Source organism: Miscanthus floridulus, chromosome 17, assembly GCF_019320115.1.
Source record: "Miscanthus floridulus cultivar M001 chromosome 17, ASM1932011v1, whole genome shotgun sequence".
In the NCBI taxonomy this organism is placed as follows: domain Eukaryota; kingdom Viridiplantae; phylum Streptophyta; class Magnoliopsida; order Poales; family Poaceae; genus Miscanthus; species Miscanthus floridulus.
The window spans coordinates 69,243,842-69,315,930 of NC_089596.1; the positions used below are offsets into that span (position 1 = coordinate 69,243,842).

The 72,089-nt window shown below is 44.0% G+C and overlaps 3 protein-coding genes and 2 long non-coding RNA genes across 5 annotated transcripts; 2 read left to right on the forward strand and 3 right to left on the reverse strand.

Annotated features, from left to right (window-relative positions):
- Positions 1–6,395: 6,395 nt before the first annotated feature.
- On the forward strand, positions 6,396–8,352 carry LOC136518599 (uncharacterized). Its single transcript, XR_010774565.1, has 3 exons — positions 6,396–6,552; positions 7,754–7,797; positions 7,984–8,352. It is a non-coding gene; the product is annotated as an uncharacterized lncRNA (long non-coding RNA).
- A 1,371-nt stretch (positions 8,353–9,723) lies between these two features.
- LOC136518600 (uncharacterized) lies at positions 9,724–11,685 on the forward strand. The gene is made up of 3 exons (XR_010774566.1): positions 9,724–9,880; positions 11,421–11,459; positions 11,533–11,685. It is a non-coding gene; the product is annotated as an uncharacterized lncRNA (long non-coding RNA).
- Positions 11,686–20,371: 8,686 nt separating this feature from the next.
- LOC136515756 (subtilisin-like protease 3) lies at positions 20,372–22,250 on the reverse strand. Its single transcript, XM_066509260.1, has one exon. The coding sequence runs from the start codon at positions 22,248–22,250 to the stop codon at positions 20,454–20,456; it is 1,797 nt and encodes a 598-aa protein (XP_066365357.1). The 3' UTR covers positions 20,372–20,453.
- A 1,117-nt stretch (positions 22,251–23,367) lies between these two features.
- Positions 23,368–26,748, reverse strand: LOC136514863 (PHD finger protein ALFIN-LIKE 3-like). The gene is made up of 5 exons (XM_066508569.1): positions 26,377–26,748; positions 25,657–25,689; positions 25,342–25,567; positions 23,919–24,015; positions 23,368–23,829 (listed from the first exon to the last, which is right to left on the reverse strand). Exons 1-5 carry the CDS (start codon positions 26,663–26,665, stop codon positions 23,746–23,748), a joined length of 729 nt encoding a protein of 242 aa, XP_066364666.1. The 5' UTR covers positions 26,666–26,748; the 3' UTR covers positions 23,368–23,745.
- Positions 26,749–27,760: 1,012 nt separating this feature from the next.
- Positions 27,761–29,454, reverse strand: LOC136515758 (PHD finger protein ALFIN-LIKE 6-like). The gene is made up of 4 exons (XM_066509261.1): positions 29,380–29,454; positions 28,307–28,378; positions 28,020–28,219; positions 27,761–27,821 (listed from the first exon to the last, which is right to left on the reverse strand). Exons 1-4 carry the CDS (start codon positions 29,452–29,454, stop codon positions 27,761–27,763), a joined length of 408 nt encoding a protein of 135 aa, XP_066365358.1.
- Between the last annotated feature and the right edge of the window lie 42,635 nt (positions 29,455–72,089).

Here is a 72,089-nt window from a genome sequence, read left to right on the forward strand (position 1 = left end):
TCTCTCTTTGCTTGGAAAATATCTTTATTGAATGACTTATCGGCTATTCTCTTATGGGTTTCAAGGACTTCAAATTGTTGACCTTCAATATAAAAATGAGTGTCCAGAAGCGGCACATCAAGTCAGTCATCAGGAAGATCAGATTAATAATGATTATCCGAATATATGAAGATCCGTTATTTTACATTGGCTTACTATTCATGGATGCATGGGATGATTAATGAAATAATGAAGATAAAGACCAATCACTTTTCTTGAAATAGAATCGGTTGTTAGTTCATGGCTTTACTCTTCAAGCTAATGAAGTCTGCAGACAATCAGCAATAGCGTAAAGCCAGCGAGATATCGTTTTCTGGTACAGCGGTGGAATTTCAAAAATAATCAGGTGAAATCGATGTAGATCAGCATAGCCGATGACCATTGCTGGTTCGGCTGGAGCCAATGGGATTGTCGGGGTTAGAATCCGCTTTCTTCCATGGGTTATTATCAGTTGTTCGACCAAGCATATTTTTCAATAGGAAGAAAATGTCATCATGGGAGGTTGCGACAAAGATACGAAAGAAGTTGGCAACCCAACGGCCGATAAGAGACCATCGACTATTTTATTATTGACTCCAAAACCATAAAGAGATGAGTCAACCAGGAAATTGGAATATACGGCATTGATGATCTGGTAATTAAAAAGAATATAAAGTTGTTGAGACATCGACCTATGGAACAGTCGATGCAGTCAGCTATTCAGGAAATAAATTACACTAGTGGGAATACAGAAGTGGCCACCTAAAGACCCTCCGAAGAGGAAACGACTTTTGGCTCAGTTTCATCGGTTACTGTTGATAAAACGATTGAACCAGGCCTTAAGGCATCAAGCCGATGGGAAAATCACAAGGATACTCATCGGCTCAAAAGGATAATCAAAGTGTCAGGCCGATGAGGCTTTTCATGGTTCTTTGCTTTCACATCTGGCAGAGAGCAGCAAACAGGCGAGACAAGAGTAATAAATATTATAATAATATTCGGCCGACAGAGAGTAGAATCGACTACTGGCTTTAAAGTTCAAGGCCTTACATACGAGAGGTTTCGACCGTGATAGCCGATTTCAGGAAGCACGCAAAGAGAAATATCAGACGAAGGAACTGGTCATGTTTTGGTTTCTCGATATTGATATTGCATCGACTAACCCGAGTACATGTACAATACGTAATTCTGCATGCAAGGATTTTCATGGGATGGAGGAAAAAATAAAAAATATGCTTCCATATATTGTGATTTTCAGAGCTATAATCCTAATTCCGAAACAAAAGCCGATTATAAAGCATATTACATCGGCTAAAGATATCGGATTATTTGTCATGATATGTCAGATACAAGGCAAGATCAAGGTGAAAGAGTCCCATACAAGGCGAAAGCAACCACCGCTGATGACTTCTTCTCCAGCATCCTGGCAAAGCCTGACGTCACCAACAACACGATCAGCTTGTCACAGGAACCAACGCCGAAAAGATCCTAGAGAGATGAACACACTTGGCGTCTCGATCTCCTGCATCGACTACGTATCGGGGGGGCCTGAACCCGCCATGCACGCACCCACGCGCCGCCGAGTTCATCTTTGTCCTCCACGGCACGCTCGGTGTCGGCTTTGTCATTATCACCAATAAGCTCATCTCCAAAATCATCGCCCAGGGTGACGCTTTTGCTTTCCCGTGGGGCCTCATGCAGTTTCAAAAGGACATGGGTTCCGAACCCGCCGCTGTCATCTCTATCTTCAACAGCTAGCTTCCCGGCACACAGTCCATCCCCATGATGTTCTTCGAGGCTACCCGTAAGCTGCCCAACGGCATGCTCACCAAGGCATTCCAAATCTCCGACAAGGAAATAGACAAGATCAAGGCCAAGCTCGCCCCAAGAAGGACCGCCGGTTATAATAAAGGCCACCTGTACAAAGGAAGATGTGAATTGCCGGAACCATCGGCAAAGCCTAAACAGCCTGAAGAAATTCACACCAGAAGAAGAGGCACATACGTTCACCTCCATTGACTATTCGTTCGCATCCATCGGCTCAAAGACCAAATATACAGAAATACACCTGGCTGGATGATAATGGTATACCAGATTGCACAGCACCATATATCCAAGTATGTGGTGTATGACTGCTTGTATACGTGCTTTATTGGTTGAAAGATGGATTTGGTGACGTTCGTCGAGGATACGGTCTACAAGCAGCCACATAATGCGAACACAGGGACGGACTTGTGACGACACCTGTCCGATGTCAGTATAAGATTTTAAATGATGAGTTAATACGTTAGGTTATATCTTGGATTCTTTCATCGGCTATTGTTTCTTGGTACGATAAATAGCTGATGGTAATAAACAAAGGATAGCCGATGGCCTGTGGAATATTTTAATCCTCTACTGCCGGGGAAGCAATGCCAATAGCCGATGAAGCTAGCCCTTTATATGGTCATCAGACTCTATTAGCTGAAGGAAGCGAGATATATGAGGAGATCTTTGAGAAGTAGCTTATTATTTTTTAAGCCAGAAGAGCATTATGCACCAGCATCTTGTGAAGAGTGGAATCGGCAGTTAAAAAAGGAATTGGCCCTATATAATATTATATGTTTAAAAGCACGGCAATGGAGAATGAGTTACTGTCATGTATACGTATCAGTTCCGATGTACACACAGGCAGAAGCAACCGGATTTGATTAGGATTTTTATACCGTGTTCCCTTTTATAGAAGAGACCAGGCATCTGGCTTAAAGGCCCATGCTTCCAGAAGGCCGAGTTCTGGTAAGCATCCACCGGGACAAGGTTGTTCGGCTCGGTCACTTCATCATTATCATCGAGGATGTCATCATCGTTCGGGAGGTCAGATCATCGGGACGAAGATAAATGGTGGCTGTTGGTGCCTTGCGTCCCGGATGCCAGCCTTACTGAAAAAGCGCATAAGGACCTTCAGCAGAGGCGCGACTTCGCCAACAAGATCCACAAAGGCCGCTATCGCCATCAGCAGCAATGTCCATGATGACATAGAGATGCCCGAGTCATTCACAGCCATGCTCCCCAAGAGTGGACAGACAAGCTTGGGAACTCGGTGTATCGCATCACACAAGTAGTTCTCGCTGGAAATCCTGCTTGGCATGCTCAGCATCTCATCGGAGTACGACGTGTCAGCGATGGCCAACCGGGTGGAGGCTGCCATATGCGTGCGGCGACGCAAAGCTAGCAGCAGCCACAACAAGCTGCCGTAGAGCAAGGTCAAGGGGCTCGCGGCCAACGACGACAACGAGAACGTAATGCTGGCAAACAGGGCCAAGAGCCTTTTCCTCTACATCAACTATATTTTCTTGTGGAGGTGGTGAACCCAAAGTAAACAAACTTTGAATTTCTCCATCGGCTCCTGGCTCATCGGCTCTCAGTTTTCTTCTCAATGTGGGGCATAGCCGATGGAGAGCCAAGCATAATATTTGAGTTTGCTAGAAGTTAGCCGAAGATTTTCTTGATGTCGTTATGAAGTTGCACACCTTAACGAATAAGCCCAACCAATTCTTCAGTTGATTTGTTGACGTGCTCAAGAAGTTGGGCGGGCAATGCCTCACTCTCATCAATGGTTTTCTTGATGCTCCGAGCTTGAAGCCGATTCTCGTCCCTTTGATAAATAAGATCTGGTAAGGATATATCGACTGTCCGCTCATAGGCATCAAATGATTTCAAGTTGATGGCCTTCAATGTACGAGGCTAGAATTAGCACAGCCACAAGGTCTGGAGCAAGCCAATCCCTTATCTGCAGGAATATGGATCTAATCGGTTTAGCATCTTCTACCACGATTGGACGAAAAGTTCAGACTTGCTCAGCTCAGAATGTAAAGCATGAAGTTGTCAATCTGCAAGTCTTGGATTGTCGCTCTACATATAATTAATGGCCGACAAGCAAGGAAGGAGCCAATGTCTATAAAATTTCAAGCAGAGGCACTCATTGGTTCAGAGTAAAGGAGCATACATGCAGATATGAGGTACATGCCTTTCTATGGTTGGTTCGTATATTCTTTATTCCTCGCTTTTCCTACTACTTGTGAACAAACTGTCATAGAAAAAGTATGCTATCTAAGTAGTTGAGGAATGAGATATGGTATGATGAAAGGTGCTTCTTTTGCAAAGCACTTGAGAAATTTTATTACAAAAATTTAAAATCAATAGCTTGTCTCCTCGATGATGTTGAATTTCCAACTAAGGCCATATGTTATTATTAAAAACCTTCCACATAAGCTGCTTGTTTTGTGTTGAGTTTTATCAAGACTCGTTGACCCTTGTTGAGAGATTTATCATGATCCCAAGATTAAGATCACGTATACGCTACATATGTGTGTTGTTTCTACACTGTAAGTACGCAAAAAACATATTTTTTATCCACCTCAAAATGTTCTGCTCCTACACTAGGAGAAGACAAAAATATGTTTGCTAGGTTTTATCAGAATAAATGCTCCAGGTTCATGATAATATTTCTCTCAAAAGTTGTTGTAAAAAGAGACATGGGTTATGCAAAAATATAAAAAGATGGATACAAAAGAAGTCCAAAGTAAATAAATAAAAAAAGGAAAAGAAAAAGATGAGAAAAGATAGCCCATGTTCTCGCAAAAATATTCCATAAGAGAGAAATATATTTTAAAGAGCATAGTAGAATTAGGTTAGCCACCAAATATTCCACACATGCACATCTTAATCTAAGAGTATGACATTTCTCTCCTGGGATCCGAGATTTGACCTTACAATATATGCTAGGTAAGTACGCTGCATATTTTTATCCCTACCTGATCTCCACATAGGCTTCTTTAGAAGTAGGATAAAGAGAGACAAAGCAATGCTTTGATAAGGAATTATTCACATCGAGCGATCTGAAAGAATCATTTGGGGAGCAAAGCTATGTTTTACTTTGAAAATCTTTCAAAAACCCAAGTTTCTTTAGCAGAAGAAGCGAGGATGATTGGATTCTAATCCGTTCCATTCCTCAACCACCCAAGATGGTGTGGTAGATACTTTAAAGTTCACATGTGTAGGTGAGGCTTGGAATAAGGTAATATTGTTGCCAATGAATTCCTCGACTCCTTGGAAGAAGACTATTGGCTAGAATACCTGAGCTTTTATGCAGCATATTTTCGTACTGCCGGTTAACTTGTGTTGCTATGATCGAGTTTGTTGCCAGCTGATAGTTCATATTTGTGCGATCGATTTGGCATGGTGTTCTTCGGCTAGTCACATATACAGATACTTAATGGTCAATAGCAAGGAAGAGGCTGATGTTCATGATTATTGCCTTTAGATAGCCGATTGTAATTATAGACTCGGGGGGGGGGGGGAACTCCTAATCGGCTAAAGCAAATGAACAAGGATGCAGAGAAAGATCAATTTTGGAGTTATCAAGATCAAGAAAAAGATGGAGCCGATGCAGCTTTCAGTGATTACGATCAGTTGTCATCAACTCAGGGAAAGAAGACCATCGGATCGAAATAGTTCGAAGCATAAAAATTCATACTCCGAACTAGGGGGACCTGTGTTTACACCAAAATTTGGTAAACTTACTCTGAAAAGGAAGAGATCCAATGATGTCGAAAACGAGAAAGTCTCCTAGTTAAAGATATTTAGAAGCCGGCTAGAAAAAATCATTGGCAAGGAACGACACGAGATGCATCACGTACATGCAAGCCAGAAAATATTATTTAATATATTTTGGGAGAAGCCTGATGTCCAAGATCTCTTCACGTGAAAATAAGGGAAGAGCAAGGAAAGCCGAAAGATCAAGGAAAGTGCACGCGTCATGACCTAAAAGAATTATTAGATAATATGCTCATGCCCGGCTGATTATTATATTCGGCCATGTTTTATTCCAAGTTCCAGCATCACGAAGTTGCCATGGATAATTATTTTGGATTAAATGATTAGAGTCCAGGTGCAGCCGGCGTAAATAAAAAAGAATAGAAAGAGAAGAGGATTAAAGGAGAGCATAGTCGATTAATCTGGCATCAGGTGCATGCATGCAGCTTCTGGTGGCTTCGGACTCTTATTGTTTCCCATAAACAGAGAAGCATGAGGTGTACGTACGGGAAAATATCCCTAGGCAAATGCATACGGAAAGGAAAAGAAACTATGAAAGAAGCGCATGTGCTGGTGGATAGAGGAGTTAACGGCAAAGTCAAATCCACCTAGAAGGACACGTTGCAACAGAAAGCTTTAGAGGAATGCTATATGTCACGCGTGTGTTTCTGTCGTCAGCAGCACACGAATTTTGTGGCCGCTCGATCAAGAAGCGACGGCTGGTCGCTCGCACTTGCCATGTGACGCTGTTTTAATGGGCCCACCTGAACGGTACTGTTTTGAATCGGGAGTCGCGCTTTCCCCATTTCCGCATCACGTTTCTCCTCCGGCAGCTCTCCTGGTCGGAGAAGGCGATTCGAGTGGCGACGTCGCTGCTCCGCCCCTCCCCGTCTTTGTCCGTCATTTCGCCCTCACCAATCGGTTGGTCGCTCGTCGTCTACCATTGCTAGAGCTCTGGAGGTACCTGGTTTGGTGCTTGCTCCCCTTGTTTCTGCGCTTGTTTGTGATTTTGGTGGGGGATTTTTGCAAGAGGGCAGCGGGGATCGATGGGGGCAGGAGATCGGAGGACCAGCACGGACACCGCCGCCGCGGCACCCACGTCCGCGTCGGCGACGTCTGTGCGGGCCATGGGTGCCGTCTCTTCTTCGCGTCCGCGGGAGAGGTTGAGCGAACGGGTGCCAGTGCCAGCGGTGTTGAATCCTGGCTCCGCCACTGTCTCTGACTCTGGATTTGGTTTGTGGCTGTGGATATGCATGTTCTGCTAGATTAACCTCTTGCGCTCCCTCTGCTCTCTGATTGGGAATCTTGTACTATGATGCAGCCTGCAGCCGACCATTTTCTTCCTCCTTGGGCTTTATTAGGTTGTGCTAACCACATAGATCTGGCAGCATAATGCAGGACTGCAAAGCACTCACTTCTCAGCTTTGCTCCCTCTTTTTCTTTTTCAATAGTGGTGATGGTGATGGTGTAGTCTGAACATTAGAGTTCAGTCAATATTGTTTCTTCATCAAACAAGCAAACTGCATGGTGTGTCAGCTCTCTAGCTTTATTATCTCGAGTAGTACTCACTAGTACTAGTAGTAGTGATTTATAATTTACTCACTCTGTACAATTCTAAAGTTGAGGTCTAGGTCACTGGTATGGCCAACCCATAGCCATTGCCACTGACATAATTCTGTGTGCACATAATTGCTAGATTTGTTCTTACTGATTCTTAGTGCTTGTTTCCTTTTATGAACAATTTGTCACACACTTTTTTTATAGCAATTCCTCCTAGTTGCTTGTTTGTTATTTATAGACCCATGATCGAGGAATCAAGCTCTGCTCAGCTTAGCAACACAATTGCCTCAACTTTTCTTAGCTTCGCAATTACAACTCCCTATGGCCAGCTCAATAAGCTTTGTGCAATTCCAAGGTGCTCAACTTAAATGGATTTGCACCTCCACTAGGGATAGTTACCATTATTCGAGGCCAATTCAATATACTGTATAATACTTAGGTTAACAATTGCATGTTCTGTTTTGCTGAAACTAGTACCCAAATGACAAGTCCTTTTATCCTTTATCAGGTTGTTTGAGACATGTACTTTGGTTGCTAATTGTTACTTTATGAACTCATATTTAGTCAGTAAACTAACTGTTTCACATGTTTTGCCGCACAGCTATATTCCAACACACCTTCTGATTTTGACTTCAAACTTGAAAGGTAAACTAGTCGAAAGCCAATTTTTGTTCCTTTTTAATATTATCATTTTAATTTTTCCATGTTTCTGTAGGTTCCTTTTCTTTCACATTATTGTCCAATTGTTATGTATAGAGATCAGTTACTTCTCAGTACTCTGTCCATGCTGATAAATTTGTGCCATTTTTTTGTGATGTTGACACATTACAGGAACAGCTGAGGGAGAAGGTCTCCTCTACTATACTCATGTTAGGTCATCGCCATGAGCTTTGTCATCTCCTTATCTAGTGATCCTTTGTATGCTGCTGCATTGTTCATTTTACCATTACCAAAGTGCGATGAATATTTTAAAAATGCACAGTTACAAGAAATGCACTCTCTCTGTGTGTATTTCCTTGTCGGTTGTTGTATTGGGATTGGTCGACCAAGTGACTCGACTAAATCAAGTAAAGTCGTCACCAGTTCGAGTTTGTCTCTATAACAAAACAAATGGTGGTTGACTTGACTGAATAATACAGTATGGGAGAGTATGAGCCTCTCTTTCTAGGAGTAAGCCTATTTCTGATGCTCACTTGTTTGTTGTTTTGTAGCTCGTATCATTTTCTTGATTGTGCATCAGTTCTACTTAGACATGGTACCTGTTGTGTGCAGTCAGCAAAATGCAGCAAATCAGTTTTGCTTGATTGACAACTGCAGAGTAGAGAATACACTAGTCCTGGTATGACACTGATAACATTCCAGCTCACTGCTCTAGTAGAACAAAGTATTTGCACATTTCAAAACTTGAGTTGTTGTAGTCTTGTTCCTGCCAATTTACACTAGGAGGCTCTGGATAGTTGATGGCATTGTTTTCATTTCAAGTGGTTGCTATATTTGTGGTTTAGTCATGAGTCTAACTATTGTAGAACTACATAAGATGCGTCTCAGAGACCTCTGATTTCACTTCTTGTAGTTTTGGTGCTATCAATGAACACTAGGATTCTCTGTAGGATTGGTGTTGAACTGATGTGGAAATATACACTAGGATAATATATGCTTGCTGTCATAGATTGTTACTGTTGTGTTTGGCATTGGTGATATCAGACTGCCTAACCATCTGATCTCTACCCAAGGACTGCCTCCTAAGTCCATTGAAAAAATTAGTGATCTATGACTGACGAGCCAATCAATTGTTGACCAAGGCGAATGACCGTCCAAGTTGTTCTTGTGCATAGTAGTTGTATTGCTCCGTTCCTATTAACCTTTCCTGTCCATGAAAACTAAAAAAATATTTAGTTAAATAATTACAAATATGAATAATGTAAATTGCAATTATAGAGCATCGCAATTGTAGTGTTGAGTATACGCAATTTGGTTGTATGAGCTTGTTATATTATTTGTGTTTTGATTTTACCCTAAAAACATTAGGTGATTCCCTACATGTTGTCTTCAGGTGTTGATGATAATTATTCCTAAGTGTTAACTTGTGTTTCTTGCTTTCAGGACTTCTGCAAATGGCAGCTCAGGTCAGGAATTATTAATCACACCTAGGATGCATTTGAAATTATCGACATTATTCTAACGCATCACTTAGGCAACCAATATTTTGTACTTGTGTGAGTATATAAACAATTGTAAAATTTTAAGTTTATTTGTGCCAATACAAATCTGGTTTTGTCATTATCTCTGTGTTTCTCTATGTGTTTCTTTTCATAGGAACGAATTAAATCTACTCACAGCATGCTTCACATGTACCACCTGTTTTGGTATGCTGGAGCACATACGTGTCCCCTGACTTGTTTGGCAATGGCAATGCCAAGTTTCAGTTCATCAAGGAGCCCAATAATCTATACAATGTTCACCTACAAGCACTTTGGTTAGAGTCTGTTTATCAGCCTCATTTGACTTTTTCTATGCCATCAGTGGCACTGATTGGTGAAGTTTAGGCCTTGCCAACAAGAAGACCATGACACTTATCTAGCCAGTGGCAAGGAGATTGTGGTGGTCCTCTTGACAAACGAACAAAGAAGCAAAACAAGGCCACTAGCCTTTATCACAAGTCTATAATGTGCAATGAGTTCAGCAAGATGTAATATGCCATCAATGCAATGAGTCAGTTAAGAACCAGGTTAGAACAACTCCATCCCATGCTCAATTGTAATATTTGTACTCTGACGTAGTTCTTAGATGAAGTTGATCTGGTTATAACATATCTTATAATACATATACAATAAAATTGCACTATGGAAAAGTAATAGTTGCACTAATAGCAATGTGTAATTTTCATATTTTTTATGAATTAGATGGTTAATTGTATTTGTGTTAATAGAGTGTAGATTTGTAATCTATTGATTGTATTTCTGTGTAAGGACATACCAGGAAACTATAGAAAGAATTGTTTTTTGTTTATTTCCTTTGTGTTATAACAACTCATATTTGTGAATTATGTTTGTTGTTGGATTTTGTCATGTTTAGATTTTACTTCTTAAATGTGGAATTATGTTTAGATTTTACCTCAGTTGGTGCGGCCCATGTACCATCTTGTGGTACCCGGGGGTTTATACCCCCATAGTGTTCTGTTTCGAATTAGGAGTCGCACCTGTCTGGTTTTCCCAATTCTCCCATCGTCTTCTCCCCTCCGACTCTCTCCTGGTCGGACGCTCTTGGAGAGGCGACCTCGTCGCTCCATCGGGCCCTGCCTCCGTGCGTCGCCCCGCCTTCAAAATCGGTTGCTTGCTCGTCGTCTACCATTGCTAGAGCTCTGATGTACCTGTGTGCACCGCTTTTCTCCCTTCATATAAAATTTGCCTCATCTTTTTCCTAATGGATGGAGATTTGAGTGGGGGGTTTTGGGATGTAGCTAGGGGGATTCGAACATTCTGTTTGGCATTGATGTGTAGGTTGGATTTGTGTCGGATTTGGGGGATTTTTGGTTTGTGGCTGTGGATTTGGTTGCAGCCCAATCCTCTCTGCATCGCTTGGTGGTGGTAGTGTCCTCGCCGCTGGCTGTGGGTGGGGCGAATGTCGTCGTGCAGGCAGCAGGTAGGGCGGAGGTTATCTATGGCAGGAAGCGGGTGGGGCGGAGTTGTGGGTTGGGGCGCTTTCTATACTGCTCTGAAATCTCTGGAAAAGTCCTTCAGAAACTATTACATCACTTCTGTGCTTTCTTCAGATAATTCCATGTATGTTTCAGTACTCTAATTCAGTTGTGCTTACTTCAGTTGCCATGACATGATTTAGATTTATTTTATTTTTTTCTCTTGTGCCTTTTGGAGTTTATATAATTTATGTTATGCTCTATCTAGAAAAAAATTGTGATATGTGATTGTGCTTCCACGGGAAAAAAATTATGATCTGTCCTTCCATAGAAAATAATTGTCTCTATGTGATCTGTGATTTTGCTTCCATAGGAAAAAAATTGTTAATGTTTATCAAACTTTTATTTCTATGCTACTTATTGTGCACAAATTATCATAAGGGTTAAAAGTCTTATGCATTCTTGTCTACTTTGAGATTATTCTTGATTGCTTTGTAATATTTTTTTATAAATATATTATTGTTTATTTGATTGTTAAAAGTTTTTAACTCCGCCTATGGTCCATCATAGCAGGTCCCAATCCCTAGTAAAGGATGTGGGTTAAAACTGTCTTTGTTTTTTTGTTGTGTAGGCTTGAAGACCGAACAATTGGTACTATGGTGGAAAAAATGTAAGTTGTTATTTCCATAGAAAAACATTGTCTCTTGTGATTTGTGATCTATGATCGGCGTTTGTTGTCGTAGGAGGCTGGAGGTAGATGAAGAGGTGGTGGGTGTTGGATGCCCATCCTATCATGGCACAAGGTAATGAAAAGTTCAGGTTATATCTCTTAACTGTGGTTGTCATCTATCTGTGGCTCCCATACTTCCAATTTATTTATGGCACATTATTTAGTAATAAACTGCATACTTCAATTTTTGCAATTATGGTGCTGAATATTTGCAATTATTTGATATCTCTTATAGAGAGGACTGAGCCACCTTGTCATTGTTTTGGAGTGCATTAGTGATTTAGTCTCTGCCCACCCCAATAGGTAACATTATTTTGGTTGTTAGAGCTTGGTTAAATTGTGATATGAGATTGTGATATATGAAGGACGTTGGATGTAGAAGAAGTGGTGGGGGTTGTAGTTTTTGTTTTGTGTTTGTCGTTTCTATGATTGTGCTGCTTCTCCCCCTCTATGCTTGTGATTGTATTTATATGTGGACAATTTTTTATAAATTATCCTTCCACAGTAAAAAAAAATTGTGTCTTGTAATCTGTGTTCTGTCCTTGTGTTAGATGAAGGAGGGTGGATGTAGAGAAGATCTGGGGGGTTGTCAACATAGGATTTGGAAATGTATACTGGTTAGTCTGGTACGTGAACTGCAAGGCTTCTTGTCATTTCTTGATCCCTTCTTGTGTTGTCAGGTCAAAATTTTGTAGCGAGTGCCCATCCATGTTGTCAGAACCTGAAAACAAAACAGATGCATAAGATATTGTTTTGATTGCCTAAAATAGTTATCAATATGTGATTGTGCTACTCCTCCCCCCCCCCTCTCTCTGTGATTGTGCTAATATGAAGGAAAAATATTGTAAATTGTCCTTCCATAGAAATAAATTGTCTCTTGTAATCTTTGATCTATGATCTGTCCTATGTGATCTGTGTTTGTGGTAGATGAAGGATGGTGGAGGTAGGACAAGATGTGGGGGTTGTTGGATCTGTGATTTGTGCAAACACATTTTGCATTTTTTGTCATCTGTGGTCTTACTTTGGTCATGTTCTATTTCTCTAAACAGGTTGGTTCCATTCCATCCTAATTCGGCTGTGCCTAGGACTGGGACTGTCAGTTTGTTAGAGGTAAGCTCTTTGGATCGTCTTTGTACGTTGTGATAATTAAGTAGTTGTTTTGTCCAGTTTTAGCAAAAACTGTTAGGCTAATCACTACTAGACTAGTTTCTTAATAGGGAAAAATGTGTGAGCCTTTGTTCTGAAATGTTTGGTCTCATTTTCAGTAACCAAGGTGAAACACATTTGCTATAACTTTTCTATGTTGTCACAATGAACTAGTTCTTTGGGGCAGGTTCAGCAAAAACACTTAGCCTCATCACTACTAGACTAGTTTCTGATCTTAACGGGAAAAATGTGTGAGCCTTTGTGCTGAAATTATTGCTCTGATTCCTAGTAACCTAGGTGAAAACATATCTACTGCATGTTTTCCTTGGATGAGACCTCTGTTCTTGTTTCTTTTTTTCGTTTAGTGGCGAGGGCTTTTTGGAGCCTGTGCCTCCATGCCATTGGCCCAGCAGCATGTGGTTTAGGTGGTTCGAGCATTGTTGTGGGGCTAGTGCTGAATTGTGTGGTTAGTGTGGTGGTCATTTGTGTGGTTTTTTTTTTGTTGGTGCCCCTTGATTGTTTATCAGGAACCATCGTAGCAAGCCCCATCTTGTTCTGGTTTTATGTGGCCATGTGGATGGTAGGCTGAGAGACGCTATGCTAAAATATTCTTAGGGGTTTACTGTGGACGATTAGGGCAACATTTATGTTTGCAGATGCTATGAGCATGACCATTTCTCAGGTAATACTCCTGTTTTTCCCAGCCCCATAAGTACCACCTTTGTTTTCCTAGAGGTTCACCGGGACTAATTTAGTACTTTGTGCCTAGAAATTATTCTTCCACGAGACATTTAGTACACATTTTTTTGAGGACACTAGAGGGACCGCGGCCCCTACAGACATTACATTTAGTACATATACCTAGAGCAAATTGTGCTAAAAGGAAATCTAATCAGGTTAGCCTCTTGATTTGCAAACTAATGAGTTAAATTCCTTTGCACAGATTGTTTGAGATCAACAAATCAGGGATCTAACACAAGCAAGGGGTTGGATATGGAGTGTACTGACCTTGGATGATGTCGAGATGAGTCCTACCTCCTTAGATCTGGTGATCCCCCTTTTCCCCTGCTCCGATCTGGGGTTTTCACCCCTTTTTGCCCTGGTCTACATGTATTTGTTTCCTGGGCTAATGGGCCTTGGTGGGTCATTTTGTCGTTAGGTTTGTGGGCTGCAACAAAGTATAAGTACAACAGATATGCAACAGATCTGCTCTATTTTTTGGTCTTGTTTCACATAGATTACAAGTACAAGTACAACTACAACTACAACTACATTTGTGTGCTACTTCCTTTAAAAATACACGATTTTTCCCCTTTATTTTTTTCGTGTGCTACTCATGGAAAAAACACATGAATTTCCTTTTGTCTGTCTGGACTCTTGTGTTGGCTAGGCTGCCAAAATTCGTGTGCTACCTTGCTATTTTTTGGAATCTGTGTGTTTTGTTGCCACAAAACACACGTGTGCTGGTTCCTTGTAAAATACACGAGTGTGAGGTAGACATGCTCAAGCTTTATTGACAAGAACTCTACGAAAGGGGAATTAGAGTCATTGTATCTTAATATTTTTTTTATTTAGATATATCTTGTCAGGCAAGTCCCTTCAGGACTCTTATCCGCCTAGGGTATAAATATAAACCTTCGGCCATTGTATCAAACACACAATCAATCAAATATAAGTTACTTACTTTTTCGGCTCTGGCCACCCCTTAGGAGTAGTAGTAGAGTAGATCTCGGAGAGTTCTTCAGCGAGCAGAGCTGCATCGCTCCGGCCGACCTCTAACTTTGTCTGTAAGTACCGTCATGGCTTATACTTTCATTCGTACGGCTGCATCGATCCGATCGACCTCCACTGTGACTCTGGTATAAGCTAGTTATCAATTCTTGTCTAGTTTAAATACGGCTGCATCGATCCAGTCGACCTCCACTGCTCGAACTAGATTAAGGTCAAGTTATCGGCTCTATCTAAGGGTAGCGTCCTTCGGATAGATTCATTAAGATACCGATATTGCTTATTGCTTTTATTATTTATTTAATTACAATAATATCACTTTGTCCGATTAGGATTGATCTAGATCGGCCTTATATCCTGTTTAACTCATCATTTATTAATATAAACTGATCTAATCCGCACCTTAAACGATGAGTTATGTTTTATTGGCTGTTTTATATCAATCTTGATCGTGCACAGTGTGCGGTTAAGGTATGCCTGGTCTTGAATAGATCTACCGGTTAACAAAAACCGTCCCATGGCCTGTTATCATGACCTATGTGATTTTGCCCCACACCCCATTATTAACACCGTAGAGCGGGGATCGTTATTTGGTAGATCCCTTCCTGATAGGGCATGACCTTAATTGTGCGCTATGCCTGAATTGGATGTTTTAGCCGATATCGAGTGTTTTCACATATGCAGTTCACGTCATGAGACCGTTGAACTAAGGGTAATTTGAAAGATATGTTAGCAACATGATCTTATTATTATATCACGGCCCGTATGATTCTGTCTCATGTCCCACTGATATTAGTAATAAGTTAGGGTCATCGAATTTATTTCTGTTTCTACGGCCTGCATGATTCTACCTCATGCCCCACTGGTCATAGCGATAGATGAGATCTAATATATTCATTAGATTTATCTCTATTAAATTGTTAAATGATGATGAGCTGAATTCTTTATATAAAAAAATGGATTCGGTTACTTACAGTCATTGGCTTAGCATAAACTAATTAGTGTTGACATCCTATTGTTATTGACTAATATTTTTCTAAATAACAATATTCATTCTGAATGATAACCGATTTTTCTTCCATAATTTCATGAGCTTTAACTGATTTATTCTTATGAGTATGCTGGAATCGGCTATTTAGTCGATCTCCTTCCACATCGGCTTTTAGAGCCGCATATTCGGGACTGTCTGGCAACACCGGCATGTTCCGCCTTAAATTAGTGATTAGCTATTGTTGTTTGTTGTTGAAGGGTGAGCTTGTTGCAAGCGGTAGAGTCTTACCGTCTGTGACCGGAAGGTTCCGGGTTCGAGTCGCGGTCTCCTCGCATTGCACAGGCGAGGGTAAGGCTTACCACTGACACCCTTCCCTAGACCCCGCACAGAGCGGGAGCTCTCTGCACTGGGTACGCCCTTTTTTTTATTGTTGTTTGTTGTTTTTATTTCTATAGAAATGAAGTGTATGTTTACATGTCTCTGAAAATGGACTGAATAATGGTAATGAATGAGTTTGCTGTCAATGGTAATGCATTTTTTAAATGATCTTTTGGCAAACTGAATGGACTGAGTGCATTAGCTAAGAATAAGATTACTGATGCATCTGGATACAATTGTGGTAATCTCTTAGTGGTGGATTGTGATTGCTGCCATGCTGCTTTCTAGTCCATTTTATTCAGTCACTCGTCTGATTTTGATATGTGCGCAGATCTTAATGATGATGGTAGCTTGGAACAGTAGAACTTACCGACAGATGCAACATTACTTGTTTAATAGGATTGAATTAACAGACTTTCTCTGTGGTCTATCTGCAGAATAGAAATTCATGTTCTGTCTTCTCCACCAATAATGGTGTAGATTGTGTACATTTTTACTGCTGCAAGACAGTTTGGAGTGAGCCTGGACTCTGGAGTGGACTTAGAGTATGTAGCTCAAGTCAATAATAGCCGGATACCTCCCGAGTCTTCAATTGGTTCCAGCAATGTGCCTCGCTTCTCAAGATTTTTGAGAAACCTGGATTGGAATGGACTAACCTGAGTTATGTGGTTCAGATTAACAAAATTTTAACTAGATATGATTATGAATATTGCGATCTGTTTGCTTTCAATTTTAATTGTGGTTATATGCTGCTTTCTGCTTGTCTGATTCATCTTATTCATTGTCTGCATTTTGTATGTGTGCATTGTTTATCTGTTACTGTGCATGTGAGCCTTTTGTATCCTGGATGTACGACTTGGTACTGTTGTTTAAGATGCTGCCAAATCTGAGAAGACCCGGTTGGCGTGGTCCTCTCTGGCAGGGCAAAAGTAATGCTGCTGCAGTGCAGCTGGATTTTCTGGCAAAAAAGAAACAGCAGCAATAATATGGATTGCAACAGATTCTTAGAAATTTGAAATGTGTAGTTCGATGCTAATTTGTCTTTGTTTAGGTGGCCAACGACAGCGCAAGGGCATCAATCCTAATCTATCTTTGTTTATGGCGCAGCACAGCAAGCGTGACACCATGACACTTGCATTGACTGACAGACACTATTACACTAATGCGTCAGTGGCTGCGACCTGGGGGCCAGTCTATATATCTTTTTTTTTTATTCTCCAGTCAATAAACCTGAGGACACTAGCAGAGCTTTACATGTAAGGGCTTCCCCAATGCTCCAAGTTGGTGTGAAACTATGATGAGAAAAGACTCTGAAAAAGATACTACACTCACATGCATGCCCGCGTTGCAAGACAGTGTCTCACACTCACCCTCGTCTATGTGTACCATGATTTTTTGTTGAGGCTAACAATGTTGTTAGCCTGCATTGCTGGTGCCCTTAGGGGCAGTGGTAAAATAGATAAATTATCAATATCTTAGCATGGTCAAGTACAGAACTCTATAAGAGGAATGTAAAGTTGGGGGAGGCCTATTTTTTGTTTGCCTTAATGAAGCTCCGCCGGTGTCGTACCTGTAGCTTCTCTTGATTTTGGTGCGATTCTTGACAATCTCTCCGATGTTCGTTGACCGCCTTGGCCACGGACCACGGTGGAGTTTGGCGATGCGACTAGTTATGAAAGTGCAGAGGATCTCAAAGAAACTAATTGAACAGGTATCCTCTATTCCCTTTTGAAAGGAATGGCAGGAGATCTGCAAGGAAAGAAGAAAAAAAATGTCCTGATGTGAAACACAGCACCTAGCACAAGCACAACATAAGATACAAAGACATAGTTACATAATTGGGACAATCTCTCTTATGTCTTGAGCTCCTGCAAGGTACCAAAGCCTCGCCTCATCCTTGATCTTGGAAATGACGTCTTCCGCGTAGTGACAACAGTAAAAAATTCTTGAGTTCCTTTCCTTCCACAACTCCCAAGCAACAAGTAGCGGCAGTGCTCGGACTGCTCTAGTCGGTAGTCCAGAGGACTTGCTCGTTGTCGACTGACGATAATGTGAGATGGAACCGAGTCCCTGTCGATGCTCCGTGTACGGGAAGTTTCCACCCACCCACAGCCTAATGGCATTCCAAATCCACTCATCGGTTGTCCTGCAAACACGTTGGTTTGGTCATCCACTAGTTTGTAGGTGGTCAACAGTCCGAAGGCAATTTTTGTAGGCTACCTATGCAAAAAAAAAATTCCATTTTGGAGGAGCCCATGTTTGCCAAATGAGTTCACCAAGCTCAGTGGTGGTGGAACCTAGGAACTATGCTAGATATCCAGGTGTCAACATTGATAAAATGAGCAACAACAGTAATGTAATCTTCCTTAGCATTACCAGACCATATATCAGAAGTCAAAGTAATAGACGACACGCCAAGGAAAAACAACATTTTTAAAATGATTGTGTTTTCCATTGTATAGCTTAAGCAAGTCTCTAGCTGTGGTAAATCTAGATACTAACATATTTAGGGTTGTTAGCACGCTGAATATAATCATCCCAAGCCTCTGTGTTAGCTACTGCTAAAGGAAGATCAAGTTAGATCAAGTTTGGCAATCAAGTGACATAACTCAGCCCTAGCAACATTAGGATTATATTCCCAGTTTCTAAGAGATCCATCAGGGTTAAAAGCAAGCATAGTTTGAACCATAGCAGCATGATCTGCCTTCTTCCTACATGATTTCTGATACCTAAGCAAATGTCCGGTGCCAACGTTAGAATTAGCAAGCAACTTAGACTTTAATTTGCAAATTCCAGCAACACGGATAGGTTTACCATTCACAGTTTCAAAGACTTTAGTGAAGTCCTCCTAGACAGCAGATTGAGATCGCTTACCAGTGGTAGAAGTGAGCGAGTCATGATCGTTAGAGCCCGCAACATCACTAGCCGGCGCTACCTCCAAGTTGATCGGAGCAGCACTGCTACCGAACAAGGCAGCAGCAGCGCCGCCCACGTCTTCGACGTCGTCGGGGGTCAGCCCGAACGCAATGAGGTCTTCATTGATGGTTTTAGGGTAGTCGACATCATCATCATCCATGGTCACCCGAACCTCATCATCTTCTCCCTCTCGGTCTTGTTCCTTAATGGCACGTGCGGCACCAGCATGACGCATTGCCCGACGACCTGCGACCAAAATCAGTCGAGAACCAAGATTGGGTTAGGGATCTATGGTTTGGGGGGAATCTGAAGAAGAGATCTAGGGTCTAGGGTTTTGAATTACCTACATAGCCGGGGCCAGAGAGGTGGAGATGAAGACACACTGTGGCAGGAGCACCACCTTGACTGACGGTGAGTGACGATATCAATGAGAGATCTAGGGTTTGGGGGGAAGACGAGAGTAAGAGTACAAGAGGACAAGAGTGAGGAGTATGAGAGGAGATTTGAAAGATTTAGCAGTGGAGAGGTTGCCGGAGACAAGGAAGACAATGAGAGAGATGAGAACAATGGGATGTGGCGGCCAGAGAGGTTGGGACGAAGACGAGGGTATGAGAGGAGAGGAGGACGATAGGAGATCTGCAAGATCCGGTGGTGGAGACGTCGTGGGAGATGGGCAGGACGACGAGAGAAGCAATGGCAGTGGCAGGCGGCAGCGCGAGAGGCGAAACAGGAGAGACACAAGGCGAGAGAGCTAGAGAGGAAAACGAGCAGCCGCAGTGGGTGGGAAATGAGCGATTAGGGTTTTTGGACCAGGCCATGCTACCCGCCGGTCTGGGACAGCGGCCCAAGCACGGACTAGTGTCTCGGGACGGACCGGCACAGGCATGGAGGAGGGTGGACCAGGCCGAGCTTGGACTGGTCCAAAATTATAGGCTTCGTGCCGGGGCACCAGGATGCGGGTTGCATGCTCATATATATAGTCGTGACTCATTATTCCAGCACATGCACATGAGGGCATGAGGCTTTACTTGTACTCTCTTTGTCTAAAAGAAATATCATTATGAGTTTAGTCTAAATCAAACTTTCTTAAAATTTAACTATAAGAGGTATTGGAATCTACTCAATGGATTAGGCTATTTGACTTGAAATTTGAGATTCCACAACTTTACAAAAGTTCACATATATGAATATCTTAAATTTATAGGCACTACACCACAACCTTAAAACAACTACTGATTTGGAGTTGCTGAAAGGGGTATACAGCGATGGACAGTTAGTTGCTAAAGGTTATAGCGACGGACCCTACAGTTGCTAATAAAGTCGTCGTTATATGTAAACAACGACGGACATGATCTTTAGCATGCTCTTTTTGGGTTGTGGTGTAGTGAGGGTGGAAGATAGAAATTGATTCTATAGAACACCATGCTATGTTTCTACTCTTCAACTTATAGCACGCTCTTCAACTCGCTTCCCTATAATAGAAATACAACATATAAATATCTCCCTTACATGGCTAACAATAATATACAAATATATTCTATATACAATTATATTAGCTTAATTAGGATCCAAACTGGAAATAGTACCAATTTCCAAATATATGTATTATAAAAGTATATTTCATTGCCCATCTAATGATAGAATCATCAATATTAGTATTTTTATATATTTATTTGAAGTTGGGATTGTTTGAATGCTCAAAAGTAAGAGTGACATTTTTTACGGAGGGTACATACGCGCGCGCGCGCACGCAATGGACAACGCAGTGATGGCAATCAACTCAGGGTAAGGCTGGAGTCGGCCACGATTGGGCTCCTCACGACGTGATCATGGTCATGGGACAACCAGCTCAGGGCCCCCTCGGCGAGCTCCTGCTCGCTGCTGGCTGCGCTCACCGTGACCGTGAACGTCTTCCTCTCATTTACCTTGGTGAACTCCAGCTCCGCCGGCTCCACCTTGACCGTCAGGCCTTTCGGCGCTTCGATCTTGGCGCTGTAGTTTGATTGCGCCGGCCCGACGTTCGTCACCGTCCGGTTCACGGCGAACGCCTCAGCTCGCAGCGGCACCAGTATCGCCGGGTAGTTCAGCTGCGCCCCGGTGATAGGCTCGACCTCAGTGCAAGTCAAGCTGGTGTTTCCGGCTATGGTTTTCACGGCCGCCTCGCCGAGAAGCCTGCAGATGTAGCCAGCGTAGTCGCGGACGCCGAGGTCGTACACCAGGCCGGGGTCTACGGCCTTCGCCGGGACAACGTGGCCGGCGCCGAGGGAGTAGAAGCTCGCCTTCCGGTGCTCCTCGTCCATGATCTGGTTACCGTCGTTGTCGATGGCGCTGGACGTGGTCATGATGGCGGACTTAATCGCGGCGGGCGACCAGTCCGGGTGCGCCTTCTTGACGAGTGCCACGATGCCGGTGATGTGCGGCGTCGCCATGGACGTGCCGGAGACGACGTTGAAGCTGTTCGACTCGGGGCCCCCGACGGGCACCTCCGACGGCCACGCGGCGAGGATGTTGAGCCCCGGCGCCATCACGTCGGGCTTCAGCACGCCGGGGCTGGCAACGCTGGGGCCGCGCGACGAGAAGGCCGCCACGATCGGCGCCGGCTTCACGCCAACGACTGTGCTGTTGAACACGATGGTTACCGTATGGTTGGTCGTGGACGCACCCTTCATGGCGTAGCCCATTATCTTGGTGCCGTCGACCGCGGTCACCTGCGACATGGGGAGGTTGTAGTATTTCTCCAAGACGATGGTGTATCCGAAGTCCGGTTCGTTGATAAACACGACGCCGGCGCCGCCAGCCTCGCGGACTGCCTCGATCGAGCTCATCGGTGGCACCGGTGTCTCGGTGTCGCACACAACCACCATGCCGGTGATGTTGACGTTGAAGTAGTCGCAGAAGTTCATGCCGTTTGAGTAGTACAGCGGATACACCTTGGAGCTGAAGTGCTTGTCCTGAGTCAGTGACTCGCCTTCGAACATCTCGCCGTCGCCGAGCCGCACGCTGGCACGGAAGCTCCGGTCCACAGACCCGGCCGCCACGGTCAATATCCACGGCGCTTCGTTGGACAGCGTGGAGGGCAAAGGGCCACTGTTGCCGCCGGCGCACACGACGAGGACGCCCTTGGACACCGCTGCGAACGCGCCGATGGCGATGGGGTCCTTGTCCAACGGCGTGGAGACGCCGCCGAGGGACACCGAGAGGACGTCGACCCCGTCCTTCACGGCGGCGTCCATCCCGGCCAGCAAGTCGGACTCGAAGCACCCTTGGGCGTCGCAGACCTTGTACACGGCCATGTGCGCGCCGGGTGCCGTCCCGGCAGTCGTACCGCCAGCGCCAAGGCCGAACGCCGAGACTCCTTCCACGAACCGGCCGGCCGCCGTGCCGGTGGTGTGCGTGCCGTGCCCGACGTCGTCGGTGGTGGTGTTGTCCACGACGAACGACGCCGCGCCGATGAGCTTGTTGTTGCACCGAACAGGAGGCTGGCAGGCGCCCTTCCACCTGGGGGGCGGCGGCGGCATGCCGTCGTCGCGGAACGAAGGGTGCTTCTCGTCGATCTCGGTGTCCAAGGTCATCCGTTCCGCTGCCTTTGGTTTAGTGTGAGATGCTACGTCCGAACCCTTGGGTTTGTGACTTAATTTTCAAAGCTAGCGCGGCGACCAAAAGAGTGAGAACATCTTAGGTCGTCGCCAACGCCAATTGCACATGAATTCTCTATGATCATTAGGCTGTCAAAACTCATAAGGCCAGTCCTAGTAGAACTTCCATATAAGGTTCATCTGTATTTAGTAGGTTGCTACTTAAGCATTTCTAATGATATGGCAACATTTTTACAAAGAGAGAAGAAGTGAGCTTCACGTAGATGAAACCCTCTTGTCTCGGTTTTCAATTCTAGATGAGCCATGTAATTAAATGTCTATGAAACAATAGAATAAAATCATATAGGTGAACTCTTCAAAGCTATTAATCAAACTTTTCTAGTTTTGATCAAATATATAAACAAACGCACCAGCGTCTACAACAATCAATTAGTGTTTGTTAAATTCTTTATGAAATATCCTTAGTGTATTTATTGAACTTGTTGACTGTAATGTATTTTTGTCTAAATCTTTTTAGAATTACAGTAATAAGGGAAATCCAGTCTAGTGTTTAATAAAGGACATTAATTAAGTAGAAAGAATACTAGCAAGGCAAGTCTTAATCAAAGTAATTCTACCCCACATAGGATAAAAGTTTGCCTCGGCACCCAACAATTCTCTTGATGATTTTATCTATTATTAGAGACTGAATGTCCTCTCACCTAAGTTTATCATAGTGAAGAGATTAAGATAACACTTAAGTATTTAATTTGGAGTGAAATGTATCATAGATTTCTACTTTCTAAGTGGTTCATTCGAAGTATAAATTCGGATCCATGATTAGACTTAGAGTGTACTTAAAATGAACAACATCAAAAATTGAAAGACCCAAATAATCACTTTTGGGAGTTCATAAGCCCATGCGAGAATGAAAGAGAAGTTTAAGGAGCCACGACACATTTCCCTCTTTAATTGGAAAGGATCCAATAGGACAATCAGACAATGTTCATATTTGTTCAAAGTTATAGAAGTTTTGATTTAGGACAAAGCTAAAGTAACCTATACAATTCAGAACTGAGGTAACAACAATAACCAATAAGAACATCGATCGATGGAAGTATGAAATCGAGATCAGAAGTCTAGCACAATATCTAAAACGGATGAGTACACAACAATATAGTGCATGCTGGCTGCAGATAAACAGTCCAAACTTAAAGCAGAAACCACATAAGTTCAAAACAATATCAACTAGCCCAACAAAGCTATATAGCATGACAGAAGTCCAGAAGAGTTCAAATTCACTAGTAATACGACTTGGGCATATCTAGTATCGCTTATACAGAACAGAAAGCATTGGGTCCACATTGTAACCATGCCCTTTCTTGTCGGAGCAGCACTCAGGGCATTCATAGTGCTCTATTCGCTCTGCTTGAGCCGCTGTTATCTTCACACATTTACCATGAAACCAACGGTCACACACATCACAACAAATTCAGAACCCGTTCGCATGGTAGCCGCTGCCACAGCTTGCACAGATGGTTGGCTCAGTACCACAGCCTTCATCCTCATCCTCATTCTGTTCAACAACCAACCAATAACTCTTTCCATAAGAAAATTGGACATTACCATATTCCTTTGAAACAAAAAAGCAACATACCATCATACCATTTTTTCTAGACTGCATATGCGGCGATACGTGTCACTAGCAATGAGTGTTTCAAGAACAGTTTGCAGGCTGTTCATCCGATCAGATAAACGCTGCCTGCTAAACAAAAATGATCACATCATTGGTTCTGAAAAAGGGTTCAGGTAGAGCTTTCATAAAAAAATGACATCAATGCAGGGAAAAATACTAATAACTGAAATCTAACAGAACAGTTTCAAGAACATAGTCCAACGGTTTTTGTAATTGAAAGTGAGACAATAATCCATGTGGATGATGCAGCATAAAAGAATCACTAATTACTGAGCTTTCTAAAAACAAGGTGTTTTGAACATAATCATACCAAATAAGCCAACGTTTCCATTTTGCTATAAAGGTTTTTTTACTAGGTAATGTATGATGATTTGGGAAGAATAGAAGAATTTTGACACGAGGTATGAAAAGTCCATGCAATATTAAGCAACCATTACTATTGATATTAAATTCGTTCCCAGATAGAGAGTACTTGCCAACTTTGGATATTTAATTGTGAAACTCGCTGCAAGACAGCAAGAGTATGTTAAAGGTCTTATGTCGCCTCACAAAAAAGACTAATCTAAATGAAAGCATTGGTGCAAACTGTTTCACCCAAGCAAATCTATTCCCACGTACGAATAAGGCATCTCGTTAGTTTTTCTTTTATATTAAGGATAGCTAAAAGGCAACATGAAAAAGGTAGAAATTTAATTTGCATATGCTTACTGCCATACTGTGTAATAATGGAACACGACTAGTAAGATCATCCTGAGAAGAAAATCCAGTTTGTGCTATTGCTAAACAATTATTTGGGTTGTTTTTTTTTTCTTCCAATTAGACAATTTGCAAAGGCATAGCAATAACACTGAGCATGTAAGTACTACTTGGTCGACAAAATGGTTGTAGTGTTTTACAAGAACCGTAGGCATCAAGGATTATACTCCTTTTCGCATGTGCATTTTAACTCAAGTGCATATTATGAGAAAGCAGAAGGCAGGTGCATTCTGTGCTAAACCTCAATGTCTTCACTTCTCTGATAGTGATCCCACGTATTGAATTTAAACTAAAATGTCTTGACAGTATCTAAGCACAGTTAATCCTTCAAAGTATAAGATAATCTTTCAGACTCAAGAAAACAAATGCACACAGAGAGCATGGTAATAATGCTCAAAGTATAATATAATCTTTCATACTCAAGAAACACATACAGAGCGTGGCAATAATGCTTGACGATATGTTGTTAGTGCTTGTGAGGTACTAGCTAAAGAGATGATATATCTTGGTGAGTTTTCAGAAACTTTTAGTCGACACTAAAATTCTTCTCACCTGCTCATTGTTCTCATACATGATCTATAAAACAAAATTATTAGAACTGGGGTACACATATAATGAAAAGAAATAGGATAATACCTTGATCTAGTCTCCAAATTGGCACCAAGGAATGAGGAGATACGAATGAGCCATGCGTCACAGTGCATGGCGATGTGTCTGAGCCATTTTGTGCGTTTCATGTTGCCCCTCACTAGTTTGATGCCGAGTGTTGTTGGCTCAGGCTGCCCCAGCGGCATGAACAACTTCTGCGGCCACACCTCCCAACTCCCATCACTATTGCCATACAGATACAGGGTCTCTGTACCTAGGAGCCAAACAAAACCCATTCACTTGGCCAAGAATTAAGAAAAGTTCGAGCGAGGTTTTTGATTGGTCCCACAAACAGTCACCCACCTTGGTTGCACTTACGAGACAACGCCTTCTCATCTGCACAGTACACAAGGTTATAGTTTGAATGTTTGATAGTGACACAGCTAAGATTTGGGACATAGGTTGACCGTTGACATGAGATTGTCTACATATGACAGCACAAAGTATGCAGCAGCAGTGAAAATGGAATAGCACAATCACATAATGTTCTAGTAGTAGAGGTAGACAGGTAGCCAGCACAACGAAGTAATTGCAGAGAATTACAGGAATTTCGCATTTTCATTCTGAACTTGTAAGAAAGCGTCAAGTTTGAGAATTGCAGCCAAACAAACAATGACCAGTTGTGTTTTTTTTTTTAATAATCCAACTGTGTTCTTCATCTTGTTGAGAAATTCCTTTTTTTTCCTTCATGTGGAAATAAACCTCAACGCATCAGGTTGCAGTCTTTTAGAAGCAGATTGCAAATGACCAAGATTGTAATGCCTTAAGCGTAAAAACAACTTTATAATGCTGATACTTGTTCGATCAGCACGCATGACGCATGAAAGAAACAAAAGGCCATGAGGTTCATCACTTTACCGTGAGTGAACAAACCAAAGCGAAGTTTAAATGACAGAAAAAGAAAAAGAAAAAGAAAAAAAAATCAGCACTCTTGTGGGGATCGACCGATCGAGGAACTCCTTCGGTTTATAGATCCACGAGGGGCAAGAAGAATAGGAAGAACGGCGAGGGGTGCTTGTAGACCTGAGGTGAGGGCGCGGAACAAGGCGGCGCGGCGGCAGGCGAAGTCCCTGAAGATCCACTCCGCGGTGTACGACGGCGGGCAGAACGCCGCCGCCGCGGGCGCAGGGGGATGCGTCTCCATGGGCGCTCCCGTGGCCTGGCCGTGCAGGAGCGGCTCGGCTGGTAGCGGCGAGCATGGAGCGCTGGTGAGCAGGGCCGGAGGAGGAGAACCCGTGGCCTGGCCGTGCTGAGGATGGTCTGGTAGCGCCGAGCGTGGAGAGCTCGCGAGCAGGGGCGGCGGAGAGTCCATGCTAGCCGCCAGCAGCCCAGCACACCAGCGTCGAGCAGCAGCGGAAATGGCAGGGGAAGTTGTGTTGGGTTGGGGTGTGTAGAGTCTCGTTTGTGACGGCCTCACGGGAAAGATGCTGCAACGTTGGGTCAGGTCATCCCACACCTCTCCGGTTTCCCTGTGTGAACGCTTTTTTCTTCTTCTTCTTCTTCTTCTGTATATATGAATTTGATTTTACTCGCTTCGTCTCAAAACAAGTGCATACATTGCTTCCCAAGAAGTTAAACGTTTTTAAAGTTGACCGAGTATTATAGAAAATAATATTAATATTTACGTATTCTTAAATAAAATTATTATGAATATTCTATTATCAATCCAACGGTACTTATTACACATCATAAGTATGAGTTTTTATTTATATATTTGGTCAAACTTAGAAAGGTTTGGGAAGCATAGATGTGTATTTATTTTGGTACAGAGGGAGTACTTCCCTTTGCCCCTACTGTATATGATCTTCATGGGCAGCTGTTGTACAATCATCTAAGGTCTCATTTGGTACATCTAATCCATCACCTTTATGAGCTATTTTTGTGTCAAAAACAGTAAAAATAAAATTGCTCCTAAAATTTGCTCTCATATGTATGTAGGATATGTGGCGACCTCTTGTATCTCTCCCCCCTCTCTCCCTCTCTCAACTATATATGTAATGGTCGGAACTAGCTCAAAGCCTTGAAGTCGAACACGGCGGCGGAGCCCCTAGATCCGACTTAGGGCGGCCTCCTACACCAGTTCAATCACCAGCGATGGGAAGGGCGCTAGGGGGCGGATCTAGCCAGGGGCATGACGTATCGGAATACAATGACGCAAATTCATCAAGGCTCATGACACTGGTGGGCTGTGGTAGCGCGAACATTTGGGCGGCGGCAGGCCCTATGGATGGGCTCGTTGGGCCTCATCGACGAGCTTCCTGGATTTTATTTGTTTTTTGGATTAACAGAGGCAGCCATACAGTATCGTCTCTGGAAATCTATAATTAACACAAATGTTGAACCTTGCATGTCTTTGTTAACTCATTTTGACCGATTCTAATAATGGTTACAGTGGCAGTGTCATGTCTCACATACTAAATGTGTGCATACTGAAGTTATCATCAGTGATCCTGCTGTAGCAAATTTTACTGAAGAGGTACAAGAACATACACAATTAGAAAAACAGCCAATGATGCCAAATGAAAACAAAAATCCCACCATGAGATAATGGAGTTCATGCAAACTCAATCTGTCTAGTATCTCTTGGACAAAATTTGATACCATAGGGTCTAGTAGTCATGACCAACCGACCCTCTCATATATAGTAGCAATCAGGACACTCATACTGTTCCTTATGCTCTGCTTCACTAGATGTTATATTTACACATTTTCCATGATACCATTTTCCACACTCGTCACAGCTAATCCAAAATGTGTTTGCCTTGTAGCGACTATCACAACTAGCACAAAAGTTGTTATCACCATTTGTAGCATCCTCTTCCGCCTCCTCCAGCACTTCATTGGCTTCAGTAGGACCACTAGATCTCTTTTTATAAGAAAAATTAAAATCAGTATGTGTTTAATTTGCATGTAAACACCTTATATTGTGTATAGCTCCAAACACAAGCCATACCTGCCCTTCTATAAGGTATACCTCTTGTTCCTCCTCCACCACCTCATTGGCTTCATCTGGGCCTCTAGATCTCTTTTTACAAGAAAAAGTTAAGTCAGCCCTTGTTAGATTTGAACCTAAACAACTTAATTTACACAGCTCTAAAGAGCCAGAGTTTCTATGAATACAAGACATGTACCATTTCTTCTACATGGTACAATAATATTTCTTGGACTGTTGGCAGATCGATGATCATAGTGAACAACCGACCCCTACAATACAAAATTATTTTTATTAGTGAATTGGCAATGGCTAGAGTTTCACATACACAAACTTGAAATAAAAGCATGGCCAACCATTTAGTATTACAATGAAAGATCAAAGTTCTTGAAGAACATATGGCAGAATAGTTTCTTATATCCATGTAAATATCAAATTCCAAAAGAACCACTTAGTTTTCTAACTAAATGTGTAGTGATGTTGAGGATAGTCTAATAAGCTAGAAAAAATTAAGCATAACAATAATCCAAATAAAAGAACCAAACAACACTACTATAGAATAGACAATCCCTATTAGCCTATCACTGTTGGACAATTTTAAACCGATAGTGATCGGGGTATCACTGTCATTTCATAAGCAATAGGTCAATCACCGTGGATTTTAAAATTAACCTGCGATAATAGGTAACTATTACCGTCGGTTGGTAATACAACTTGCAGTGAAGCATTGGACTGTCAGGTTATATTACCAACTGACAGTGATCATTTGATCCTAAACCTGAAATATCTTTTCAATCCCATTAACTTCCACTAACGTCCACATACCACACTCTACAATCTGCACTATTTGATTCTCTCTCCCCTCTCTCCCTCATTCTCTCCCCACCCCTTTCCTAGAATCTCCTCTCTCTCTCTCTCTCTCTCTCTCTCTCTCTCTCTCTCTCTCACACACACACACACACACACACACACACACACACACACCTCCTTACATCTGTTCTCCTTATCGCGGGTGGGCAGCCCTGGTGGCCTCCTCCTCCTCCTCCACCACCTCCTCCTCCTCCTCACAGGCGGTAACCCTACCATGGGGATACGAGCACGACGGCATCCTCCTTGGAGGTCTCCTCTTCCTCGTGGGGAGGCGGCCCTAGCATGGGCGCGTGGGCCATCGACTCAGCGCAGTGACATCCTCACCAGTGGTCTCCTTCTCCCCTTCATTCACATCCTCCTCGCGAGTAGGTGGCCCCGACATGGGAGCACTGGCGAGGTGGCCTCCTCCCCTCCTCTCTCTCTCTCTCTCTCTCCCTCTCTCTCTCTTCCTCCTCTTCTCGGGCGTGCGGGCCGCCAGTGCAAAGTAGTGGTAGTGGTGAGCAGATTAGGCGTGAGCGCGACCTTTACATAGAGCAGTGGACAGATTTGGTTGATATTTTTGGAATGTTTTAAAAGGTCGGCACTGCCAGTTCTAGCACTGCCAATGATAGCCCCTCACCATCATTGCCGATTACACACTACTGAATCCAAATCCATTGCACTAATAGGCTTTAGAAACCAATAGTAATTGGAGTTTTTCTACTAGTGGAAGTTTTTCTAATATAGTTCCTAATTATGATGAGCATAAGAATTTAAGCTGAATGATATTTTTCTTGCAAAACATAATTTATACTGTCGCAGCATACATGTACACATATACTAACCCCTATGAGTGCACACGTGTACAACCAAGTGATCAATTAGAAAGAAACAATACAATAATTGGTTACAGTTTTATCCAGTATATAAACGTTGTAGACAAATATGCTAATAATTAGTGTCAGCAGGTTGACAAGAAGTGCTATAAAAACCAATTATCTCTTTCAAATATGAAGAAATCATATAGTCTAATATTAAGACATAATCCATATTCTATGGAACTATGTCCTTAGTATCATTTATATAGCAGGTGAACATGCAACATCGTTCTATAAGCAAAGCCAACTATCTACACAATTAAGCTACCTTGTTTTATAATTAACATATTATTATTAAGTGTATAAGTGGAAACAGAACGGATTAATATATCATGCTCCGACGCAGATGTTGAAAAAGATAAAATGATATCATGTACGAAGAATAGTTAAATGCTAACATGAAAAGTAAAATCTAGTTTCAACACATGTTCCAGGTTATACACTTATCCATAAGTTCCACTTCACTAAAATAACTGTATATAATTAGCCATGATACCACACATGTGGAAAAATGTTTTCTTTCTTGCTATAAACTATACATGACTATATAATTTTAAACATTACTAAAATATAGTAAGGAATTGAAGCAAGTGTTCAGTTTTTCATACAAGATCGATTTTGTTCATCATTTATTTTTTGAACACCATACCTTCTCATTAAAGAAGAATATAAAGAAATTACAAGAGGGGTCCCAAGGACATGACCACACTACAACAGAGACGCCATGGAGAACATAAAACAAATTACCATCATGCAACACACCCCTCCTATCACTGACAGAAGGAGCTCCAGCGCGCGTAGATGTATAAAGAGATAAAATGATAGCATGTACTAAGAGTAGTTAAATGCTAACATGAAAAGTAAAATCTAGTTGCAACACATGTTCCTGGTTATACTTATTCATAAATTCTATATTTCACTAAAAGAACTGTATACAATGGGTCATGATGATACCACCAAGGTGGAAAAATGTTTTCTGTCCTGCTAAAACATACATGACTATATGATTGCAAACATTTAAAATGTGCAAACATTATAGAGATAGTGAGCAAGCAAGCATTCCATTTCCTATATATGATTTTGTTTAACATTTTTTTTCTCGAACATGCAAGAGAGATGCATATCATTTCATAGAAAGTAAATAAATTACAAAAGAGGGCCTCCCGAGAGTTGACAATACAACAGGTGCGCCATGGAAAACATACAACAAACTAGCATCAGATAAACCCCCCTCCTTTAGGACACTGAGAGATGCATACTACGGTTCTCCATCCCCTGCTACTGCTTTTGTTTAACAGGATATATGAAATTCACCTCACTAAGAGCAAATTATATATGTGCAAGGGACAGATGCATATGCTAGAACCATTTCTACCTTGAATAATGTGCATTGTGCCTGCACAAAATATTTTTAACATTGTAAAAAATACTTTTGTGACACTACACTTAAAATTTATTAATGTACTCATATCATTTTTGAAATACTTGAACCTAACATATAGAGAAAAATGTAAGCGTTGCTTGAAGTGGTTAACTTAAAGACAGACCAAAACATGACTAGAGGGAGTATTAGACAATGAGATAAAAGTCAATAGATGTTTTTAAAAATTATAAATGTCTATAGATTTCATCTAATGAATTGATTATCACCTCCTCATAATGCATCAGATAACAATGTCACTAGCTAAGTCATAGACAATATATGTTTAATTAGTTAGCAAAGCAATAAAATACCGTTATGTAGCTGTCAAATATGAAGCAGCGAAGCAAGAAATGTTGATGAGCCATGCATCGCTGTGCACAGCAACTTGTTGCAACCACTTGTGCCGTTCCATCGTGTCCCTCACTATGTTGATGTCGGTTGCTGGCTCAAGCTCTGGTGCTGGCAGCTCCACCTCAGGTGGTTTCACCTCCCGGCTCCCGTCCATGCCGCCATATAAGTGTAGGGGCTGCATACCTACAATAATATAATAATAATATAATAAAAAGAAAACGTCATGTTCACTTGATCACCTCATTTCATGGGCCAGAGAATTGATATTGATCATATCCCACAAGCACTCACCAGGATCACATTTTTGAAAGAACGCCTCCTCATCTGCATACCCATACACAAGCAGGCTCCCGTTAGATAGTGAGTATTAAAACATTTTTGAAATGAATATATTTACTTGACAAAGCAGAAAAACAGCAACGCGCGAGTATTAAAACATTGGTACTTCGTCAGTGTGTAAGTGCGTAAAATAAAGGCCATGAGGTTATTCACATAATTGTTGAGATGAAGTCGAAATTTAGAACCTGGGCATGCAAATTTCTGGTAGGCATGCATGTAAAAGAAAAAAAAGAGAACAAGCTAGTAATGGTGGAACAACTGAATGATCAAGAGCAATGCCTGTAACACTGTGTATCGTAGAAACTCTGAAACTATTACTGTACAATGCTCACACGAAGGCAATTGCACTTGCACTGTCTCCACCAGAATATGCCAAAAATATGCATGAAAACCTAGATGAGCTTTGTAGTGGCATTGATGTTCCGGCAAGGACAGCATCGCTGGAAACTTTTGAGGAGGTATCCTCATGGATAGCAACCCTTGTGTGTGCTCAAAATAAGGGAGTGAAAGAAATGGATGGTGATCTGCCATTTGGATTCAGCAAGCAAGACGATGAACGAAGGCTTTAGTGTTACTGCTGGCTGGCATACCTCACCAGTAATAGGGCCTGATGGTAGCATCTTTTCAGGGTTTAAGCAGCATGAAGAATACAAGGTCAAGGAGGTAACTTGTCTCAGAGATCCAAGCTCTTCCAACTTGGAAATTGTCAGCTCTGAAAGAACTGGTGGACGAAGGTTCAATCGGAAAAAAAAAAATTGCACTTGTTGCACTGTCGGTACGTACCTGGATGCAACAGTACTAAAGCAGTGGTAGAACTAACAAAATAAAACGGACCGGATATTATGACGACCTTGCTAACCAGATCCACGACATTGCAGAGTGATGAACTAGCTAGAAGAATATAATCGAGAAAGACATATGGACAAAGGTCGGAGGCTGATTCTCGTTTACTACCTTCGGTGAGGGCACGGATGAGGGCTCCGCGGCGTTTGCTGTAGTTGTCGAAGATGCTCTCCACTTTGTAGGGCGGCCTTAGAGTCAGAGCCCGGCACCTGGTCGGCTGGTGCCTCCGGTGGGCCCCAGATTCAGACCTAGGAGGTGGGTCCGGCGACCTCCTCTCCATGGCCATGGGCGCGTCCACGGCATGGGGACCTCCCTGATATGTGCCTGGTCGCGGCTGGCTCTGGGCATCGTCAGACATAGGACTAGAAGGTGGGTCCGGCGACAGCGCGGCCATGGTGGGGGTGGGCACGTACACGGCATCGGCCGCACCTTGCTGATCTGTGTCTGGTCGACAAGGCCTCCGGCGAACGACACGGAACTGCTCTGGGGAGATTTCGTCGGAGGAGGTGTTCGAGCCGGAGTCCATGGCAGGCTGCGAGAGCGAGAGCGAGCGAGAGAGGCGGAGAGTGTGAGGGGTTCCGAGGTTTGGCTCCCTTCAGTGTGACGGATCCCTAGGAAGATTTGTGGAACTCGGTCGGGACCACCTGTGCTGTGCCACGCTTCACGAGGAGAGAGGCAAAGGAGCGGGGCGGTGGTGATAGACTGACAGGGTGGCCAAGGTACTCACGCTTTCCATGCAGCCCCCCTAATTTTTTTGATTTCAATGCTAATTACTGTAGCAAAAACTTGATTTCACCGTTAAATCTTCGTGCAAATCAACATCTCTGTTGTTTTAGCCCCCCTTATCCCGCATCCCACATCCGCCACTGACAATAGGTGCCCACATACGAACGTTGGAGTATAGTTATGGCTGTAAATTTAGTAGAGTTAGGCGGCAAGTGAAAAATTATTCGCACAAGCCAAGAATGTAAAAAAGAAAGAGAAAAAAACTAACACTATTAACTAATAAGCTGCCTTAACAATACAACCGTAGTAGTAATACCTCTCACAGCCAATACAAACAATAAGCTAGTTGTAGACATACAGGTGTGTGCGCTTAAATAACCGGTTGGGAAGAAGCAAGCCGCCATGGCTACCGAGGTTTGACTCACTACTGCAACAAAGATTTCTAGAGATGATCCATTCAGGTTTCTAGAGGCTGCAGGTGACAGGTCTCTCCAAGAAAAAAAAAATCAGCCCATTCCGCTGGCCACGGAGCCCTCTCCTATGCTGCCTCCTTCGAAGGACAACCACAGTGGTTGTTGTCCCGGACGAAGCACATCCCTTCCTTGGCCCACCCCTAACTACGTCAAAAAGTATTTCTAGAGCGGTTATAGACCATTTATAGGGGCGGTTTATCCAGCTGTCTCTACATAAGGGTCTCTACAAATCATGCATTTGTAGGGGCGGTTCTCAGGCCGCCCCTACAAATCGATTTGTAGGGACGGCTGGTAATAAGAGTCGCCCCTACAAATCTATTTGTAGGGACGGCTCTTATTACCAGCCGCCCCTACCAACGGGTATTTGTAGGGGTGGCTCAATCTAGAACTGCCCCTACAGTACGTTTTCCCACAAAAAAAAAACAAATTTTCAATTCAAAATCGCTTTGTCGAACGTCCCACAACTAACGTTCCGAACCGCGTTTGCGTTGCCGAACGCCCCGTGACCAGCATTCGCGTTGCCGAACACCCCGCGACCGCGACTACAAACATAAGAGTATTCTATAAACTACAATTACAAGTCCAATTCACATGAATATATACAATCCATCATTAAATATATAAATTCCATACACATTGTTATCAATGTCCTAGAGCTAGCCTTTCTGTCTCACGAAGGTGTTGGTACTGAGGATTTGTACCTAACTCAGACTCTCGGTCATGGTAGGCGCCTCTGACGTGTACAATCTGATCCAATATAAAGTTACAAAGGTCGCCGACGAGCTCTAAGAGTTGGTCATCCTTGTATGGGTCTCTTTTCATTCCTTTCTCTTCTCTCCACTACAAGAAAACAAGTTTCGGTTTAGTATTTCATGCCATTTACGAACTTTTTATACTACGGGTGAAGAGGTTCAAACTTACCCTTAAGGGGTGTCTCCTGTAGGCACCGGTGTTACCCATCATAGAACATATATAGTATCCACAATGTACACTCCCAGGCTTCTGCTTGGGGCACTATGTGTTTTGCATATGAAAATGTTTAGTAATGCTTTTGACAGCCATGTAACGGAGTACTGAAGACGTAAGTTACACTTACCGCACATAGTGATTTTATAGCCAGCTTTTCCTTCCTTGCTGGATCATGCCTTCCATGATGATTAGTGACATAGAACCTAAATGCCCTGTTCGAATTATTTTAGCAAATACAACTTGTTAGTATCCAAAAGTGAACGTTACAAGTATGTATACAAACATATAAGCTAATGAGGATTGTCGATATGTATACGTCTTGAGAATCGATATGAAGTCTTTGTATGTCACCGTGTCCTTATCTAATGAATCAAAGACCCATGCCATGCTTCTCCCGACATCGACGGCTATACAAATCCAGTGGTTGCTGCATGGATTTAATCATAGAACTAGATAAGCCCTTTTGCATCGAATGAAATATATCGAACAAAGCTTTAAGTATAGAGTTGAGCTTACTCGAAGTTGTATGGTAGCCACATAGTAGAGTGGTGTTGGAGATTTTTGAAAGCCAAGGCAATGTATGCTGCAACCTTAAGGGACTCTTCCCTTAGCTTCGCACTATGGATGCGCTCTTTCTCCCGAAGAGTCTTTGCAGCTGCTAGCTCTTTGGCATCCAGTGTCCACCGTTTAGGGTAATTAAAATTTGTTTGGGCTATAGCTTGAGGGTCTACATACCCGGCTTTCACACTTGGCATTTGTTTGACAATGTGCACTTGCATTCTATAAATCACGGCGTGGGTTAATTACAACATAATTCAAAGATTACATTCATATCATATCAGGAGGACAAGGACTTACAGGCACCACGTGCGAATTAGATTCATCTCCATTTCTCCTAGGTGAAAGCATGTGTGCATGTCATTGAAGTCAAAGACAATTTTCCCGGCTGGGCTTCCAAATGTGCCGGTGGGAAAGCATGCTTGTATGATATCTATGCTCATTGGGAGAACATGCAAGTACCAATCATGGAACCTTCTCATTCCAAGTGGTAGGCGCTGGATGTCCCGGTTTGGTAGGAAGGGCTTGCCTCTTTCATATTTTTTCGGGCAATCCTTTGACCATTCGATGGCATCAACATTTGGATACTGCTTTGCAATTTGGTGGAGTTTGCTACTGACGGCCTCCTCAGAACCCCGTGATGGGACTTTTTTAACTTGGTTTTCAGGCTTGAACTGATCATGGGAATACCACTTGGACACCGACGAGACGTCTTTGATCGGAACATAAACTAGCCTTATGTTGATTGGAATCTTCTTTCGGAGTTCCCATTCAGGCACGTCCTCATCTTCTTGTGCATCACCTTCTTCAGGAGGCACTCGTTGTTCATGTATCGGTTGTGCTTGTTGAGAAGACTGTGGCATCTCATGATTCACTTGCCCGATACGAGCTGGAGAAGGTTGTGGCATCTCATCAGGCACATGCTCGATAGGAGGCGGGAAAGAATGTGGCATCTCAGGAATGTGGGGGTCACGAGACGGTGAAAATATCTCCCCGGCCTCAACAACTCGCTCCAAATTTGGGAGAGGGAGAGGCGGCGAAGAAGCAGTCAATATAATGTCCCGTTTGTGCCAGAGGATGAACTGCCCCATAACATCTCCGAGTAACACCAGCCCCTCGGGAGTTGCGTAGTCTATCCTCCACTACATGAACTCGGGCTTCACTGTATGCACCTCGACCCTAGTGTATTCCGACGATATCTTATTATTGTGGTGTAAGCCACCGGAAGGATGTGCCACACCCGTTGCCACCTCCATCATAGTGTTCTGTCGGCCGCTGAGAAACACCAAGGTGCAACTAGTAGGTCCCCGTATGAGATCGACTGGGGTTGTGGCTGCAGTGGAACCTTGGCTGCTAGGAACTTTCGGAGGGCTGCCAACTAATGCCAGTTCTCCCGGTGGCGTCACTAATATACGTGGCTCCGTAGACATTCTTTGCTCCTCCAGCGCCTTCGCAACTAGAGCCTTCACTTGGAGCTCAAGACTAGTCTCCCGATCTCGGCCATGTTTCTTGTACATGTGCCTGTCCTCTTCGAAATCTTGCTTCCAGGTCATCCTTTTCCCTAGCCCCCTGGTGCAGCCTGTGTGCTCCTTGTTTCCCAAGCCAAGGCTAAGCTCGTCCCTCTCTCTGGAAGGATTGAATGAGCCCGTCTCTTTGTCTTCAGCATATTTTAGTATCCTTGATACCGTCTCTTGGGTCTCTGGCTTATCAAACTTAAGATTACTGCCGGATGGTTCTATACTCCTCGCATATATCCAGTTCCTTGAGCGTACCTTCAAGTTCGTCACATCGATATTCCTAGCAGCTGCGGCCTCTTCATCCATCTTCCTAAATTGCTCTTCCTTGGCATAGTAGCCACCGGGGCCTAGATGATGGTGGTGTTTGTTCCTCTTCGCTAGCTCGGTGTTACGGGCACTGAGCTCTAATACCTTCGCTGAAGTCTTCTGAGCCACGAGCTCCTCCCATTGACTAGGAGTTATTTTGCCGAACTCGTTGAAGGGAGTTAACCCCTTTTGGATATACTTCGTGTTGAGCTCCGACCTCCAACGTCGAAATGACTCTCCCATCATCCTGATAGCATTTTTTTACCAATTCGTGCTTACCCTCCGGAAATCTAAAATTGACCTTCAGATGCCTATCCCATAGTGCATTCTTTATGTTCTCTGGTACCTCTTTCCAGTTAGAGATTGCTGGGTTCAATTTATCTCTTACTAGGGCCCCGATCGCATTACGGAATCGTCCTCTTAATTCCTTCGGCTCAAGGATCTCCCCTACTGGCCCAACCTCCGTTATCACATAGCAAGCCTTATCTGGATATATATTTCCTTTTCTATCCCCTCGTTTCCTCTTAGGCTTGGTAGTCGTGGTTGTGTCTTGAGTTTGTGGAGCTCAGGCCAAACGTACATTCCTTTTCTGGATATAGATTTCCTTTTCTATCCCCTCGTTTCCATTGGTGCTTAGTCCAAACCGTACATTCCTTGGGTCATGGCTGAATTCTTTGTGCTTCTCATCAAACCTTTGCCACTGACTACAATCAGCTGGGTGTGCAATCTTATCATCATCCACCTTGCGCTCATCATCCCACCATGTCATGAGTGCGGCTTCTTTAGGGTTTAGGAACATACGTCTCAAGCGGTCGATCACTGGCAGGTACCACATTACCAGGGTAGGAATTCTTCTCTGCTTTGCATCGTTGCCTAATGGAGTGTCCTCTGGGGGTTGAGATTCTTGTACCACCTTTTTTGTACCCTTCTTATTCCTCTTTTTCCCCGTGGATGGTTCGTCCCCATCGTAAAGGTCATTGTTCTTGTACCGGCTGGCCCCACACTAGGGACATTTATCCAATGACTTGAACGTTTCACCACGAAAAAGTATACAGTGGTTGGGGCATGCATGTATTTTTTCAACCCCCATTGTCAATGGACTTATGACCTTCTTCGCTTGGTACGTGTTGGCGGGAACTGAGTTTGGTTGTGGCAGCACCCATGACAGGAGATGCAATAGATCATTGAAACTACAGTCTGACCAGCCATACTTAGCCTTCAGGATGAGCAGCTCAAGCACAAAACGTAGTAATGTCCAATGTGTCGGACAGCCCTTTTCAACACCATACACAATCTCCTTCAATGCTTTTGTCACTCTTTCCAAATTTTCTAGACCTTTTAGGCTATTTAGTAAAATCTCTGGTCCAAGGGTTCGAATCATGTCATCTAAATCATCTTCAACTCCGACACGTGCTCCACCATCATTATTGGCACCACATTCGTCGTTACCATCCCAACCACCAGTATCACCACCTTGTTCTTTGCCAAACTCAAAATCCATTCGTGCATCAAGCTCTGCTGAATATTGGGATAGGGATTCTATGGTTTCGTCGTCGTATTCCTCCTCATCCTCGTCGTTAACAATAACCGTTTCACCATGATGAATCCACATTGTGTAGTCCTCAACAAATCCTCGCATAATCAAATGTGATCTGATGATAGTCACATCTGTCCATGCCATACGGTTCTTGCAATCTTTACAGGGGCAAATAATTGTATCCTTATTCTCTTTCAATGTCGTTGCATGCTTCATTGTGGCTTCAATAAATTTATCCACCTCTTCACGGAAACCTGCCTTGAACCTTAACGAACCATACATCCAAGAGTTCCTGTACTCCATCTTTTACAACAACAACAAAATAAACATTGAAGGACTACTTATTTAGATATATATAAAAATGAATCAAAGTAATAATTATTTGAGAATAATTGTATATACCTCAGATATATATGAATATAAATCTAATATAATTACATGAAGCATACAAACACACCATGGTAGAGAAAAATTAATTAATGACCCATTTATCCATAAATAATTAAAATACATATTTATTGATTACAATAAACAATTTCAAAGACAACAATTAGCAATAATTATACTTTACCCAATATCTTTCATACAAACCCTAGTCCAATTTTATCAAACATAAATTTACAAAAACGAAATTAATAAAAAAACCAAACCCTAGATCTAGATCACATGCACATGAAACATCTATAAAACTAACTAATGGTTCACTAAAATCAAGAAACATGGACCAAATAAGGGTATGATCTTGTTCCCCTCCCTAATTTACCCTAGTACATTTAAAAGTTGGGTCTAATTTGCTCCTAAATAGCTCAAGCACCATAGAAGAGAGAGAAAAACAAAACTCTAATTACTCACTAACCAACCATTAAAACTTCAAAAAAAAGTTTGGAATAGCATTTTCTTACCTTCTACAACCTCTCCACCAAAGGATTTGAGACCAAAACATTCCCCCCTTAATAGAGCAATTTTTGGGAGGTGCCCAAGGCCTCCCCACCTTTTTTCACGGGTTGGAGTGAGTGACCCGAGGAGGAAGAAGGAGCTGCATCTGTTTTATATGGGGGCATTTGTAGGGGCGGCTGGTGATTGAGCCACCCCTACAAATCGGTGCTATAAATACGGGGCCATTTGTAGGGGCGGCTCAATCACCAGCCGCCCCTACAAATACTATTTCCAGGGGCGGCTGGTGATTAAGCCGCCCCTACAAATCAGACCCCATTTGTAGGGGCAGCTCGTAACACCAGCTGCCCCTGCTGTTCTATTTGTAGGGGTGGTTGGTGTCTGGGCACCCTAGCATGCCACTGTAGGGGTGGCTCCATCACCAGCCGCCCCTACAAAAAAATCGAACCATTGCTAAAAATCATTTTCTATGTAGTGCCTAATAACCACCTAACACCGGAAGAAAATTGGGTGGAGACACTATGAACACAGCCTCCCGTGCATAAACACTTCCATCAGCTACCGCGTGTCCACCCAGAGGAATTGACACCTATGTTGATCTATTGGTCACCCCTGCTTTAGCTCAGCTCCTACGCGGTCAGGTTAGGGCGTCAGCCGTGGCTCTAGAATTGGGTAGGCTTACCATCAGATTCATACGGGCACCCACGCAGCAGCCATCCAATATATGTATGCACAACAACCCCGTGCATACTGTCTTCATCAAATTTTCTTCCCTAGCGACACGATCTAGTCCCTATAGGCTGCCGCATCGTCCACGTGTCCACTGCTTGTTCCTGCTTCATGGATGCCTCCACCATGAGGCTGCACATCTAAGAGATGATGAATAGAGTGAGCACCATAGTTCTGAGAGGAGAGGGATGTATGGAGATAAAAGATGTGGGGAAGTCAGCGTGTGAGGAAGATGATAGGCGCTCAGATGTCGTTGCCACATGCCGAAAGATGGGTTCATCCTAAGAGTGCAACACCCTCACTTGTGGCTTGACGGATGAGGGATGGGCCACCGCCACATGCTTAGAGATCCAGCTAGAGCATAACAGTGGTAGAGATGGTAGCACAGTTAGGAGATAGTAGCATGGTCACCGAGAGCTTGGATGTCTGGAGATAGGAGCATGAGAGCCATAAGAGAGAGAGGGCCGGGGAGAGGTGGGGTGCTATGAGAGTAAGAGGGATGTGAGAGGGCAATAGCTGAGGGACTTGTGAATTTTGATGATTCCTCCACCATGCGCTGGTCCTCTTGTTGCTGCTCCTCCTCACCTCTAGGTTCTATGGTGCAGGTTGGGCATCATTAGATCTAGCGGATCCGGTGATGACCCGGTCAGGTCCCCACGCCACCACGCATGCACGTCGGCTATAGGCCAGGCGGTGGCCGTGGCCATAGCCGAAAGATGGATCTAGCGAATCCGAGCAGACACGGTGAGGCCTGGCCCCGCAACCCCACGCATGCATGCCGGCTAGGCCAGGTAGTGGCCGGGTGTCTGGGGTCGCTGCCGTCGTGATGGGTGAGCCTTCCATCTTCTTTGATGAGTAGTTCAATGGTGCAGGATGCGGAGATCCGGTGACGACCCGATCAGGCCCACCATGCGTGACCATGCCCCCTAGCGCACTAGCCAACTAGGCCAGGCGGTGGCTATTGACCATCATTAAAGTCAACTATAAACTATCAATATGACATATAATCATCCTTAAAATCAATCACCAACATAGGTCTAGTGGTTTAAACTAAGTATTTCCACAAATTTTGATGATTTTGTGAATGCAGCAGGGTTTATCCAAAAAACCGGCCAAAGTGGGCCAGGCTATATATCACAAGAAATCAGATCCATCCGCAACGAAACCAGCTCTACTAGGTTCTAATCCATAGTTCATGGGACAAATAAGGAGATCCATGTGGAAGGGGACCATGGTGGGTTCGGCCAACCCCACCTGTAGGTCGATCAACCTCCCTGGGCCCACCTGTCAGCGTTAGTTGTCTCTAACCGACTTTAAGGATAAATCTCCACCATTTATTTAAGTCGGTTTGGATGGAACGATGAGATTAAGTCGTGCCATGGAATCATGGGCCCACAAGGAGCCTAGGCCCCCCTATAAAAGGACCCCTAGACCCCCCTTAGAAAGGCATCCATTCAGAATCAGTTCGATCTGAATCAAATCAACAAACACTATGAGGAATAGGTCTAGGGCTCTCCAATGTAGTAGATTAGTAACTTGAGAATTAGGGTCGAGTTGGACTCATGTCTAGATTCCAGATCTAGTCTTGAAGGTTTGGTAAGCCATTGTATCTACATTTTCATATGTTCTGTGACTTCAGTATTTACATGTCATACTCTTATCTACATGGTTATGTTTACGTTGGTTATATGCTTAAGTAGTCGAAGCTACCTTTATGTTTATGCATAGGATCACAGAGCGCTTGACCAAGCTTTATTTGAATGGGTTTAGTAGCACACCTTGTGTAAGTATGGTGCTTATACACGGTAGTGCATGCGGATGCACCCTACATTCTGAGTATGGTAGATTTGCGTGGATGACAACCTCATAGATCCTCTATGTTCCACCCCCCGTCTATAGGACTAGGAGGACCTATGTCACGACAGAGAAGTATATTTATTATGCTCCTCTTTAGAGATGTCCCTTATACATGAATGTAGAGCTAATCTTTTGCTATAAAGAGTTTATGTGCCACTGTAATTCTATAACTCTGTAGATATCATAGGAATCTACCTCACCTATTATTTTCCCAAGTTAATCAAGTTTATTTATCTAATATGGTTTATCCCCTGAGTGTCAGTATTCATAATTCCTATCATTACATTTACCCCTGCTATAGCTATGCTGGTATGTTGATTAGTAGATATTCCTTTATTATTCAATAATCTTTTATCCCATTGTTTCCCTTTGGTAAAATATAAATAATGATACCTAGAATACTCCAGGTGAAATGCTATAATGGTATTCTGTGTGCTTGAGGAATTCTTATTTTTAGTTTGCATTAACAAATACCAACAAGCATTTCCAGCGCCGTTGCAGGAGAAACAATTGGTGTAAAGATTTTTATTATTAACATACCACTAGTTTTAGTATGATTACCCCTGTTATGTTGAATTGTGGAATAGATAGGATAGCAGACGCTGTTTTGACCTTCCGACAAGATTCCACAAGAAAAGAAAAGAAGAGAGAAACACTGAAGATCCTAGGGCGCTTGAACTTCATGATCCATCAACACTAGAACCCTGCCACCTCACAGGTTTGTATAGACATATATATTATTATAACCATGTGTAGATTGGAGAAAAGGTTGCCGTCACAAGAATTCAAATCACATCTCATGTGGCGAACATAGATGCTGCACTACTCACAAATTCCATTGTGAGTCATAGTGAGTTAGATCAAGAAAGGTGAGGTAGTCTTGCTCATGGACCTTAAACTTGATGAGCAGTTATCTTTTAGTTTTTGCATTCCACTACATGTTTACTTTGAATAATCCATGCATCCATCTCCAGTGGCTCGGGTGGACTCAAGAACACAGAGAAGACACGATGATGTATCATGGTTTAGGCTATTGGGGCCCTACGTCTAGTAGTAGTAGTTCTTTGTATTCGAGAGCACCCAAATCAGGGGGTTACAACAAGAGTGTGTAAGAGATTTGGAAGGGGATCGCTCGGTGCTATCCTATGGTTTCTCGGCAGTGAGGTTGCTTCTCGATGATGGAGAAGAAAGACAGATACGAGGAGCGCTTGGTTGTTCCTCTCTAAGTTGGTCTGCTCTTGGTGTAGAGCTCGAAGTGGTCTGGAGGACTCTGTTATGTTCTATTTTGGTCTCCCCCCTCTGTAGGATCCGACCTCCCCTTATAAACCGAGGTAGGTTGGGTACAAGGTGGTTCGAGGGTTGAGTCTATGGTCTACGTGTGCCGAAGTCCAAAAGGGTGCTGCTTCAGTGTAGATGGACCTTGGCATTATTGTGGAGTCAAAGGAGCCTCAGGCGCCGTCTGGTTGCTCTGCCCTGACGCTCTGACCATTAGGGGTTGCTGGCTTGGACTGGCCTCCACCGGGTGAGCCTTCTCGAGGCTTTCTTGGTGGTGAAGGCATCTAGCTTAAGGCCAGGGCTAACGAGTGGGCCTGGGAGCCCCCGAGCGCCTAGAGCCGGCAAAGGAATTTGTCTCCTTATGTCAAGCCGTGTGCATGACCTTATCAGATGAGTGGGCAACAATGTTGTGCCTGTTGGCCGGGGCGGTGTTGAGGAGCCCCTGAGCCCTAGGTGCTGGGTTCCTACCCTACCTTTGGCTCGAACTGGAGTAAAGCTAAGGATTAGGCCTGAGCTGCCATCGATCGGGATCCTAGAGCTCCAGTGAGCCCTCGAATCCCGAGCAGATGCCAAGGGCGTGCTCGGGTTTCGCCCGATCCTTTGCTAGAGGGTACGCGCAAGCATACCCAATGGGTATCGCCCTTGAGCCTTGAGCGATCCTAGAGGGATTAGTCAGGGGTCCTTCGATCAGGAACCTCTCCCCTAGGGACTTAGCATATCCCTATGTTTGAGTCTCATCAATGTGCAGGATCGACTTCAAGTACAATTGACGCCGAGGATGGCTTTTCGTCAAGAAGGGGAGGATGATGAGGACATGACCTCCATACATATGACAATGCTTGGAGATGGAGGCCAAGGAGATCAGTAAGGGTGTCCAAATTGAGAAGGAGGCCCAATGCTTATCTGGTTTGAGTCACCAAGGTGGAGGCCCAAATCAAGTTTTGAGTCCATCTCGGGATCCAGGACTAGTCCTAGGTAAAATCAACGCCTAGGCCGCATACAGACTCCATTTTCAATGATCCACATATTCTTGGAAAAATAATTTGATAAGCTAACCAATGGTTTTGGTTTGATGTCAAAATTCATCAGAGGTCAATGAGAATCGTTGAAACAATTCAACATCCAGAATTTGCCAGGGTGTTGTGACACCATCTTTTGGTCCATTGGGCCATGTATCGTCTTAGAGCCCATTAGGGGGCATGTCTAGGGAGGGTGAATTCCAAGGCTCTATAATTAGCAGACGTCGCTTTCGCTAGGATATGAGGATTTTGTTGCATTCTTGTTTTCCTTATGAAACAGACATTGTTTGCTGCAACTGTATCGCCAAGATCGCTTGTTGTGAACCAGGGCCCCAGTTCTTGATCTAGCCTATTCACATGTGGCAATTAGTCCTTTCGAATAAAGACTTGAACTCTTCTTTAGATTCATAAGCTTCATATTTACTTGCAATTTCAGATTGTATTTTCCTATTCTTGCTTGTGTTCTCGATTTGCTTACAGGAATGCCTTCTCGGCGAGGTCAATCATGTTATGCATGGTTGATAACCAACGGAGAGAGGTGTAATGATTGTAGGGGTCTGAATCAGTCTTGGTACGAAGCCTAAATCGTGAATGTCGAGTCTCCATCAATCGACGCTTACCTATCGGAACATTGGTCCTCGTCTACATCATTTGTCCTATTGTGTCACGCCATCTGCGTGACCCTATCGAGGGGGTGGCCGACAGTGCCTCCTGCTTGTTGAACAGGTGAGCATCGTGAAGCCCTAGAGCCTACTGAAGCCTTGGAAGCCTGGTGGGTTGGCCAACCCTCGGGGTGTTGGGCGCTGGCCTGAGCGCTAGCTCGGGCTAGGGTAGAGCTGGAGTTAGGCTTAGGCTACCGTCGATCGGGAGTTCGGGGCCTTGGTGAGCCCCTAAGCCCTGAGTAGAGGCCATGGGCATGCCCAGGCTCTGCCTCACTTTATCCATAGGGTACGCGAGCATATCCGATGGGTATAGCCCAAGAGTGATCATGGAGGGAGATCGGTCGGGGGTCTATCGGTCGGGAGTCTATCTCCTTGGGACTTAACATACCCCTATGTTTGACTCTCATCAGGCGGCCTCCTACACCAGCTCAATCACCGGTGATGGGAAGGGCGCTAGGGGCGCATCTAGCTAGGGCATGGCATATCGAAAAATAGCCAATGATGCCAAATGGAAACAAAAATCCCACCATGAGATTGTGGAGTTTGTTTGGACTGAAAGATCCACATAGGAGAGGATCTCTCTATGCATAATAAAATGGGCACTGTCATGACAGTGTATTTGGTACACAATAAGAAGACAGGAACTCATACTTTATTAATCATCATGAGTTAACAAATACAAGTTCCTAAGAACGCGCTCCATGGCCTGCTGACGGTGATCTAACTTGGGCGATCATGGTCTTCTGGTTCCTAGGGCATTGAGAGGCTCCTAGTTAATTACCACTGTGAGCTAGCTCATAGAGCACCTTCGATTTTGCTGTGGTTGTTGTCTTTAATCCTCACTTCATGTCTCCTTGCATGTGTGTTGGTGTAGGTGCGGATGGCGTCAGCATGATGGCCTCATCGGTCCATAAGCTAGTACAACAAAGCTGGGGCATTGGCTATGCCTGCCCTCGTCGTTCGCCTCGTCGATGTCAAACGGCACATGGTGTTGTCGTTGTAGTAGCAAGTGCATGGTTGGTGTAGCTTGGACTACTTCGGACTTCTCGGCAACGTCATTGTGGTGCGTTGTAGAACTTGATCACGGTGGTCATCGAAGTAGAAGAAGGCCTCGTTAGCCCATCAGTTGGTGTAGCACAGTGGACTGTCAGCCTCGCTTGCTCGCGTTGTCCACCTTGTCAGCGTCGAGTGGTGTGTGCTTGTCGATGTAGAGGTAGCATGTTGTTGTGGTGCAATTGGAACATCAGCATGACCCCTCGTACCGCTCGCCTTGTCAGTGTCGAATGGAGCATAGTGATACGTAGATGGAGTCGCCCACCCGCGTGTCATCCACTACTGCTGACATGATTTTTAGGGGTGGCTCAAGACCATTTGTAGCAACGGTTTGGCTAGTCACCCCTACCAAACCGTTGCTACAAATGGCCGATTTCAAGGGGCGACTTTTCCAGAAATCTTGAAATCAGGCAAAAAATAGCAATTTTCTTAATCCAGGGAGGCCCCCATCGGTCAGTCACCCACCCTGCAAGTTGCGGCATTTTTCACGCAAAAATCGAGCGCTTTGCAGTTGGCTGGATTTGAACTCGCGACCTCTTCCTCACACATTCCCTCCTTTACCACCCTGCACCTCACACCCACTTGTGTCTATATTGGATTTTCTTTCCCCACATATTATCTTAAACCGAGTTTAAATTGATTGTTTGAGGCCCTAAACGAATTCAAATGGAAAAGTTGTCAACTACAAAGTTGTATAACTTTTCGAGATCCACAACTTTCATTTTGATAGTTTCTCCATCTGAGGTCATTTACAAAATTTGAATTTCAAAATTGAGATCCACAAATGTAGTTTTCCTTGACAAGATGATTTCAAATAAAAAAGTTGTCAACTACAAAGTTGCATAACTTTTCGAGATCTACAACTTTTATTTTTGCTGTTTGTCCATCCAAGGTCATTTAAAAAATTCAAATTTTAAATTTTAAAAATTCAAACGTAGTTTTCCTTAATAAGATGATTTCAAATGACAAAGTTGTCAACTATAAAGTTGTATAACTTTTTGGGATCTACAACTTTCATTTAGGTTGTTTCTACATCCGAGGTCATTTGAAAAATTCAAAATTCAATTTTGTGAAATTCAAACGTAGTTTTTCTTGACAAGATAATCTCAAATCAAAAATTTGTCAACTACAAACTTCTATAACTCTTCGAGATCTACAACTTTTGTTTTAGTTATCTTTTCATGTGACTTTGTTTGAACAATTCATAATTTGAATTTTAAAAAATGACTGATTCAAACAACATTTTAAAAGAATAAATGATTTCAGCTAAAAAAGTCATCAACCACAAAGTTGTACAAGTCATCAAGAACTATAACTTTTATTTTGATCATTTGTTCATCCAACAAAGTGACGGTAACATTGTTCACAAATTTTACATCTCATATGGTTTCATAAACCATAAGAGAGAGATGTAAATTTTGTGAACAATGTTACTATCACTTTGTCGAATGAAGAAATGACCAAAATAAAAGTTATAGGTCTTGATTAGTTCTACAACTTTTATGTTCATGACTTTTTCAGCTAAAATTATTTACTGCTTCAAAATGTTCACTACTAGAAATATCTACTTCTATGACAAAAATTCTAATGACGAATCCGGAATCGTCATAGAAGATCGTTTTTATGACAAATTTCTGTTTCATCATAGATTAGTGGTGATGATCCTGCAACCCTCCCTTTCTATGATGAAATCAGGCATTGTCATAAAAATGTCATAGAAGAGCGCAGGGTTTCGTCATAGATCACTCGCGCGACTCATCTGTGATGATCTCGTTTAAACCTGTGACGAACATGGCTTGGTCATTGAACTAATTACACATCTGTGACGGATAATATTTGATCTATAACAAATGGCTTTGTCATACATCTCCACACTATACTTTCTCCATCCGATGTGTACCTGTGGGACCTACAGTTACTCATCTGTGATGCTTGCAATTCATCATAAAAGTCTTCACTTGTTCCTTTCTCCATGCGATGTGTACATGTGGGACCCTTCTTCATCCGACATATACCTATAGGACCTACAGTTACTCATCCGTGATGCTTGCAATTCGTCATAGAAGTCTCCGCTCAGTCCTTTCTCCATCCGATGAGTACCTATGGGACCCTTCAGCATCTGACCTATGGGACCCGATGACTTACGTGTCACGTGTACCTATGGATCCATTCTCCATCTCCATCCGACCTATGGGACCCGATAGACCTGTGGGACCCGATGACTTGCATTTCACGTGTACCTATGGGGCCATCTAACCTTTGGGACCCAACGACTAGTGGAACCTTTCTCCATCTCCATCCAACCTATGGGACCCGACGGCTTGCGCGTCACTTGTTGCCACCGGGGTGAAATAAATTCAAACTAAAAAACCATGAGACCTAGGAGTCAAACCCGAGACCCAGATCAAGGAATAAACCATCTTCACCATTGCGCTAGATTCCTAGTTGTGTTGACATGTCTTTCGAGTCCTAATAGTAGTATATGTTCTCTGTGTTGACATGTTGACTTATATATTGGATGTATCCCCTACAAGTGGAAACAAATCTGTGCCCATTGGACTTATGGCGGCGACGGTAACGGTGTGGGTGACTGCCGCGTTAATCCACCTAAATCGAGTGTCAACCACCTGACCCCTCAATTTAAGCAAACCAACAATGAGGTCCCTAGGAGCGCACATGGCAACTCCTCTTTAGGATCAGTTCAAGAGAGAGAATACATCACAACAGTGCTTAGATCACATTACAAGTTCAAAGCATTAAAGTTTATAAGACTTGGTTCTCACACTTAGTTCATCACACAATCACACATTATGGTCTACATCAAAGTCTAGCGGAAGTCTTTCAACATAACATAGTTCATGATAACGGATACATGGGTGTGCCACATCCATGTATCTGCAAAACACAAGATCCTTCACCACTCTTGATCTGACGAGGGGTCGAGAGCATAGAAGAATCCATGCACAAGGGCTACGGTACCTACAAACCTTAAGATCACACAGGGTGAGTACTCGAGTGTACTCCACAGGACTTACCCAATATAGTAAACAAGGATTATGCATTTAGGTAGTAGCAAGGAATGCGTAACTTTGCATAAAAGCATTTATACTATACAGTAAAGGTGGTCTAAGATGTAGTAGTTATTAAGCATAGAATAGGTAGTCAAGTTAAGCATTAACAAGCGGGAACTCGATCTTCCATGAGTCCTAAATTCCAATCCCATCTCTAGTCCGTATCTAGAATTAGAACTTATTGCTTTTAGTTTTTATACTCTGCAGAGGGGTACAAGTTAACCCCACTCAAAATAAGGGATATCGCCCATAAGACCCATCGGTACAGAAGGGATATCTCAATGCCACAACCTTTCCCCAACCCAGCCATGATGTCTGACGACAGGTTGGACTGGATGCCCGGTCAATGTCCCGAACATTCTCGACCGACGCCATCCCCCTTGCTAGTTTCATGGATAAGACGGTCGCAATCAGTTACTTGGCTTATCTCCCTATTGACGACAAGTGGTCTGTATAGTTTTATGTTCGTACTCACTACCACAGATACATGGTCCTTAGGGTGCTATGGCAGACCATCCGTCAGATCAGGTCTATAGGGTGCTGTGGGCTACTAAGGGTTTAGGCTCCATCGGATACTCCATGTGAGTGATGGGTCATCTATAGGAACTTCCTGCCCTCAGGTTTCTAGTCTATAATTCAGTGGACACTTCGAAATATCAATGGAAACTTCGTTGTACCTAAAACTGTGATCTAAGTTCTCTGGACACTCCTTTGTCTCTGGTGTATAACTCATCAGATGCTCCAGTGTAGTGATGGACACTTTGGTGGGTTATAGACATGTTCTGTGCAGGTGAGCAGTGAGACATTTAGTACTGACGGATACTCCGCTGGTGATGTTAGACCCTCCATCGATACTGACAATGAACACTTCATAGCAACTCAAGATCCAAATCTTCACCCATGGTGCTTGCATGTGTAAACCATCTTTAGGGTAGACTACTAGGGTTCTATAGAACATATCTAACTGGTTGGTTCTAGCTACATTGGAAGCAAACCAACTCTAGACCACAAATCAATATTTCCTAGGTTTTGGCTCCTAAAGACACAATCCTAGGTTTGGCTTGGTTAGATCCTTACCAAGGGCTGCAAACACATGGTACCAAGCTCTCCATGATGATGGAGCAGCTGGATCTCCTCCTTGGTGACTCGAAACCTTCTTCTTCTTGCCTCCTTCTCATAGCTCCTTATGGCAAGGGTGAGAGGGCTTCTCCCCCTTCTAACCCCTACCTCTTGTGAACGACGACCTCTAGGTGATCTCCACGGCCATCTCCTGCTGCTTCTAAGCTCCAATCCCTTCTCCTTTCTCCTCCTTTCCTCCTCTTCCTTGCTTGAGTGTGGGAGAGAGTAGAGAGATGAACTAGAGAGAGAGAGTAGGAGTGTGAGAGTGAGTGAGTGAGCTGGTGGACTCTCTACCTTGGTGCTTCCATAAGATGGATGGTTGTGGTGAAGTGTGGGACATAATGATTCACAAAGTGACACCTCACATTTGTGCATGGGATGATCCTATCGGACAATCCGTTGTGATGGAAGACTCTTCGGTGGTGTTAGGTTACTGACTTACAGTGTGCTAGCGAGCTGGCAGATATTCCGGTGGTGCTGGTGGATTCTCTATCAATTCAACAGTGAGCAGTTTGAATGCAACATTCTGTTTCTAACTATTTGATTTCAAATGCAAAGATGCTCATGATGCTGATGCTTATAAGGGTGTTAGGACCAGGTCATGACAACTCTCCCCCCTTAGAAGAATCATGTCCTAAGATTCTCCAAAAGTAGGTTTTATGCAATCAATGGAGAAAATTCAAGAAAAATAGTTTTTTAATCCCCTTCTAGCGACACTAAGAACTTAAGACTCATCCCCAAACTGAAACTCATCTGAAACTAATACCTTGGCTCAAATAGGTGAGGATACTCCATCCTTGTCTTGTCCTTAACCTCCCAAGTGGTTTCTTTGGTTGAATGGTGACTCCATTGCACTTTCACCATCTTGATGGTTTTTGTTCTAGTCTTCCTTTCTGAAAAGTCAAGGATAGCAATTGGATATTCTCTATAGCTCAAATCCTTGTTGATGTCAATATGTTGCAAACTAACCTCTTCTTTGGGTGCCTTCAAACATCTTTTTAGTTGAGATACATGGAAGACATTATATACTCCCAAAAGTGAATTGGGCAAGGCTAGTGCATAAGCAAGCTTCCGTCTCCTATCATAGATCCAAAACAGGCCAATATATCTTGGGGCAAGTTTTCCCTTCTCTTGAAACCTTTGGGTGCCCTTAAATGGTGTGACCTTCAAATACACATATTCTCCAACTTTATACTCCACATGCCTTCTATGGTCATCGGCATAAGCCTTATACCTATAACAGAACCATCCAATTTATAAGAGCACAAGTACAATGGTAGCCCACAAGCGGTCGCACTATCAGACTTGAGCCCATATAAACCCGATAGTTCGTCGAGTACCACGAAGGGTCTCAATTCATCGCCAACATACAACCAAGATCGTACATAATTGAACATACATGCCACATGTTACATAGAGTTCACAAATACATTGCCATACATTAGAGTGTGATTAAAGTTATTACAAACCAAGTTCAAATAAAGTAGTAGCGGAAGCAAAGTAGTGTTTAAACCAACATCTCACACCATGGTTCAAATACTTGCCAGTCTATGATCACAACCCACAAAAGCATCATATATTAGTTATATAAATAGAAGCACCTTGCCCGGGGCCTACTCCTCGTCCACAGCGGGACAGAAGCAATTCTTACAATTGCCATGAAAGACTATGTTATCTGCAACAAGTGGGAAATAAATCCTAAGTACAAGAAGGTACTCAGCTAGACTGACCTATCATAAACCAAAAATAAAGTGACTCCAAGGATCATGCAAGGCTTTCTAAGTGGAGCTAGCTTGACAACATTTTGCATAAAAAGCCACTAATTCAGCTATACATTTTATAATTAGGTCATCAAGTTAATTATAGCTATTCACCTCTAGATTAGCAACTAACCTATGCTAAACATGTGGTATATCAGTAGTGACAGAACAATAGTAACCATAGCAATTTATTATATCATTCTCAGAACCATTCCACTTGCCATTATCACTACGATAGAAGGAAGCTTAGTTAAGTTTCTCACTATCCGGGAGAGACGGCGATTCAAATCGGTTGCAACCAATTGGGTAGTATTCCTAGCACAAACCAAGGTCTACCGGCCATGGTAGCCTTACGTCACCTTTGGTACAACTCAGGTACACATTTCGTGGGTTTGATCAGCGCCGCACAATCAGGGACTCTATTGGTTGCCAGGATGATCAGGACTACCCTGCCCTTAGGGTTATGTTTGGCTCCTCGCACATCCTTACTACCTCTAGTGTGCGCACTCTTATAGAATGAGGCATGACTTGAGTTGAGCTACTTGGCTTCATGGTCAGAATGAGTTATTGGGCCAGCTAAGTGAGAGGCATACGTTCAATCTCGACAGAAGTGCCAACAACAGTACGGTCCTTAATTGACACGGACAGGACCAACATAGCCAACCCAACACCATTGCATATAAGTTCCTGCCTGGTCTCCACTTAATAACACCCCATGGTTATTTTTCACGATAGCAATATATAGCCAACCGTGCTCTGGTATCCACCTATATCTCGTAGGTGACAGGAAATCATCCGACTTCTACCAGTCTAAGCATGGCTAATCATATGTTTGATCCTGGACCTACATAGGGTTCAAGGTATATTTCGGGACAAGGTAGTTCTATGCATAAAGTATTTCCAATCAACTCTTATAACCTAATGCATCAAACATAAAGAACTCAAGTGATATTTTATAAAATATAGGAGGCTTATAATGCTCCGGGGCTTGCCTTTTAGGAAAGAGGTGGGTCGATGATCAGGGCACTCTAGAAGTTCATCAATGGATGGCTCCTGTCCTTCAGGAGCTGTGGGTTGGGGTGTCTCTTGATTGTCCTCCACCTCTTCTTCGAATGCTAGTAGGGTTACTCCTTCGGGTGATCCTATATGTATGAGCATGAAATAAGATATCATGGATGCATAGATAATGACATGGATGATATGATGAATGCATAATCATGAGTGTTCTTAACAGCAAGGTATTAGGGTGATAACAAGATTAACTTCTTTTACTGAGTAGGTGCATATCTCCTCTCTAGTAATTAAACAAACATCTATTTCAACATTTTCTAGGCTGCAAGACAGCAGCTACTTGTTTTGACCATAACTGGAGTTTTATACACCCACATAACATGCTCTTGGACTTTTTGTAAAGCTTATAAAATTGCCTACAACTTTTCTTTAATCATCTTAAGGTGATTCAGTAGCTATCTAGGTCAAACAATTCAATCTTTTAGATCTATCCAGAAGACAAGCAAATCTGACATTAGACTTCTAACAGCTATAACTCTTAAAACATTAGGCCTATGACCATGAAATTTTAGTACAAGCAACATAAGTAAGTTATCTACAACTTTTTTATTAACAAGTTTCACAGAAGAGGTCATTATCATCTTGAATTTATTAACCCAACATAAACTACTCATGCAACCATTTAGTTGAATTATAAGGAATAATTATCTAGCTGCCTATCACCAAATGCTTCCAAGAACAACTATCCATCTCAACAAATCATATGCATCACAAGCACCACAGAAAACATCATGGTTAAACCCAACTAATTTATTTATATACATTTATTAATTTCCTTATATAATAGGGTGATTTAGAAGATAAATACTTCCAATGCACAATAAATTCTGAGAAAATTATAGTGGCTTACATATGATCCAAGTCTACTTCACAAATTTCATGCCAATTTGATAAGTATAGCCATCTTTACAAAAACGACAAATTACATAGGCTTATTTTAGCAAAAATAGTTTAGCCTAGTGAAAAATGTCAAACAACATATTTCATATTTTCCTTACTTTCATCCTAGCATAAGAACACTGTGTAAAAATTTGCATGATCATAAGTTATGTATTTTTACCCCAATTATTTTCACTAGAAACTAGTAATTATTCAAGATTAAATAGAAAGACAATATTCCAAATGTGCCTACTGTAGGTTTAGTATTTTTCCTAGCTATAGCATGTAAACACAAGACTAACAAAATTGGAATCACAATTTTAGCACCTCTCTAGCTCAAGTTATGCATTTTACAAGATAGAAACTATTTTAAAAGCACTTTATTATCTTAATTAATTCTCCTAGAAAAATATCCCAAACAGTAGGTTACATATTTATATCAAATACTACACTTCATGATGAATCTATCAAAATTTGGATCACCCCATTTGGATACTCCTAGCTCAAGATATAAATTTTTGAAGTTTGCATTCAAATATGTGAAAATAAATAAAGAAAATCAAATTTCAAATCGGGCCCAGGAGTTAGGTGCACCCGGTCCAGTGCACCCAGAGGTGCTAACAGCGGGGGTTCGCAGTCAACACGACCCACATGTCATACATGCAAAAGCAGGGTGGCGCTTTGACTAGCCGTAGCCCTCCGACGGTGAGGTCTCCGGTGGTACGGTCACCACCGTCGTGTTCCCGGCCACATCCCGCATCGAATGAGGTAGGTTGTTGGACCTCTAACGGCAGTTGACTATGGCAATGACACTAATGGCGGCTCGATGGAGGCGTGTGATGGTGGACTCGCCGTCTCTAGTGAAGATGTGACCAAGCAAGCATGGCTATGACTTCTACTAACCCTAGCAGAGCTCTACGGTGCGGATCGAGCCATGGTGAAGCAGCGGTGAGCTCCAGCCACATGCATGGCAGCATGGTGGTGCACAACGCACACGGCGACACACAGTGCACATGGCGGCACTTGCCGTTCCAACGAGACGGTGGTTGGTGATGGGTCTCCATCTTCGGGGTAGGCACTAGGGTTCATGGTGGCTTAGAAACAAACACAAGAGGGGGAAGGTGGGGTCTCGTGAGGGCTGACTATAGCAAGCTTGAGCTCACGGCCATAGCAGGTGCGCTCGGTGCGGCAGCGTATTCCTACGCGGTGGCAGTGGTAGTGGTTAAATAAACGACGATGTGAGCATCTGTGACCTAAGGCGATGATGGACCAATATAGAAGAAGGTAGGAGGAGCGGTGTATAAGGCTGGCCACGGTGAGCTCAGACCTCGGCGGCGCTCTGTGGCCATTGCAGCGATGGCGACGTGAAATGCCACTTTAACTTGGCTCGAACAGTGGCACTAGTGGGTCAGGGAGGTATATTGGCTCACGACGAAGCTATGCATGTGATGGATTGGATGGAAGTGCGGTGGAGGTGTGCGGTGGTGATGGCGAGCATGGCTCTGCTCGGCGAGCTAGCGAGAGAGTGAGAATGAGCGAGCACCGCGGCTTTGCCTCCCTTTTCTCCCCCCTGCTGGCCTAACTAGCTGGGCCAACGCCGATGAGCGGCCTAGTGCCAGTCGGCCACTACTGCACTGCTGCTTCTCGGTTTCAGTTCGGCGATGGCCGACTGACGGAGCAACATCAAGCACATGTAACTCCCAAACGAGCTTGAGTTGGTGAAAAACCCCTTAATAGGAAATGTAGAGCTACATGTACTCTCCAACTTTGGTTTAGAAAGCTTCCTCTAATTCACCATTGTTTTCAAACTATAATGCTCCAAAGTAAGCTACTTTGAAACGGAAAACCAACTTTAGACTTAGCAAAATTTCCAAGTCCCTAAATAGCATTTGATTGCTACTTTGGAGCTATTTTTGACTATGTTAGGCACTAAATTAGCTCATGACCCTTAAATAAAGTTTGTTACCCATAAGATAAGTTACAATGTTTATTAAGGGTGCACTACCATGCATACACTCTAAGCTACTATTCAACTTTGGTCAAACTAGCATCATGAAAAATGACATTTTGAGTAAACTAGGACTTAGAAGCAAAATTGGCCCATGTCATGAATACAAACATTGTTCCATTTACCATCCTAGATTTGTCTAAGGTGTTTTTGTGACCTCATAACTATCTCTTGCATTGGTCACACATTATCACAAGCATATGCATGTATATAATCAACATCACATGTGATAACATATAAAGAATGAGATGAATTTTCATATGCTCATGCTCATGAATGAATGGATGATGCTTGTGCTCAAGAAATGCAAGTGACAAATGCATGATTAACACTAGGGTGTTACAACCCCTCCCCCTTATAGAAATCTCATTCTGAGATTTGAAAGACCTACCATTTTTCATAAAAGGCAGGATAATCCTCACGTAAATAATCCTCCCGTTCCCACGTGGCATCTTGTTCACTGTGGTTATTCCACACCACCTTGTAGAACTTAATGACTTTGCTCCGGGTTACTCTTTCCATTTTTTCCAGCACTCGGATTGGTTTCTCTTCATAAGTCAAATCTGATTGGAGCTTAATATTGGCGGGTTCAATGGCGTCATCAGGTATGCGAAGGCACTTTTTAAGTTGAGAAACATGAAAGATATTTGAATATGGCTCGCATTTCTAGAGGTAACTGTAGCTTGTAGGCCACTCTTCCACTTCGCTCGATGATCTTGTTTAGGCCTACATATCTAGGTGCTAGTTTTCTTTTCATCTCAAACTATTGCACCTTTTTCATGGGTGATACCTTAAGGTATACATAGTCACCTACCTCAAATTCGATAGGCCTTCTTCTCTTATTAGCATAACTCTTTTGCCTAGACTGAGCGGCTTTCATATGTTGTTGTATAATACGCACTTGCTCTTTGGCTTCTGTGACAAAATCAATGCCATAGTATCTCCTCTCTCCAGGATCAACCCAATTCAAAGGAGTTCTACATTTTTGATCGTACAAAGCCTTGAAAGGAGCCATCTTGATGCTCTCTTGATAACTGTTGTTGTAGGAAAACTCAGCTAAAGGTAGCCACTTTTCCCATGAACCCTTGGAAGAGATCACACATGCCCTCAACATGTCTTCTATGATGAGCACATCACTCCTTCGGATGTACTCGCTGATCCTCCAACCATCATGCATGGTCCAATGACCCGAGCTCGAATGCGTCAACTCAATTTAGAGGTGAGCTCGTTCTTAAGCGATCCTAATCATACTTTTGAGAATAGACTACTACCTAATGATGTTATCTTGCTTAGGAACATTGGAGAGGGTCATAAGGGACTTAGAGGAAGAGGTGGAGGCATTGATAACCAGCAAGGACGTTCAACAGAAACCAGAGGCCCGGTCCAACATGATTTCGAGTCTGCCTCGGCCTCCAGGACTAGTCTACCTTAAACTGGTCATCTAGGATGCATCTGGACTCCGTTTTTGATGATCCACATATGGCTAGAAATCTAATTTGAGAAGAAAGCCAATCCAAGTGGTCTCACATAAAAAGGCCTCCAGAATCAACGGGAATCGTCGAAACAAGTTAGCATCCAGAATCTACCAGGGTGCTGCGACACCGTCTTTTGGTCCGATGGACCGTGTATCGTGTTTGGGCCCATTAGGGGGCATGTCCATGGTAGGTGATGGACCTAAGACCTTTATAATCATACGCCATTGCCGTCATTAGGTTTTGGGGGTTTTGCTTAGATTAATCTGTCAAGAACAGTTTCACTGTTCATCGGTTTGTGAGACCCCAACTTTATGAGATTAATCATTCTTCTGCAATTTGGTTGCTTTCTTTCTTGTTCTTTCTTGTGTTCTTCCTTGCGCAGGCAGGGATTTGCCTTCTTGGTAAGGTCAACCAGATTCATGTCTTGGTTGATAACCAGAGGAGTTGTGGTGCTAAGATTGCTGGGTTCGATCTTTTGATCTAAAGTAGGATCGGTGTGTCATTCTCTGCCACAACAATAGTTATCACTACCTAGCGAAAGATCTGGATCCCCGTTTCGATTATTATAAGATTTGATTTACTCGCTCAGTCTGTCCAGAGGTCCGAGGGTGATATGCTGAGCTTCGAACTAGGTTGGTACCTAACTGCTTGTGCAAGTGCTCCCAAAACCAAGAAATGAATTGGGATCCCCTATCTAACACAATTGTTCTTGGTACCCCTTGCAAGCGTACTATCTAAGCTATGTATATTTCTGCATACTGATGCAGTCGATAGTTGGTTCTTACGGGAATGAAGTGCGCAGACTTGGTCAGACGGTCTACAATTACCCATACCGAGTCAAAACCCTTTTGAGTGGGTGGGAGTCCAACAATGAAATCCATGTTGATCTCCTCCCACTTCCATCCTAGAACAGATAAAGGTTGGAGTAATCTGGCAAGCTTCAAATGATCAGCTTTGACTATACTGCAATTATCAAACCTAGCGATAAAGGCGACGATCTGTTTCTTCATCTTGGTCCACAAAAAACAGGTTTTTAAATCTTGATACATTTTGCTACCACCCGGATGGATGGACAACTTGGATGAATGAGCTTCATCTAGGATTTGATTTATAAGTTCGCAGTCTTTCAATACCATTAGTTGGTTTTTGAACCATAGCACACCTCTTTCATCCAACCTAAAATGCTTGGTTTCCTGTTCCTTCATCTTTCTCTTTATGTGAAACACACCTACATCTGTCTTCTATATTTCTATGATTTTGCTCTGATGCGAACAACTGATAGTGATGTTGTGTAGCACAACATGATGCAATAGATTGAACCCATCTTCCAACAAGGCTTCTAAGGTGTTACAATGAGATTTCCGACTAAGTGCATCTGCTACAACATCGGCTTTTACCGGATGATAGTGCACTTCCAAATTATAGTCCTTAATCAGCTCTAATAGTCTACGTTGTCTCATGTTCAGTTTAGGTTGAGTGAAGATGTATTTGAGACTTTTGTGATCAGTGTATATGTGACATACATTCCCCAACAAATATTGTATCCATATCTTCAATGCATGGACAACTGCGGCAATCTCTAAATCATGGGTACGATAGTTGACTTCATGCCTTCTCAATTGCCTAGAAGCATATGCAATAACTTGACCTTCTTGCATAAGCACACACCCTAAACTTGTACCTGATGCATCATAGAACACATCAAAGGCTTTTCAATGTTAGGTTGTGCCAGAACAGGAGCAGTGGTTAGCAAGGTTCACAGAGTATGAAAAGCAGCCTCACACTCTAGAGTCTTATTAAACTTTTCATCCTTCTGGAGTAATCTGGTCATGGGCTTAGCTATTTTGGAAAAGTCAGGAATGAAACGACGTTAATAGCCTGCTAGCCCTAGAAAACTCCAAACTTCATGAACTAAAGTTAGGGCCTTCCAATCCATGACCTCTTATACTTTAGATGGGTCTATAGAGATTCCATCTTCAGATAATATATGACCCAAGAAAGGTACTTTCTTTAGCTAGAATTCACACTTGCTAAACTTTGCATACAATTTATGCTCTCTCAGCCTAGACAAGAAAACTTTTAGATGCTCAGCATGATCTACCTCATTCTCAGAGTAAATCAGGATATCATCGATAAACACGACCATGAACTTGTTAAGGTCGGGCATGAACACCGAATTCATCAAGTACATGAAATAGGCAGGAGCATTTGTCAGTCCAAAAGACATGACCAAATACTCATACAAGCCGTACCTAGTTGAGAAAGCTGTCTTGGGTACATCTTCTGGCCTGATCTTGATCTGGTGATAGCTTGACCTCAAGTCAATCTTAGAGAATACCTTTGCTCTTGATAGTTGATCAAACAAAATATCAATACAAGGCAAAGGATACTTGTTCTTTATGGTTACTGCATTGAGCAGCTTATAGTCCACACACATCTATAAGGATTTGTCCTTCTTCTTCACAAATAAAGCTAGAATACCCTAGGGAGATGAACTAGGTCGAATGTGACCTTTGTCCAAAAGTTCTTGTAGCTGAATTTTAAGTTTAGCTAACTCATTGGGTGGCATCCTATAGGGTCTTCCTGAGATAGGTGCTGTACCTGGCACTAACTCAATCTTAAATTTCACATCCCTATCTGGCGACAAACCTAGCAACTCATCTAGGAATATATATGGGCATTCATGAACTACTGGAATATCACAGATAGTAGTGGCTTGGATAGCACATGACAAGTTTTGAAGATTAAAACTCTAGGGAAGCGGTACTAGAAAAGCACTACCCCCTTTGGTTCTCTCAACATAATTGTTCTAGTGGTAGTGTCAATAAGAACTCCATGACCACTCATCCAATTCATGCCCAACATCACATCTATGGCTAATCCTGGCAATACTATGAGATCCATAGTATACTCCCTCTCTTGTATGAAGATGAGCACATCTCTGACTATTTGGTTTGTAGAGATAGTAGCCCTAGCTGAACTTATACTATAACCACCCTTGTCTACGACCACTATCTTTTGATCATGCTTAGATGCAAATGTCTGACTCATAAATGAATGCGAAGCTCTAGAATCAAATAAAACAATTGCGCCATGTTTGTTTACAAGGAACATACCAATGGTAACAAGTTCCCCTATGGGAATTTCCTCCACAGCTATATAGTGCACATACCTAGGACGTGCCTTAGAATTGGCCTGCTTTTGGTTACATTGGTTTTGATTTCCACTCTTCTTGGGATAAGGGCACTCCTTGGACCAGTGGCCTGTCTGATTGTAATTGAAGCATGGCTGGTTACTTCTTAGCCCTGTTGAGCTTCCTTGGCATACGTTACCCTTGGGCAGGGCAATGGTGAATGCCTTGCAAAATACCTTCTGAGGTTGGTGTCGAGGACCAATACTAGGGTACCCAAAGAGGAGGAGCTAATAACCATCAACATTGATTCATCTGAGCAGTCAAGAACATGACTATAGCTCCAACCGATCCCCAGGTGTGTAAGCTCTTCCTCGCCTAGCTACTGGGGATGGGCTCTGCCTTGCCCGACCTTGAGGGTGTGGGCTTCGCCTCGCTCGACCCCTAAGGGCAGACTCTGCCTTGCCCGACACCAAGGCGGTGGGCTCTGCCTCACCCAACCTCTGAGGGCATGCTCCACCTCGCTGGCCTTTTGAGGTAGGCTCTACCTCGCCTGACCCTTGGGTTTGCACTCTGACTCGTTCAACCTTTGAGGGCGGGCTCTGCCTCACCCAACACCGAGGCCATGGGCTCTACCTCGCTCGACCTCTGAGGGCTGGCTCTACCTCGCTCGGTCTCTAATGGCGGGCTCTACATCACCTGACCTTTGAGGACGGGCTCTACCTCGCCTAACACTAAAGCCATGGGCTCCACCTTGCCCAACACCAAGACCACAGGCTTTGTCTTGCCCAACCTCTAAGGGCTAGCTCTCACTCACCCAACCTCTAAGGGTAGGCCCTGCCTCACCCAACACTGAGGTCATGGGCTCCGCCTCGCCTGACCTCTAAGGGCTGGCTCCGACTCACCCGACCTCTACGAGTGGGTTCCACCTCTCCCAGCATCTAAAGGTGGGCTCTGCATCGCTTGACCTCTGAGTGCGGGCTCTGCCTTGCCCAACACCGAGGCCACAGGCTCTACCTCGCCCGACCTCTAAGGGCTGGCTCTGACTTGCCCGACCTTTAAGGGTTGGCCCCGCCTCACCCAACACTGAGGCCACAGGCTCCGCCGCACCTGACCTCTGAGGGTAGGCTCTGACTTGCCCGACCACTGAGGGCATGCTCCGCCTCGCCCAACACTGAGGCCATGGGCTCCACCTTACCCGACCTCTAAGGGCTAGCTCTGCCTCGCTCGACCTCTGGGAGGGGCTTTGCCTCACCCGACGGAGACCTAGGCCGCCACCAACCACTTCATGTCCAAGCAAATGGGCCTAGGGCAAAGCTATGACACTAGGTCAGTGACCGGCATGCCTCGATATAACTCATGGCCATGACGGGCCATACCTAGGGATTCACATCAGGAACAGCGTCGGGCGTACCGGTGCTGATATGCCTAACCCTCATACGAGGACTGACAGGAATGTTAGTTCACCATGAGTATGAGATGATGCCTACACATGGTGCTAGTGATGGATAAGGCCACGATGTGGAGCTATCCCTGTTGACATCTATAGGGTCAGCAGGACCCATGTGAAGGAGAATAGGGACCCGATGATCCTAGAGGACTTCTTCCCCTTCTCATTCTCCTCTTTTTCCTCCACTAAACCCATGCTTTCCCTTGGCCTATAAAAGGGAAAGTAGGGCGTCCCATGAAGAGGGGGGATCGATCACATCAAAACACATCACACCGATTTAGATTCAAACACCGGACCGATTAGAACACACAAGCACACAACCTAGAAGCGACCGAGCTCTCGGCACCCATTTGTTCCTCTCACTAGAGACTTGGGACCTATCCCTCTCTTGACCATTTGTAACCCCTACTATGAACTTTTAGTGCTAGTAACATGAGCAGCAACAACAAACTTGACGTTGGGACATTCTACCCGAAGCAGTATAAACCTCGTGTCCTCTTAGCACACCATCCGGTTCACATCGCAGGCCATGGCATGCTAAGTAGGGGCCTTTTGCACGTCTCGATATCCACACTAGGCCTCAGATGGCTAGTCACAACCTTAGCTAGGTCCCAGGTGTGCATGCGCATTTTGGGGACCTAGACTTCATCGTCACAACAGAGGGAGAGTTGGCAATGGCTCCCACCACTATCTGACTTCTCCACTCTATCGATGTCGACACAATCATCGAGGCACTTGAGGACCTACAGCTGCACGCACTAGAGGCCCATGCTCTCAAGAGCAACTAGCTCCTCGATTTCGACTACGGGAGGTTAAAGCGCTAGCTCGGCGCCTTCCTAGGACCCTGACTATCCTAGGAAGACCTGCGCCACCTCACCTTCTCATTCACCAACATTATGGCATAGCTTGCTAGAGGGGAGCCGCTCTCTTTGGAATACCTCATCTGAGGAGCCCTAACAGCGCTCCTGTTTGGTCTCCGCAACGCCGTAGAGACCGATGGCCAACTTGTGGCACGGCGCATGCCTCTGTCCCCCGCGAATGACAAGTTCATGGAGATGACCGAATATGTCGCAAAATCTTTCCATGACCTCCTCGTGGGAGAATCGGAGTCACCCTCTAGCTCTGACTCTAGTAGGGGGAACCATCTCCTCTCTCATGAGTGTTTCATGATGGGTACCCCCAAGGGACATGTCAAAATCATCCACGAGGAAGAGGCTACCCCAATGAATGACCTCGATGATAGGGTCGAGAGGGATGCAGGGGCCCTGCCTTGCCATGGGTGGAGTAGCTGAAGGCCTGACACTAAGAGCTCGAGGAAGCACGACTCCAGCTCAAGCAGGAGCACGCAGAGCTCGATCGAGAGATCAAGTGCCATAGACACGGTGGGCACACGCATGCCATGGCCTGTTACATGAACCGGAGGATCATCAAGGATGATGAAGCCCTCCCACACTTCACCCGAGCAAGCCAAAACATAGCTGCTATGGTGGCCTTGCTCCATGGGCTTCTAGGGCCCATGACGCCTGAGGATCGTTGGGCCCATTGCGAGATTCGCACGCTACTCGAGCGTGCGGCGGCGTAGCAAGCCAAAAGCTCATTGTCTCAATGATGTGAGCCCAACACAAGCCAGCGCATGCCCTTGGAGCAACCTAACAAGGATGCATCAATCCACCAGACGCCGTAAGGTGGCAGGCTGCGCACCATGGTCCTGGTGCATGAGCATCTCAGCCACAACCATGACATGTGCGACACCCTCGATGCCCACAGACATACCCATGTTGATGTAGGGTAGGGAGCTAGCCATGGCTACCACCCTCATCATGGTGGATGCTACAATAGCAATGAGGACCGAAGCCTAAGCCCTGGCATGCTAGGACCTCAGGCCTTTGGCCAACACATCCTCAACGCCGCCTTCCTGCCACGGTACCGACCCCAACCAATATCCCAAAATACTCTAGGGAAATGAACCCCGGACTATGGCTCAAGGATTATCAGCTTGCTTACTAAGCTAGTGGAGTAGATAATGACGATTCCATTATCCTCAACCTTCCATTGTTCCTGGCCGATTTGGTGTAAACATGGTTGGAACACCTTCCGCCCAACAGAATCCAAAGTTGGGCGGACTTGAAAGAGATCTTCATGGGAAAATTCAAGAGCATGTACAGGCATCCTAGGAACCCATGGGATCTCAAAAACTACCAACAAAAGGCCAGAGAAACACTTCGTGTATACATCCGGTGCTTCTCCCAGCAGTGCAACGAGCTACCCAACGTTGCCGATGCTGATGTCATAGGAGCCTTCCTATCTAGGACCACCTATGAGTCTATGGTTCACAAGCTAGGACGTAAGGGTTCGTGGACCACCAAGGAGCTCCTCGACATCGCCACCAGCCATGCCTCAGGCAAGGAGGCAGTCGAAGCGATCTTCGACTAGCTCAAAGGCAAGGCAATGTGGGATGAAGACGCCGACAAAGGCGCCTCCAACCGTCCTGGCAAGAAGAAGAATAGGCAGCAGCATGAGAGCTCCCTCATGGCCGCTACCGACCACAAGGGGGGCCAAAAGCCCATGGAGGGTACCCTAGACCACTTCAAGAAGCTGCTCGAAGGGCCATGCCTGAACCATTCTTTCCCTATCGAGCACCTATACAAGGACTATAACCCCTTGAAGCGATTCTTATCTAGAGGCTTCGACAAGAGGGAGCATAGAAAGGAGCCTAGCTAGATGAAGTGTGCAACGTTGTCCTCCTCTGCTCAGCCAAGTACCAGCAACCAATGCACCGGTACCAAAGCCATCGGATGCAGGGTCGGGCCTTCAACATCGAAGACCTAGTGCTCCGCTTTGTCTAGGGCAACAAGAACCACCACAAGTTCTCTTCGCCATGGGAGGGACCGTACGTCATTGTGGGGGTGCTCTGACCTAGCGCCTACAAGCTCAAGGCCATCGATGGTGAAGTTTTCGTTAATGCCTAGAGCATCGAGCAGCTACGTCACTTTTACCCTAAATATACGCACACTTTCTCTTATCAGTTTTGTTATCAACTCCACGATGGTTAGGTGACGCCCGACCCCAGCAACAACAAAGGGTCAGGCCTCTCTCAGGGGCTAATAAGAGCATATCTATTCGGTAGACAGTCTCTACGTCCGACCCTTTCTCACGATCAAGACCTAGAAGTGAAGTTTGTGGAAACAAACACTGAGTAAAACTGGTCGGACTATGAGAAACCTACACCTCAGTGGCTATGGTGCCTTTGCTCACCAGAGTGATCAGAGTTTTTTTCGCACCCTGGGCTTTTTGGCCTTAGCCACGAAAAGAGATGGTATGCGTTTAAGAGTCTATTTGCCTGGTGAACATTCTCCATGCCTGACCCCTCTCACATTGAGACCTAGAAGCTAGGGATATGGAAACAAACTCTTAGTAAAACTGGTCAGACTGTAAGAAACCTATGCCTCGATGGCTACAACGTCTTTGCTCACCAGCGTGATCAGAATTTGTTCACCCGCACTCTGAGCTTTACGGCCTTAACGACAAAAAGGGTCGGTGCGCACCAACCTTTTTATACGAAAGGGTTAGAAGGGCTAAAAACTATTTGGCCATAACAAAATTTAAGAGCTTGTCCATTTATTACAAGTTCGCTACCTGGCTTATCTTCTAGAATTTTGTTAACTCGCTCTATTTGACCTCCGATCTATGGGTGATATGCTGTGCTAAACAACAATATTGTTCCCATTGCCTTATGTAGCTCATCCCAAAATTAAGATGTGAATTGTGGACCTCTATCTGAAACTATTGTTTTGGGAACTCCATGCAAACAAATAATCTAGGCGAGATACATTTCTGCATACTTGGAAACTAGATAAGTGACTTTGACTGGCAAAAAGTGTGCTAACTTTGTGAGTCGATCAACAATTACCCAAATGTAATCATATCCACTCGATGTCTTTGGTAAACCAGAGATAAAATCTGTGGTAATGTCTTCCCATTTCCAAGCTGGTATGGGCAAAGGTTGGAGAGTTTCGGCTAGTTTGAGATACTCAGCCTTCACTCTACAACAAACATCACACTCGACTACAATCCTTGCAATATCCTATTTCAAACCCTTCCACCAAAATCTTTTCCTCACATCTCTATACATCTTGCTGCTTCTAGGGTGGATAGATAAAAGTGACTCATGAGCTTCATCTAGGATCTGCTCCTTTAGATGTTTCTGGTTTGGTACTACAAATCTTTTTCCAAACCACAAGTTATTCGAGTGGTCCAACTGGAAACTCTTATACTTGGGATCGCTTATCTTTTCTTTAATGGTAACTAGACCTTCATCAAGTTATTGTCCCGCCTTAATGTCCCGCAACAAGTGAGAAGTCACTTGCAACATGGACAAGGAACCTTTAGCTACCTAGGATACATTCATCCTCTGCATATCTTGACATAGTGAATCCATATTTCTCTCCATCAAGGTACAACCACAATTGGTGTTTCTACTTAAGGCATCGGCTACTACATTCGCCTTTCTCGGGTGGTATTGGATATTCAAATCATAATCCTTGATCAACTCTAACCACCTCCTCTATCTCATATTGAGCTCCGACTAGGTGAGAAAATATCTCAAGCTCTTGTGATTAGTATAAATGGTGTAGGGCTGACCAAACAAGTAGTGTCTCTAGATTTTCAGCGCATGAATCACCGCTACTAACTCAAGGTCATGAGCAGGATAGTTCATTTCTGAAGGCTTCAATTGTCTAGATGCATAGGCTATGACATGCCCTTCCAGCATAAGCACACAACTCAATCCAACATTGGATGCATCACAATATACTTCAAATGGTTTAGTGATGTCGGGTTGGACTAGCATGGGAGCTGTAACTAGCTTTTGCTTCAGAATCTAGAAAGCTTCCTCTCTTTCTTCCATCCAAACATACGGTTCATCCTTCTTAGTGAGTTCAGTCAAAGGCTTTGTAATCTTGGAGAAGTCTAGCACGAATCGACGGTAGTAACCCACCAATCCAAGAAAGCCTTGAACTTCCTTCACCATAGTGGGAGTAACCCATTCCACTACATCCTTGATCTTAATTGGGTCCACAGAGATTCTGTTATGAGATAAGATACGCCCCAAAAAGGAAACCTTAGTGAGCCAAAACTCACACTTGCTAAACTTAGCATACAATTTGTGCTCTCTCAGCTTTTGTAACACGACCTTCAAGTGTTTCACATGATCTTCTTCAGTCTTTGAATATACTAAGATATCATCAATGAAGATAATCACGAACACATTCAATTCTTCAAAGAAGATGGAATTCATGAGATACATTGTCGGTGCAGAAAGTGACCAACAAGTAAATATTTGTAGTTTTGCCGTACGTTGTGATCGGAGGTGGCCTAGCACTCAATGACAAAGGGTTTATACTGGTTTAGGCAACATGCCCTATGTCCAGTTTGAGTCGATCGATGACTTTATTCCTGAGCCCAGGTGCTCAAAGTTTGCAGTGGGGTTACAAACGAGAAGGTGAAAGATGGGGGGCACAAGAGGTCCGGTTGGCTCTGATTGGAAGGACCAAGAGCGATAGGAGCTCATCTATGAGCTAAGTGTTCAAGCGTGTGCTTAAGGTCTGAACCTGGCGGTCCTGTGGTTGTGAACTAGTGAACTTGATCGATCTAGTGAAAATGGAATGACTTTGATCAACTTGGATCAACTTGGGTTAATCGAGTCTATTGGGAGAGAGCACATCCCCTTTTATAGATGAAGGGGATGGCCTTACAACTGAGAGCGAGAGAATTCATATGTTTCTAAGTCTTGCTACCTACGACGGCGGGTACAAGATGATCGTAGATGCCCACAACACTGTTGATGTCACTGTTGAACGTCAGATGCATGTGGGAGGCTTGTGTCATCTTCTTTGGGTGCGGCAGACATTGGCGCCCACCATACTATTGATTATTGGAGGCATGCAAGGGGTTTTACCTTGTTCCCGGTATGGTAAAAGCTGGTGCCCACACACTACCAATGCCCAGAGGCATGTGGGGGCCTTACCATATGGGAGTTAATTTTACCCACAATACTATAGGTAAAATGTCGATGCCTACAACACTGTTCATGTCAGGGCGGGTGTAGAATATTGTTCCTGCAGGTGTATAGGGTATGGTCCTTGGTGTTGTTGTTTGACTTGTGTGCCTTGCCTTGCTTTCCCCATTTGTCCCCTGGTCCTTTTCGGGCGGGCGTCCCCGGACGGTTGGTCCTAGTCGGCTCTGGTTGCGCCGGTCGAAGAAGAGCAGTGAGCAGGGTCTTTGCATGCCCTGGTCGAAGACGTGGGGTCAGAGTCAGAAGTAGTGTTTTGGCCAGGCCTTCCGATCGGAGAGACATCTGGAGGCGGGATGGAGGCTGAAGTGAGCGCTCCAGTCAGAGAGGTGGGCCAGAGTCAGAAAGCGGGCATTGTTCCTCCTCGGCCAGGCCTTCCGGTCGGTGATTGGATCGCCCTTCTGGCCCGTTGTTCCAATACTTGGGCCACGTATGAGTTGCGCGTTGTTAGCTTGGGTCGAGCCTTTGTTGGGAAGCCGGTCTGCTAGGGACCCCAGGTTTATGAACCCGACAGGAGCCCCCGAGCCCCCGGGTGGTTTGGGCAAAACCGTCTGGTTTTTTTTGTGTTGCCAGTGGAGAAGGTTTTTGTTTCGTTGGTAGGTGCGCACGAGCCCCCAGGTGGTTTGGGCAGAACTGTCTGGGGGTGTTTGTTTATCAAGCGTGTGTGCATGTTTTTCAGTTTTGAGATGGATTTGTCAACCAAGGCATCGTAGTGCAGCCGAGGCGGTTAGTTTTGTTAGTTTAGGGATCAGTTTGAGATGGAGCTTGTTGATCCTGGCGTTGGTGCGCACCATGGGATCGAGTGAGGCAGTTAGTCAAGGGATCAGACGAGATGGAGCTCATTGATCCTGGCATTGGTACACGCCGTGGGATCAGGCGAGGTAGTTAGTCAAGGGATCAGATGAGACAGAGCTCACTGATCCTGGCGTCGGTGCACGCCATGGGATCGGACGAGTCAGAGTCATGGATCCTGGTGGGGTGAGTTTGAAGTCGCAAGCTTAGGCTTTTTGTGTCTTGAGCCCCTGAGCCTTGTTGGGCCTTAGTAGGGGTCGGTGTGAGTTGTGTGTGTTACCCCATCCTCGGTTCCTCACAACCAGAGGGGCTAAGTTTTGTCGCTTGTCCCGATCGCTCGGGCTCAAGTGACACGCTCGATGAGTTCGCTAATGGGTATGATCGAGTGGAAACCTGGTCCATCGTTCGTGACAGGTCAACATAGCCCTCTTATGACATTCCACTGCTCCTTTACCTACAACCCGACAGATGCCTGGGTTGTTTCAGAGACCGACTCGGGTGACCTAACGTCCTCCCCTCGATGGAGATTCTATGGGCTTGGCAAGTGGTTTAGAATCAAACAAGAAGGTTGAGATGACCCTGTCTGCTAGACTAGGAGAGGGCTGCATGGGGCTCATCTATGTTTTTCTCCCCTGGCTCTATTGTTGCTCATGTCGAATGAGGCAACTGCCACTTTGTGACACAACACGTAGCGTTGTGATGCATTTCGCTGCATGTGCGATGCTTAGTTCTCGAGCCCCTGGGCGGTTTAGGGCCTGAATCATCCGGGAGGCATGGGCGTATGGAATGAATGCGCGTATAGATGTATGAAATGATTATAAAGAAATAGAGGGGGTTGGTGGTGTTTACCTTGATGACTTGAGTGACGGGGTTTGGAGAGCTTCAGTCAGAAATGTTCGACCAGGACCCGTGTTTGTCGTTTGTGACGGAGTCGGCAAGGCCTACATGGGGCGTCCCTTCACTTCCTACCTGTCTCTTGGAGTGTTTTTCTAAGCTGTTCGATCGACTTAGGAAGACCGATGGTCTCTCCTGGTGGAGATCCCATTTTGGGTTTTTCCAAGTCCCGCCTGAGGATGCGGAGAGCTGCCTATGTGTGGTGATGCTTTGGTTTTCATGCCCGATCGTGCGATAGTGGCGGGCCATACCTAGGCCATGTTTCGTCTCACCAGGTGGCGTTCCGCCTGACCCAACGTCGTTCCGTTGGCCAACATGCGTCCCATCAGTTAGGATGTGTCCCATCGTTTCCCATCCGCATTGAATGGGGGAAGGGGGAGAGTTTTTTGCTCTAATTTTTTGCCCCTCTTCGGCTGACGTGTTCCTTCCTTAAATAGGGGGAGGGAGAGGGCTCTCCGTTGTAGTCCTTTGCCTGTTCTTCAACTATTGTCTCTCTTCCTCCTTCTTCCTCACTAAGAGTGCCTATATGCCATGGCGGTTCCTAAGTGAGAGAGGGGGTGAGCGAGGGGGTGGACTTATAGATTCTTTCGTGAATCCAGAGCATAATGTCGAGCTAGAGGCTGCCTGGGGCGGTGCTGGCCATTTTTGCCTGAGAAGGGGCGGCTTTCGCCGAAGGGGGAGGCGTGCTAGATTCATCTGTGAGGCATTCTTTAGGATGGAGCGTGCATGGACTTTGTAACAACCCAGGTGTTTGTTACCAGTTGAGCTCAACCATGACATGTTAAGTGGTGAAAGATCAAATCTACAAGAGTTAGCTCCAACTTAAACTTCGACAACACACCTTTGCTTGCTTATTGGCCCTTTTCAGATATACACCTAAGTAATGTTGAAGGTGCTTCTTTCATGTGCCTCACATCAATTTCCACCCACATGGATGATTGGAAAAGTTTCATGGAGTTTGGAATCAAGAAGTCACATGAAATGATAAGTTATAATCTTTCTTGGATTGCTTTATTAAGTGAATGGAATAGTAGGTCATCAAACAAACATTGCAACCTTTCTCAAACAACTCTACTTACACTCATGAACAAAAGTTATGAAGGGTTCATGTTGAGCAAATATCAAGAAAAGATCTCAATTGGTCGAAAACCCTAATTCCAGGGTTAACAAGATGCAGCTTTGACCAAGATGAAGAATTGGTTCATGTACTAGATATGAAGTTTGACCTTTAATAAAAGTTGAAGTTCGAGTGGAGTAGAACAAACTTTGTTTTTGGACCAAGAGCCAGATAAACTTGGAACAGAGTCAAACAGAGGCTCGAAGATTGAATTGATGGCTGTTTTCAGACTTAGAAATATTCTAAGTTAGGAATTTATCGGCATCGGCATTGGCATGTCACGTTCTCATGTTTTTGTTAAGCAACTTGTCTTGATCCGAAAATAGAAGTTGGAGTATACGTTGTGGAGAAGAGCGTGCAAAAAGATGGCATCGGTTGTGCTTGTCTTGAATGTTTTTATGTGATGCATCTTTTATTACCATTCCTCGCATTCATGTACTTGCATCGTGCATCTCAATTAGGTATGCTAGATGAAACACGTGCTGGATGGGATGTTGGAACCGAACCCGAAGACGGTGTATGGTGGACCTATCCCGAAGATGGAAGGACTAGACAAGTGCTAGGATGGGAGATGCTCACCTAGCTAGTGTTGTTTAACAAACACTAACCTAGTGTTGGATTCTAGGCAAGCCCCAAAGCATTCTAAGCCTCCTATGTTTTTATAAATAGCACTTGAGTTCTTTATGTCTGATGCATTAGGTTATAAGAGT

Coding starts and splice junctions, on each gene's coding strand:
- LOC136514863 (XM_066508569.1), bottom strand. CDS start 26,665: ATGGACTCTCCGCCGCCCCTGCTCGCGAGCTCTCCACGCTCGGCGCTA. Junction 25,690..26,376: donor GTTCCGCGCCCTCACCTCAG/GTCTACAAGCAC, acceptor TGTACTGTGCAG/ATGAGAAGGCGTTGTCTCGT. Junction 25,568..25,656: donor GTCTCGTAAGTGCAACCAAG/GTGGGTGACTGT, acceptor TTTGGCTCCTAG/GTACAGAGACCCTGTATCTG.
- LOC136515758 (XM_066509261.1), bottom strand. CDS start 29,454: ATGGCCCACGCGCCCATGCTAGGGCCGCCTCCCCACGAGGAAGAGGAG. Junction 28,220..28,306: donor TATACCTTATAGAAGGGCAG/GTATGGCTTGTG, acceptor TCTTATAAAAAG/AGATCTAGTGGTCCTACTGA. Junction 27,822..28,019: donor GAAGCAGAGCATAAGGAACA/GTATGAGTGTCC, acceptor GTACCTCTTCAG/TAAAATTTGCTACAGCAGGA.
- LOC136515756 (XM_066509260.1), bottom strand. CDS start 22,250: ATGACCTTGGACACCGAGATCGACGAGAAGCACCCTTCGTTCCGCGAC.